This window comes from Glycine soja, chromosome 6 (assembly GCF_004193775.1).
Source record: "Glycine soja cultivar W05 chromosome 6, ASM419377v2, whole genome shotgun sequence".
Taxonomy (NCBI): domain Eukaryota; kingdom Viridiplantae; phylum Streptophyta; class Magnoliopsida; order Fabales; family Fabaceae; genus Glycine; species Glycine soja.
The window spans coordinates 46,024,046-46,096,134 of NC_041007.1; the positions used below are offsets into that span (position 1 = coordinate 46,024,046).

Sequence of the window (72,089 nt, forward strand, 5' to 3'; positions counted from 1 at the left end):
AGCTGTCGGGTGGTGGTCCTACAAGCCTCATCTAACTGGTCATACATATGAACCAGCGCGGCAACCCCCCAAGCGTAACCACCACTATGAGCGAGGTCCCGGAAAGCGTCAAGGTGGACCACATGCACGTATGTTGCACTCTTATTATCAAAAAGAGTGCAACCGACAAGGTGCAGCAGATAAGCGCGAGCTGCGGCAATCCACCGCCGGGCCTGACATCTGGTCTCATAAATGTCACGAACTCATCCTAATCGTACATATGCTCCACGTGTGAGTGTTGTCTCAACTCTGGCCTCCTCCTCATACACTTCCAGCAACTCCGTAAGCAAGAATCTGGCCTCCTCCGTAGAAAGAGCGTGGAAACTGTGCAAGGCACCAGTGATGGGCAAATGTAGGATGGACGACACATCATCCAATGTGATCGTCAACTCTCCTACAGAAAGGTGGAAGGTGCTAGTCTCACTGTGCCACCTCTCCACAAATGCGGATATAAGTTCAGGATCGCCAGTAATAACTGAACAATCTATCAGTGGACTTAATCCTGTGGCAGCCACCAGGCCTTCAATCTCAGGCACTGGCCTCCCAATCAGTGTCACCTTCCTCCCATGTGACACTAACTTCAAATCAGGACGTTCCTGATTTGAAGTACAAATTATACAATTATTAAAAAAAAATTATCATAAACAAATAAATAAACAATGACAAATAATTAACAAATTAAAATACCTGTCCACTCCACACGGCATGTGCAACATGCTCGGCAAATGATGTGAGCACTGACGGGTCTCGTGGACCACCATGGAATCCCTCTGCAGCATCATCACCATCTGACCCCTCACCACTATCAGCACCCTGTGCGTCCACACGCATCTCAGGTGCCTCCGTAGGCTGCTCAGGGACATCATCAGTCATGTCAGCGACGTCCTCAGCCATATCACGTCCCTTCGCAGTCATCTGATGAACGCGTAGCCTACAGGCTGAGGCAGTAGGCCTACGCCTCTCAGGAACATCAGCAGCATCCTCATCAGCAGGTCTATCTCTGCCTACAACTCTACCTATCGCACGACCTAAACCTCGTGTTCTGGCCATGATCTGCAAATCATGTCGAACACGTATTTTTTTCGATCAAAATATACACAATTTTCTTTATAAAAAAACAAATTTATTTATAAACAAATAAGACTAACTTAAATCAAATTATTTTAAAACATACACAACATAATTTTTTTAAAAAAATTCAACTTCATTTATAAAAAAAAACACTACTAATGTAAAAAAAATTTATTAATAAACATCCACAACTTAATTTTAAAAACAACATTAAACAACTTCATTAAAAAAAAACACAACTAAATTATTTAGTAAACATCCACAAGTTAATTTTTTTTTAAAAAAATAAACAACTTCATTTATAAAAAACACAACTAATATAAAAATAATTCATTACTAAACATCCACAACTTAATTTTAAAAAAAAATTAAACAACATCATTTATAAAAAAAAAACACAACTAATGTAAAAAAAATTAATTAGTAAACATCCAACTCTTAATTTTAAAAAAAAAATAAGAAACTTTATTACTTAAAAAAACACAACTAAATTACTTAGTAAACATCCACAAGTTAATTTTTTAAAAAAAAATTAAACAACTTCATTTATAAAAAAAACACAACTAATATAAAAATAATTCATTACTAAACATCCACAACTTAATTTTTTTAAAAAAATTAAACAACTAATGTAAAATAAATTATTTAGTAAACATCCACAATTTTTTTAGAAAATAAAATACTTCATTTATAATAAAAAAAACTAATTAATTTAAAAAAAATAGTATTTTTATAAAACTTCCAAAACACACAACTTTAATTATAAAAATAGACAACTTCATTTTTAAAGAAAAAACACTAATTTAAAAAAATCAACAATAAACAAAAACAAACACAACCACTTTTATAAAAAAAAAATTAAAATTAATATTTAATAAAAATACACAATGTAAATTATAAAAAAAAACATGACATCAAAAATCCAAACCTCATTTTTCATAAAATCTATAAAACAAAATAATCAACAGAAATATAATAATTCATTTAAAAAAAACAAAAATAATTTTTGTTTTAAAAAAAAAAAGAAAAAAAAACAACTTTCCGGAAGAAGTGTTCTTCCGGAATTATTCCGGAAGAACACTTCTTCCGGAATCTTCTTCCAGAAATCCCAAACGTTTCCGGAAGAAACCTTCTTCCGGAAAACGTTTGGTTTCTTCCGGAAGAACACTTCTTCCGGAAAGTTTCCGGAAAATGTTCTTCCAGAAGTTCCGGAAGAACCCATAACGGGTCTTCCGAAAGCCTCGCCGTCAGCCCCCTTTCCCCATTTTTTCCGGCACCTCCTGCTCTCGTCTTCTACCCTATGGTTCTGCTAACCTAAGGTTCTTTTAACCTAGCCTAATGCTACAACTACACAGTGCATAATAAAACCAAATGGAAGGTTAACGAAACTTACCTCGAACGGCAATGGCGTCCAAGCGAAAGAAGCAGCAGCTGGGCTCGCGGTGGCTTGCGGTGGAAGAGAATGCTCCCGGAAGAGGAAAGAAAAGAAACAAAAGCAGAAGCAGAAAGTGAATCCGGGAGAAAAGAGGGAGTCTTTTAAAAAATTTTAATGAAGGGCAAAATTGACCTTTCAATAAATTGCTGGGTGCACCAGCAATAATGCTGGGTGCACCTAGCATATCCCTCCTCATTTTAACTTCAAGATTCGAAGGGGCCATTGCTTCTTGCACCCTACTTTTTGCCTCCTTGCACCCCCATAATTTTCTAAATTCCAAAATTGACCTAGTGATTGGAGGAATCAAGCAACATGGAGCAGAGCTCGTTCAAGCATACTCCCATACTCCCAAAACTTGTTCATGTTCCATGTCTTAAGAAAGTTGACCCTGACCAGAACAGAGTCTTGCCAAATTCAGTTGCCGTACTAATATTTTACATGATCCCAAGAGATGATATCTTTGATTTTCATCTAGACAGTTATATAGCTAGAGTTTACTAACAAAACCTGTTAACATTGACAATTTAATCATGCAATCTTGTGTATATATATAATTTAATCATAGGAATTTTCTTGTATTATGTTATCCTTTATATGCTATAATTATAGGACTTCCCTTATTTTCTTATACATACCTATAACCTATTGTATTTATATTTTACTATACATGCGTTATTTCTAATTAAATAATCCAAATTTGTAAGCCTTAAGAAAATTTTCTTTGAAGTTTATCTTTTTTTCTTCAAAGTCACGATAGTCAAGAATGACTATGAAGTAATTAATCATCACAAAATATGAGTTTCCCTTATGGTTGAATCTTTTGGAATCCCGAACGTGTCAGATGTGAAAGAGTTCTTAAATTTCCTGATTCAGGCACACAGTACCGAGTAGAACAAGCCTTTATTTTCTTTTATTCTTTCTTTAAAATATCATTAATTCTAAATGTCCAACGATACATACAAAAGTATAGAATGCTAAACAAAGAACGTTCCAACAATGCACAACAAACCCTTCAAAGAAATTGGTTTCCCACAGTACATGCCTCAAATTATCTTTAGCCCAACGTCCGTACTAGTTGTTCTGGTCCTTATTAATAATCCAGAACACAAATGGACCTACATCTTTCTAGTGAAAACCCAAATCACCCACTTCACATTTTTTTCTAAGTTATGCCCATTTTCATATTTCATAATCATGTAATCTAATTTAACATTAAAATTTGGGAGAAGGATAAAGTTCAACCATCTTAATCCTTTATTATATTAATGGATCAAATCTTTCTAATTCATTTAAAATATTTAGATTTATTTTCAATAAAATTAAAGTAAAAGCAATTCAAGAATATTGCTTATTCTCACAAACAAACACAACACTTCTCAAAATGTTTTATTTTCACTCATATTTTTCTTTAAGAAAACTTTCTAAGAGCATCTCCAATACAAGAAACTCATGAGTTTCTTAATCATCTTCTAGTAGTTCCTGCATTATTTTTTGTGATCCCTGTAATGTCATGTCAATTTTATTCCAATAAAAAATTCATAAAAAATTACAAAAAATCCAAACATTAAAATTTCTTATATAAAAAACTATTCTTAACAATGAAACAACTCATTTTATCATGTTACTATATTTAAATGCAGAAAAATTCAAAAGAAATTATTCTTTAACCTAAAAAATCATGGAAACACTCATGATTGAAGATGCACAGTCATCTAATAATTGGCGTCAAGCATTCTGATTTTTCACTTCTAAAACCAATGCAACCTTGGTGAAAAACAATACTTGTAGAAACTACTAAAAGAAATTTGAAGCCTGGAATTTGAAAAGTGAGAGAAAATGTAGGTAAGATAATAATTATTGTGAGGGACCATGGTGGTGAAACGTTGGGCACAGACATCATGTGATGGACTGCGTCCCCAACGTCAATCCCTGCCACTGCCACATCGTGTGCAGCTGCCCTAGCACGTGAACTCAGTTTCTACCAGTTGTAGCCACCACTTTGTTCGTTTCACCTTTTAGTTTTAGTTATTATTATTATTTTATCAAACACTTCATTTAATTCTACCCTACTTTTCATTCCATGTAGCTTTTCGCTTTTATTTAAAAATTAGATTGTTAAAAAAAGTTTTTCAACATTAGTATAAAATATAATATCAGGTTACAATTTTTAAGGGAAATTTTAGATATTTTTTTGTCTTATTTGGTTGAATAAAAAATAAGAGAAAAAGTGTATATTTATAAAATAATATTAAAACGCTTAACAAATAAGCATATATTATATGGTATTATTAAGAGTATTCTTTACCTGAATTATTAACTTTTTTCTTTCATTCCAAATTAGAAGGAAAGATAATTACCATTAAATTATTAGTGCGAGTGAGATTGAACTCGTATTTTTAAGTAAAATTTTTGAGTTTTAAATTTTATAGATAAAAAAATATATATTATTTCTAATAAAAATTAATTATTAATAAAATTAATAGATATTTTACTCATAAAAAATATATATTTTAATGTATGACTCATAAAATTGATCATTTCCTTCTCTCTTATTAGAATCAAATAAGGGAGACCTTTCTTTTCTTTACTTTTTCTTCATTTCTTCTGTTTTCATTAATAGCGAACAAGGTTTAAGTAACGACGGATTGAGAAATTTTTAATTACGAGAGCAATAATCACATATAAAATTTAATGGGGCAATATTCATGTTACAAAATATTAGTACATTTTAAATTGTAGAAAAATTTATATACATGTACATTAAAAAAATCTAATTGGGACAACTGTACACAAAGAAGCAAAGACCCTAAAGTAGATCAATCCGTCGGTGTAAATATTAACCATGTCATGCTTGTCACAATGTTTATCCTTAGTTTAGATGAGTATAATAAATATTCAACATTTACTTACTCAACATTTTAATAAATTTTTTGTTTAAAAGTATTACGAGTATTTCATTTTAAAGTTAAAGGGATACTTATTAGAAAAATTCATTAATATTATATTAAAAAGTTAACATGAAATTTATTTTGGGACAAATAAGTGTCATTTTTTTAATTGATCAAATAAGTAAGTGCCACTTTGGGACAATTATTAGGACCATAATTAATATCTCCAAAATTTTATTGAAAATACAATTACCAATAAAAAAAATTTAGAATAAATAATCAATATTATATTTAAAAGTAACACTTATTACGAATAATAGTGAAAAAAATTTAATTAATATTATATTAAAAATTAATATAATATTTTTTTATAAATACTACACTTATTTTAAGACCTTGAAAGTATTATATAGATAGAGTAAGTTACATTAATTATTTTGAGTTTTGTGAATTTACACAATTTTGTTATGCTTTTGTTTATTCTTATACTAACTCTTCTTAATATATATATATATATATATATATATATATATATATATATATAAAATCAATTCTCTTTAATACTTTTAAAATATTAGTACATTGGACTCTCTGCTCCCTTACAATAAAGATGGCTGCAAATGTTTAAAAAAATAGAAAAAATATATTATTTTAAAAAACTTTAAAGATGTGTTTGATTGAAGAAAAAATAAGAGAAATAAATAAAAAGTTGTGAATCTCATGTCAATATCACATTTTTTATACTTTATTTTAATTTTTTAAAAAAATATTTTTATTTTTCTTATTTTTATCCTTTAAATCAAACATATAAAAAAATGAATAGGACAATTTTTTCTTATATTTGTAGTTTGATTGTCGCTCATTTTTATGTAATATGTAACTAAAGTTTATTTTTAATGAAAAATGACTACATAATTCCTGAAAATTGGCAGAAACTATGCACACACCGTGGTCCACACATCATACAATAATTCACAGCCTTATAAGTGCATTATCATCATCAAGTTTTTAGCTGAACGCCAGAACAGAACAGATATCAATTGATCAACCTTGTTAAGACCCTCGATTTTTGCTGTCCCTCTATACCACAGTTTAGTCAGAGATGCTGTTTTTCCTTTGTCATGTCCCTCTGTCTCATCATTTCATTGTCCCCTTCTCCTCTCTCCTACTCCTCCTATCATAGACATTGCAAAAATATTGTAACCCAACCTGAGGCCACCACCACAATCTCTGACTTGTGACAACCATTTTCTTATCCTCTTACTGCAAATTCCATCGTCATCATGCATGTTTCTATAAGACTCTCTCCTATCATAATGGTTAAAAAATAAAACAACAAAACAAGTGATTAAAATAACTTGGTTTCTCTCTCACTCTTTCTTTCTTCAAATTGGTAATGAAAAGGTTTGAGCAACAAACAAGTGGTGCTGCAAAGTTTATGCTGTTGTTGTGATTGTGATGATGGGTTTTGAAGCCACTACTCCAATGGTGGCACCCTTTGGTAGTAATACTCAGAGACCAGACCATTGGAAGCATTTTGATGACTCGGTGAATGCAGTGTCTTTTGGGTTTGTTGCCACTGCCATCCTCATTTCTATGTTCCTTCTTCTGGCTATCTTTGAGAGGTTTCTTAGGCAAAGATCAAGTGAAGCCAACAATGTTGCAACTCCAATGGATCTTGAACACCAAATGCACTTAGGTGGAAAGTTGGAAAATCTATCATCCAAGGTGCACTTTAACACACCCTTCCTTTGATTTCCTTTACCTCTAATGTAGTTAGTTGGTTAACTATGATGGTGAAAATGTGACTTTTTGCTTCCCCCTTTTTACTTTCCATGCATGCTGTTCTATAATGATGCAGTTATGACTTGTGAATATGATCTTTTTACCATGACTTTGAATGTGCATGGGTAATAAAGTCACCAACTTGCATACCTAACAAGTAATGATGTTGAACCTAACATATTGCTGTTGCAGACCATCATGTACTAGATTTTTCATGCTATGTTCCATGGTCAAGCTGAAAAGGATTTTCAGCTTTCTAAATGGCAAATGTTATTAAAAACGTGTAAACATTTTAGCCCCGAAAATCTTGTTTGCAAGAGTTCGAAATCAGTGTTTTTTAGGTTTCAAACATCTTTTGATGACAATATATCATAAATATTAGTAGTTTATTTACCCACAACCTACTTTCTAACCATGACTATGTATGCTTATTTATGAACAAAAACCTCATGAGGGAGACACATGGTGTCTTTTGTTCTGTTCATACTAGTTAGTCTTATAGGGACTGCTATATGTTAGTAGTAGCATGCGTTTTACTTTCAAATGGCAGAGCAGAGAAGCAAATGTGAACAAATGTGTGAAAGAAAGTGGCCAAAATTGTGAACAAATGTGTGAAATTGCAGATAAATGTGACTGATGCAAGCGCAATTACGGTCACAAAAAAAGTCCAAAATTTTGACGACATGGCCAAAATCACGGTTGTAGACCGTTTTTTAAAAACCTTGCTAATGATTATTTAGTTTTTCTAGTAAAGGGGATTAAACTCTGTCACAGTCACACTTGATTATAGTTTTATGCTTCATTTACAAAGGACTACAGTTTCTTTTCAAGCAGTCAGTCTTGATGCACACTACACCACTACCCATCTACCAAATGTTTGCATTACAATGTTTGATGAAAATCTACACTTTCTGTTTAAAGCTTGAATTCTATTTCTGAAAAAAGTGGTTAGTTTGGTGGTGTGATGAATGATGATTGTAGCATCACATTCCTATTCTGATTAAATTGCAATGCCTTTGGTGTTGGCCACTTCTGCATGGGCCAACACTTTACTACACTTCGAAGGCAATGCTTAGGCACATGTAGAATATAATGATATCTACCACTTTAACTTCTAAGTAATGAGAATACTCCAATATTCTACTTTGCAATGTTCACTTTGTATGCAGCTGTTTTTCTTCTTAAAAGTTCTATGAAATATTATTATTTCAATTCTAGTGTAAGGTACCGATTTTAGTTTCTGTTGAAGTTAATCAGATGACCATTTATGGAAGAGGTGTCTTAGTGTTGATGCCTGGAGAGCAGATTCCTTCCTTCATTGCACTTCCTTCTCCGGCACCATGTAGCCGCCAGCCCATGTCATGGCCTATTCAAGTTCAACATAACTCATGCTTCCATGCACCTTTAGCATTAACGAGGAACTATAATCTAACAAGTAACTAGAAACATGATGGTTCATCCCTTTTGATCAGTGACAAGAATTAAGGTCATTTCATTTAGCAGTGTGAAATTAAAGCCTCTAGTGAAACTCATCACTGATGGGCATTACTAGGATCTTAAAACTAGCATAATGGCATCTCTTTTCCTTACAATTGAAACCCCTTTTTCCTCACAAGGTAGATCTGCTACTTGGAGATCATGTAAAAAATTTGTACATATGTTGCCCAATTTCATTAATGCATTGTATTTTCCGGTGAAATTGCCTTTGGAAAGCAAGAAATTTTGCGAAGTTCCACTTTTCAAGGAAGTGATTGTTAAAGTTAGATGCCTTTTGTGAGTTATCATGCAGGAGTTGCGTGGTGTTCAAGCTGCTAAGTAATTTTCTGTTTTGATCTGTCAAAGTGAGTAGAAGATCATTACATTTACATCCTCTATGGAGGCACAATGATTAACAAAACATAGTAATAGCAATTTTAACATGGATAAAAGGAGAAAGCCCATAGCTTACATCTTTCGTGTACTTTATCTATAAATTATAAATATATTCAGTGGGGTGGGAATTAAGAATCGATGATAATAATCATGTCTATTCTCTCAGCAATGAGTTTACTCATCTTAAAATCTGTGTGGGATTGAAATTCAGTTTATCTGATTTCGTTCTTAATGATAAAATATGGAAAAAGATCTACAGAAAAAAAAAATAGTACATTCAACCTTTTTTTGGTACATAATTTTTTATTAAAAATTGTGGTGAAATGTGTTGGAGATTAAGTAATAAATTTTCCTTTTAATTGTATGACCACTTTTACACTTACATAATTGCTACTACTAATTTAAAATATTTACATAAGACTATAAATATTTATCTTTCTATTAGCTATAATTATATATATTTTAGGTTTACTTTAGCTTATAGATATAAGCCTAAAGTGAATTATGACTATAGTTATAGGTATATTTATAGAAGATTTGATTAAACAAACAAGATACATGTATTGTTTTTTCGTAAATTGTTGTTTTCACTCTGGATTTTTCAATGAAAAAAATTAACTGCAAAGTCTTTCATTTATTTATATACTGTTAAGTGACAATTGTAAGAATAATAATTATTTGATATAAATAAAAATTATTAGCAGAGGAACCTTACTAATTTTTGTTGTTATATGTATAACTTTTTAACTTGTTTCAACATTTTGATATTAAAGGTTATTTATAATTTTTAATCTAATTATTAGAAGCATTCTCCTAAGTCCTAACATATGAAGTTTCTCTCCATATAATTGCTTCACTTTGGGGTCATGTTCTACAAACACTTTCTAAGTCACTGTGCCACAAGGCATAGTTGGCTAGGTGCACGCTTTCCTACTACAGATAGAAGACAATCCACGCCAATATCAAGAAAAAAAAAAAAAAAAAAAAGTCCCTCTTCTTCCCCATCCCCATAAAGGAAAAGAAGATGGCAAGATGCCCTCCAATTTCGAGAACTATTTCCTTCCATAGATTAAGATAAGAGATCTTAAGCAAGAACCTATAAACAAGAATAAATAAATAAAGAAATAACCATTCTGATATAAATTGAATTGAATGATTTATTTTTTTCATTTCCCCCACCTTTTTCTTTTTGAAGAAAAAAATAGATAGAAAGACTTTGTGGCAAAAACATATACGGAGTATTATTACAAAGATCAAGTACTATTATAAATTTCGATTTTAAATTTTAGATATACAACAATTTTGTCCCCTAAATATACAGTTGCATTGAAGATTTTTATAAAACACTTTTTATCATAACATTGATGCATAACATTTTATTAGGCAAAATTTTTGGCCTCCCATTTTATCTCCAGTTTTGAATTTAGTCCCCCATTAATTTAATTCACAAATTGGGTTCTCCTATTTTATAAAATTGTGCTTGATCCTCAGGCCACAATTAGACATTCACCGTTAGCAATTAATATTGACGGTCCCGTGTCACGTTCTTATTAGATGATGATGTCACATGTCATGTTTTGATTGGATGTCAACTTAGATGAAATGCATTGTTGTTTTCATTGACCAAGCAGAACATGACACATGGTCGTCATCATTCAATCAGAACGTGACACGTGGCCGTCAACATTCCTGATTAACCGTCAACGTCCAATCGTGGTCTTGAGATACCAACATTGCACGATTTTACAAAATAGAATGACTCAATTCGTGAATTAAATTTTTGAGGACCAAATCCGAAACTAGAGATAAGCTGAGAGACCAAAAGCACAATTTTACTTATTTATTAATTTTGTTAATAGCTAATTTTTATCTGACTATTAGATTTAATGGGATCTCTTATTTTAATTTACAATATTCAGTCCCAACTTGAAAAAAAAAAACTCCAGTACAACAATTACATCACTACATATAGAGTTGCATTGAAGATTTTGACAAATCACTTTACAACTACCGCAGTCTTATGAGCAAGATTATCTGTGAAACATAGCAAATAAATTATAATATTTTTGTCAAATATATTTCCGTAATATTTAATAAATTTTTGCAGCCGACAAAATAAACACCGTGCAATTATTGAATCCAACATGTCTCTGGTATTCTTATCAAATCTGATAAAATATTCCATTACGTGAAAAAAAAACAAATCACAAGAAACATTTTGGAAATTCTCGGACTCATTTCATCATATGTATATTTACACAGTAATTTGTGATTAAGGAGTGACTCCCGGAAGAATACAAAAAGCAATGCCCAAAAAGCTCCACCACCGTTTTAACAAAGGCCTTAAAAAAATAAAAATAAAAAGTCAAAAGTAAAAAAGAAACTGCTATTGAAGGCAACGCCATGTGAAAATCACTTCTAGAATTTCCAAAAAAAGGCTTGAGAAACGTGCTTCTACAGAAAAATAAAGCACTCCATCGAAACATGCGGGTTCTCGAGGCACTCCTCCTGCGAAACGACGTCGTTTTTCTCCCCAACTTCCTCACTCTCACTATTCTTCTGCTTTTCCACCTCATTCGCCACCACCTTCGCCGGAGCAACCTCTTTTCGGTTGCCTCCGGCACCCACCTTACCATTCCTGGCACACGCCGGCGACCTCGACCTCCGACCGGAACCCTCGCCGGCGTCCCCCCGGAGCGAGGCGGGGCCCACATTGCGCTTCCGATTCGCCGCCGTACCGGAGTTCCTAATTTCCCTCCCTCGAATTGGCCTCGAACCGCCCTTGATTTTCTTCTCCGGCGACGGCTCCGGGCGCATCGCCGGCGATTTTAGCCTCCAGTCTCTCCCGCAGGCGAGGTTGCCGCCGGGGGCGTAGGGCCTTTTCCTGGACGGAGATCGATCCCACTTGTGAATTTTGCTGGTTGCTTCGTCTTCTTCTCTCTTATCAGCAACCGTGACAGTGGTGGTTGTAGCGGTGGCGGTGGTAGCGGTTGTGGCGGCGGAGAAGCTGTCGCTGATGCTGCATGTTTCTGAAAGCTGAGAAATAACCTCGGAGACTTCTTCTATGGGAGGAGCCTTTGGGTTTGCTTCGAAATTCGGAGGTGGGTCTTGAATTAGAGGCAAAAGGGTCTTCGTTTCTGGCTTCAAAATTGGAACTTGGTGAGGTTTGGAAATTGGGGTCTCTGAAAGGACCTCTTTCACAGATTCTTCTTCCAAGGGTGGTGGTGGTTCATGGTGGTGGTTTTTCTGAGTGGTTTTGTTGTTTTGGTTTTGGGTTTGCTTGGTGGGTGTGCTGAAGCAGCAACCCATTGGGGTTTGGGGTGGGATGAGAAAGGGTTGAATTTTTAGAGTGTGTTGGTGGGGCAGTGAGGAGAAGACAATGTTGTTGGACTTTGCATGGGTTTGGGGTTTGAAAAATGTGGACAGAAGAGACAAAAGTGTAACGGCTATTAAAATGGTTGAGGGGGGAATGGGGAATGTGGATTGTGAGGGATGACAATACATAGAGTATAGAAGTGGACCACTCACTAGTTAGTGAGAGACTGGTGAGGCTAGGCAAGGCTAGTAACAACATGGAAATATGGAGGTAATGACAAAGGGAAGAGTAGTGTGTTCTATAAGGGGAATGGATCCTTTTCATAAGCTTTTAGAAAAATAATGAAATGGAGATAATAATAACTTTATGAATAGTGGTGTTTATTTTTTAAAAGTTTGATAATAAAAGAAAAAAAGAAACGGTGAAGATCTTTACTCATCTCGTAGAGGTTAAGCAAAAGTGAATGAATGTGCAAACATGTGGGTGATTAAAAAAAGAATCAAGAGAAGTATGAATAATGAATGTGAAAACATGGGAGTCCAGAGGGTGCATTGAGTAAAATGATATATTTTCTTCTTTTTTTATTTATATGAAAGGCAGAAAGGGAAAGACAGAACTACAATTTATGATAAGAAATGAGTTAGACAATTGTATTATGTTATTACATAATGATCATTTGTTTATATTTTAAATGAAATATTACGAATTAAAAATAAAGTGAGTTAATTTGGATTCCCATTAGATATTAAATATCAAGTTATCATATGGACTAAAATTATTAAAATAATCCGTTCAAAAAAATATTAAAACAATAGGAAAACTAAGTTAAAAAAACAAGGGGACAAAGTTCAAAAAATATTGATAGTAAATGCTAGAAGTGTAATTAAATATTTATTTTATAATAACTTATAAAGATAAATATGCTTTTATTCCTTACAAATAAAATTATGTTCAATAAGATGTTTCAAGTAATTTTTAATTTTTTTTATTAGTTGAAAAACTTGTTTGATTATTCGATAAATAAATTTTTTAAGTAACTTTTAGTGTTTTTTTTAGTAATTTTTATCATTTTTTGAATTATTATTTAAAGTAGAGTTTTTTAAAACATTAATTTCTAACTTTTAGTTTTTTATATTTTATTTAATTTTTATCTTTAAAATATTTATTCAATTTTCTTATTATTTTTTAAAATGTGTCATTTAATATTTTAAAGCTAATTTAGTAACTAGTTTTACTTATTACTTATAATTTAATAAGGTAATTTTTCAGTTACTAACTAGCTTGTCAGCTAGTTTGCCGAACATAACCTATGGTGATTAAACTTCTATGTTCGATAAAACTAGCTGAAAAAATAACTTATTAAATTATAAGTATTTTAACATAAAAAAATATAAATGTTTACTAAAACTAGCTATTGGAGTAACTTGAAAAAATATAAGCGGGTTAAAGCCCATGAACCATTCTACCTTATTGTTTAAGGGAGTTGTTATTGGCCCAATGAAATTGCTCTTAGCCTCTACCAAGGTGTTGACCCTTTTTTATTATCATGATTTCGTCACTAACCAATTTTGCTCCTCTCCTCCCGTCCTTATTACAATGAAATTGTGATTCTGTTGCATACATATACAATAAAATCTTTTATTTTACATTTTTTTTCACCAGACTTAATGACAAAATCATGATTCTATTATTTTTTTTTTCATCCTCTTAACACAATAGAATCACGATTTTGTTGTTTAACTTTTTCACATCACAACACAATGATTCTATTGTGATAAAAAAATTTAAACAATGAAATATTAGTTCTATTGTGATTAAAAAACACACAATAAAATTATGATTTCATTGTATTCTTTATCCAGACACAATTGCAGGATGGGGGTTAGAATTGGGGTTTTCCTCCTTGCTAGGGGCCAACAGTAAAATGGGTATGGGCCAATAGTAGTTCTCTTGTTTAAAGCCCGTAGTTAGTGAGTTGTTTCTTTGTTCCTGACCGATCGTTTTAAAAATATTTGTGGGTTGGGTCATCTGTGGATTAGCATAATATTTCTTTTAAGGGTATATATTTTGAACTGTAGTTTCTATTGCTATTCGTGTATATATTTGCCATATGATGCTTCGTGAGTGAATATTATGGCATTTATGACAACTCCTAAGGTCACTTAATTAAAATGTAAAAAGTGATTTTTAAAGTTCAATCAAACTCTTTAATCTTTATGTCACTTGTATTTTTGCAACTTTCGAAGTGGGTTAAGTAGTTTATAAAGTATCCAGTAAAAAAGGTAGTTTATAAAGTAAAAAAAAAAAAACTAATTAATTTAAGACTCTTGCTAAACACACCTCGTGTGTGTTAGGATATAATAGCAGTGGGTATTATATCCTAAACTCTTGTTTGCTAAAAATTGACTAAAATCATAGAATTTTTAAATGTAAAAGATAAAATGTCTCAAATAAAAAAATTAAAATTATAAATTTTTTAAAAGTAAAAAATGAAATATCTCAATTAAAAAATAGAGAAATAAAAATTATATTTTAACCTAAAAAATTAACCATTTACATGACCATAACTAATCTGATTATTCTAGAAATAAAACAAAAGAAAAAGTACGTTATATTCAACTAGTTAACGATATTTTCCTATATTGCAGATATTTTTATTGGCCAATGTTTTTTGTCGCTAGTTTGGTATAAATCATAGCTTCTCGAGCCATGGTCTTTATGAATGAATTATGATGGTTTATGAACTTCAAAAAAGAAAAGATATTATTCGAAACGACATCAATCATATCTTTTCAAATTATTGATGGACTATCGAATTTTCGGCTTTACAACATTAACAATTCATTTATACCAATCATACCTCTACAAACTATATTGGCCAGCATTTACACATTTAAAATTTACTAATTCTCCTACTATATAATAAAAAAAATATTGAATAAAAGGCAAATAATTGAATGTCTTAAAAATATAAAATACTTTTACTACTTACAATTCAAAAGAAGTGAGAAAATTAATAAATACGGTTAATCATGAAAATTGTATCTATTCTTAAAAGGAAAATATTTTTGAAATAGTAAAAGATTTTTCACCAAATGATTTTATTAAAAAATATATTTAAAGATGAGACATAGAATTTATTTTTTATTTTTTTATTTTATTAAACAAGTAAGTTCATAGTTTTAAACTCATTAGATAATTATTTAATACTTAATACAAATCATAATTATAATTTTGATAAATATATTCATTTTTCTTACAATATTACAGTAGTTTATAAGATGATACGTAAACCTTGATAATAAATGAAGATTAAAAAAATAGTTTATAATAATTTTGATAATAATAAGAAGTAGGGATTAGAAAAGCAAAGTTTTGATAATAAATGAAGATTTGAAAGAATAAAAGGTTTAGAAATGTGTAATAAAAATAAATAGACGTGAATTCATAATTGAATACATATATGGTGACTTGTTGAGTCTGTAGCTAATTTTTTATGGTAGGTGTTGGCGTTTGAGAAATTAAATGGTATTGTTTTAATCTCTCGAAAATTGGTAGTCAACCGTTTTATTTATAGATTTCTAATACTAATTATCAAATTATATGATTTTGACATGTGTATAATAATATTTTTAAATATATTAATCTAATGTTAGTAACCCTTTTTGTATAACTTTTTGCAACAGTGATAATTGATATTTTGATTGTCGGAAGAAAAAAAACTTGTTTCCCAATACTGTTCAATCTTATATGCATGAATGAAATTATCAATATCAATTAGAATATCTCTTTTCCATTACAAAATCAACTTTCTCAAATTTTTTATCATATTTTAACCGCTTCTGAAAGGATTTTTCTATTAATCTTGAAACAAGTATATCAAATTAAATTTTTATAACTTAATCAAATTTTACATAAAAGAGAACTTATATATATATAATTTAAAAAAAAACACTTGGGTAATCTTAAAATGTCCTCTTGATGCTGTTGACCCCAGTCAAACTTTTGTTTGGACAACATAGGATTGTAACATTTTCTTCTTTGTCAGCAGATTTTGGCTTCGTTAGGCTCCCGTGTTTACTTCCTCTAAAGAACAGCAAACCTCACCTTTTATTGCACGTTATCCCATGCCTTTTCAAAATCTAATGGTTCATCGTCTAAACTCAATATAAATATAATCATCTAAATCTTACGTTAGCAACACAGTCAATCCATTTGGCTCTCGATCACCACTAACCTTCTTATCAAGTTAATTTTCGTTGTCCTTCTTTAGTAAATGAATGTTAAACATTTTTTTATACCGATAAATATTAGTTATTAATTAAATGAATCTTAAACATAAACTAATCAATCAAGCATGTCCAAACCTCATGTAAATATTATGTATGTTGAGAAAATTAAATTTGAATAAAATTAATTTTTAAATTATATGATTTATGTTTAAATTTTTTATTTTAGAATCAAGTTAAAAATAAAATTCAGTACTTTAACTCATAATTAATTTTATTTTTTTTAGAATATGAAATCAAATACGTAAAATTTGATCTAAAATCAATTCTAATTCTAGAATCAATTTTGTAACGCTAAATAAAATACACACGTTGTCGTCTCCCATCACTATTAGGCAACGATGGTCGCCATCTACTTTGAAAATTTCCAATTCAATTTTGGAGTCCAAATCAATTAACATTTTGGTGTACTTCAATTGAATTGTTTAGATGCTCTCAATTTTGTGGTCCTTGTTTCATTTAACACCGGTGGTGTAACTAATTTGGCGGCATAGAGTTATAGTTTCTGCCAATTTTTCTTCTTCTTTCAAACAGGTTCAAAGTCCACGTAATCATTGTCATGTTATTCCAATCCTGTTTCACTGGGTATGCTAATTTGTTTATGGGAATCTTTTGTTTATTTGCAATGATTTTTTTGTCATTGGAGGATTGTGTGTTCTTAAGTTGTAAAACGTCAAAGTTTTTCTGTCTAAATGATCACACTCGACTCATATAAAAATGACTTTCTTTTGTGTGTTAAATTGGTGGAAAGAAACTTGCCAGGGGAAAAAAGAATGTGAAGAACAACTAACATAAATTAAGGAGATATAAGTTTGATTAAATGGTTAATAAAAATGAGAATAAGAGAAATCTTATGGGCTTGATTCTTTCTATTAATAAAAATTAACAAATTAGATGTTAACTTTTTTTATGAATTTTTTTAACATAAGTTAAACTAACAATAAAATAATTTGGCAAGAAAAAGGTGAAGAAAAGAGTTGACATAGAAAACGATTTGATAAAGTAAAACAAATCTTTAGACAGAAAAAGCAATTCAACAAAATAAATCCACAGAAAATTAAAATTGATAGAAAGTAGATGAAAGCTTAAAACGAAATTAGATTTTATCATAAATGTAAAAGAGGGAAATTTAAAGGTGTAAAAATGTAGATGGAGTACAATGCAAGAAGGAAATAATGACAAGAAAGTGAAAGCGTTGAAAACAAATCAAATGAGGAATTAAATTGAAAGAAAGATAAAGACGAAAAAAAGTAAATGGATTTAAATTGTACTGGCAAATGTGAAAATGACAAGAAATGTAAATTTTGGATGGGAAGACTTGAGGTAGAATATAGTTATTTGCTTCAAGGAATTACACGTGTTTTTTTTTCGAATAATACCCTTGTTTAGTTAAAAAAAATGCCAAACTGAATTTGATTAAGAGAAGTAGAGAACTAGTATTTATATATATTTCTAGCGACTTTATAAGTCTTAAATTAATTCCATTTGTCCAAAATAATTGAATGATAATTAAAGTTTTAAATAAAAAAGTATCACACTCTAAACAATTATTTAGGAGCAGACAGTTTTTTCTTAATAATTTCTTTTCATGTGCTAAAATTATAATTATAGTCTTTCACTACTATACTAAATTTTCATCTTGTTTTTTTATGAAAAGAACACAAACTAGTACACAAATAATATTTCTTACATCGAGTATATATATATATATATATATATTCTTGAAAAGTTAATACGAGATATTAACATTTTAGTAAATTATGATCGTAAAAGACCCTAAAGGATTTCATATAGTCCCCCACCCCACCCCCCCCCCCCCCCCAATAAAAAAAAACCCATTAAATCCCTGTAATATTTTAATATTTCTGCATAAGATTGTTATATATACCTATATTTGAAGTGGCAAGAATTGTAAACAGTAGTGCTAGTTGGTTTGAAAATATTTAGAGACAAAAATACTAGAAGTGATGATTTGATCAATAAAATCTTAACAGATCACAGACAATCTTTTCTACCATTTATCTTTTTCCAATTGCAAATAACATTATAGATAGACTACTGTCCGTCCACTTTTAGTATAAGGAGCCAAAAATGGGTTGAATTTTACAATTTGAATAAAACTTTATATGAACATTGACTATCACAATCACTTAATCAACCGTGGAATGTTCACTCATGTGTAAATGCTTCTTTTTTTGTGTGTTTGTGACATTTGGCCCTTTTTTAGGGTAGTCTCTATGTATTATGTATGACGCTCACATTTTGTACTTGTTCCTTCCTACTTGACAGCATAAAGCTATATGTCCCTGTAAATGCATTATTTGAAGTTAAACAAATTAACATAATTTTTAGAATTTATTATTCTTAATCTTTAAATTTTTTAAAATTTATAATTTTGATCACTGAATTCTTAGTGGATATAAGACTTGGATTTTTTTCCCCAATAAATATATCATCATTAAACTCTTAAAATAAAAATGTTTCTAAATTTTATTCGCTTTTAATCAAAGGGTCTTACTAACTAATGTTTTTAGTGTATTAATTAAGAAACTAAACAAAGAAAATATTTATTATGAATATCTAAAAAAAATTAAAAATTTTAAACAAGATAATTTTATGAATTTAAAAAAAATCTTTTAATTCCTTAACCTTTAAACTGGACGTAAGGACACTTATTAGCAGTTTGCTTAATGGAAACATATACTTTGAACTTTGAAGGAGCGTGTATAATTAATATGGCAAAAAAAATTGTATTCTAAGTTGATAGACACGAGAAGGACGAGTCAGTTAAAATAATAGAAAAATAATTGAGATTGAGATACCCTAGGAGTTAACTTTGCGTGGTAAAGACAGAAGATGTACACATTCCTTATTTTTACTCTTCTCAATATAAATATTTTTTATCACTTAATTTTTACAATGGAATAACTTTCTTTTTGAGTGTTTTTAATGGGATCTATAAAAAATTATTTTATTATTAAAAACAAATATCTTAAAAACAAGTACATTTGAACACTTATTTTTTATTTTTTTTAATATCAAAAAAAGAAATAACACCAGTATTTAAAAAGAAAAATAACTAATACATATAATAAAAAATACTTATTAGAGAATGTTGTTTGTAGAGTTCCAATACTTAGATGTGTCTTCTTTTCTTGACTATCTTTTTATTAATTGTGTCTGTATTACTCCTTGAAAATCATACAATTTTAAATTGAATTATAAAATTAAATATTAACATAAACTAAAAGAACAAAGACAACCGAAAAAAGGAGAGCACAAAGGTCAATCTCCAAATATTTCTTCCAAAGTTCTCTTAATCCGAAAGGTACGGCAGTGATTAATGCCCCTTAGGTCGTGGCATGTCTTGATTGGCTTTCAATGTGTCTTGGTGTGTGGGAGACAAAACCAGCAACAACAATGCCCATTCGCATTGGCGAACCAATTACCAACCACTCAAAAAACCTAATACAAATCGATGTTTCATTTTATTCAATCCTTACTTTTAATGCATGACATTGACTCCATGTCAATGTCTAATTACTTACTTGCCTATCAAACGCAAAGCTGGTTGCTTTCTATGATTCTCTTTTCTTTTTTTTTGTTACCAGATTTGCCATTTAGTTAATTAAATAACTTGATCTTCATTCCAACATTTTTCATTTCGTTTTCTTACTATTACACATACATACAAGCAAATTGAACATTCTTGTATTTGATTATATGTCAATTGTAAAAATATATATAATATAATCCTTCTTCTTTTTTTTCTTTTCAAAATTTCAGGATTTATTAGGATCAGAATAAATCTTAAAACTCATTAAGCTCTTCCAAAAATACTTTCCCATCATCCACTAACAAAATTCTTACATTGACATTGAAATTCAAACTCACATCTTTGTAAAATATGAATTCAATCTTTATCAATTGAACCAATATTGTTGACATATAAATATACAATGTGTCAATAAGGATTTGTATTCTCGTATGTCTTTTATTCTTTTTTCATCTAAAGACAGAAAATATTGTGTTTAACCTTGTTTCTAACCTGCTCCCAACTTAGAGAATGTATTAAGCATTTTCTTTTGCTTTGTTTGTTACAAACGAAATGACAAAGAAGAGAAAGGAAGAGGAGGGAGGCGTCGGTTCAATGAAATTTCCGTCATTTGGTATGAGAAAAATAGATGAGATTTAAAAAAAAATTGTTGATGTGAGTTGAAATTATTTGACTAATTTAATTTGGTGATAAGTGTTAGTGCAATATATGGCTTTAAAATGATTCATGATTTTTTAGAAATGTAACTTCTGTCGCTAGTTTAAATCGACACCCAATACCATAGAAGCTGATTATGTTGCAACTTAATCGGTAATGCAATGAAAACATAACATAAACGATTATGCATGCAAGCATAATATGAAATACGATTAATATTAATATTTTTATTTTTTCCACATATCAAATAACTTTAATTCGTGTAAAAAAAACAACTTTAGTAAAATATTTCTCCCTGCTTTCACTATACTTTTGTTCAACCAAAACAATCTCTATTCCCACCCAATTTTTTTTTATTTTTTTATAACCTACCTACTTTTCATCCATCTATTTTTTCTCCCCCATCACACCCAGCTGAATTTTAATATGGAAACTTTTTCCTTACTTGTAAGGTCATATCAAAGTAGAATTAATTATAGGAAAATATTTGTAAAAGGAAAAGCTAACGCCCAGGTAAAAGTGCCAATAAAGACACATAATTTACTATTGCGAGAGAGAGAAAAAAAATCTAAAGAAATAAAATTAAGTTCTAACGTACATTTGATTAAGCTGACTAGAAAACAAGTCAAACAACAAAAGAAAAGAAAAGAAAAAAGAGTTGATGTGGAAGTGTAGAACTATAATATCAAAGAATGAAAATCATAGTTAGTGCTCCTACGTACTCCTTAAAAGAAGACTTTAAACAGGAAAATAAATAAATATAGGACGGAAGGGCAACAAAGTTAAAGGCAATAAAATATATAAAAACCATATATACTGTTCATGAATATGTATAGACAATAGTATAAAAATCATATATGTTATTTGATCTTAATTTAATTTCAAAAATTATATAGAGGAAAGTTATTCCTCACTTATATATTTTATATTAATTTTATTTTTAGTTGATATGAAACTTTTTTTTTTCTATCAATAATATATATTGAGAAAAGAAATATAATTTTTTTTATTAAATAATGACATAATACGTTTGTTAACAGGGTTCATTAATTATATTTAATAAAAAAATGTCTTTTTTTCCTTTTAAAATAAGATTTAATTACTCATATTCTTTGCACATACTTTACATTTAGTTCCAATATTTAAAAATAATTTATGTTAGTCTCTACATATATCATTTTTTATTTTTTTAGTTCTTATAAAATATAAGCAAAAAAATAAATTCTGTGTAATGAATTAATTAAAATATAAATAAATTTTAACTAATTTTCTTCTATTTACTTGGAGTTTTATTTCTTACAACGTTTTCTTTTTTATCCTATGCAATTAAATGTAAAGGATATTTTAGAAAATGAATTATTTTTTTATTGAGATTATCAAAATTAAATGATATTAACTTTTTTTTAATGAATCTGAATTATTATTTTTTTATATCTGAGTCTTGAGTACACATCATTTTTATCCCTTTTAATTAGTTCCTACCATGCATTTAAATTTATAAGGATTAAATAGATTATTTATAAGTATAGAAGCTAAATGATAAAGTATGCGCAAGTGTTTTTTAAACTGAAGTATTAGCATAAAGCATACACAACAATATTAGCATATAGTAGGCACAACGATTGGAGTAAGAGATGCATTGTTTACTGATTTGTGCAAGGATAGGATTTTTTTATTTTATTTTTACTAACAGATATAAAGATATAATCCTGATTATGAATACTAGTTAATTAAGAAATGTACACCAAATCAATTTAATTGATATGATTCCCAAAAGGTAAGAATTTTCTATAATTAAGCAATCTTATTATTACAGTATTATATCCATTTTTTTTATAATTAAGCAATCACATAAATAAATATGAACTAATACAACTAAAAAATCAAATGAATAATTAAATCTTGAAATAGAATATGAATTTAATTTATTCATGTTACTAATACAAAATGTTTTTATAAAGTCATTTAATAAGAATTTTTTGGTAATCACTTAGGACTTTTAACCCTTCAATAGGTCCTTTTAATCGATTATTTATGTGACTAATTATTAGTCTAAAACTTAATCACAGTTGAGATTTTATACTCTTTCCCAAAATATATTTTATAGGGATTAAACTCAAATATAGTATTTCATTACAAATTTAGGTATGTTACCAATTGAGCTACACCAATTAAGATGACTTCAATAAGATGTTGTAATGAAATAATTTCTTATTAAATATTGAATTAGTTATTCTATCATATTATTTTATTCGCTGATAAGATATTACGGTCAAATAATTTACTAAATATCTGTATAAAAATATTCTATACTCATATAATATTAAATATATCGTGTTATTTAACAAAAGAACATTCAAAATCTAAACTCTTTCGTGCAATGAATGAAGCATAAAAACTACACTACATTTACTCCTTTGTACTAGTTTAAAATTTAGAACAAAAGTTGTCATCGTGAATAAGTGGCCAGTTTACTCAGTCATAGGTTCGACCATATCACCAAATATTTGGCCTGAGCAGCCACATCGATTCAGCACCCTGTTTATGCATGTAACGAAATGAAACGTTGATTATTTATTTGATTTAATTGTTTTTTTTTGTCTCAGTGTGATTATATGATTTTGATTCCACATGTTCTAATTAATTACATCATCTGTGTTCATCAAGTTTTCTCCTATTAACAATTAAATTTCTTCATCCTGATTTTATCCACGGTTAAACGGAATTAACTTATAAATCAAACTGAGCATAATATGACGATAAATAAATATAATATACCAACAAAAAAACATAGAATAATATTTAAACTACAATAACCTAAAAGATTACTATGACTAAATTAACTTAATTATCATATTGATCATATACTTTAGGTAAATTATTATTTTTATGAGAACAGTTAACAATAAAAGAATGTCTTTTCATTCTCAAGAAACGATCATTGACCTAAATGTTAAATGAAATAATGGATAGCTAAAGAACCTAATGTACGAAATACTAAGAGAAAATATATGTAGCTGTATATTAGAAAGTCAAATACTCAATTAATGCAATTAAAATCTGAAGAAGCGAAATCACGTAATCATAAGTAGATAAGAGACTGAAAATATGTAATTAAACCTATTGATTTTCGTGGACGAGCTATTAGTATAAAAAAAAAGCTATTAGTTGAACTCATTTTTTTTCTTTCTTTTCATGAAGACTTAATAAGCTTCACATAGATTTTAAGTAATTAAGCAATAAGCGTGGGGGTTATTGATAAGTGGTGTGCACATCATCACATAGATTCCAAGCACCGTGATTAGTGACAACTTGGCTTGGATAACAAAGAGATAAAGATGGCCAACCATTTTAGTGTTTTTTTTTTCTTTCTTCGTTACTTATTCCTTTCCATGACATAATGGTCACTTTGCTGTTGTTGATGGCTATGAAATTGACTTCCTCTTCTTAATTTGATCTTTTCCTTCTTCTTTTTTTCATTTCCAACGTGGAAATTATTCTTCCCACGTAATAATGACCTGGAAACTCTTGTAATAGTTATCCTTTTGCTGCCCATTGCTTCAACATTGTCAAGGGATACACAGTATTTGACAAAAACAAACAAGAAACGATAAAATAATAGGATACTTTTTAGTAACAGTTAATAAATAAATAAATGAAATTTCTAGATTCAACCAAGATTAGATTATTAAATTTTAATAAGTTTGTATTAATGTTTTGCATCAAATATATGCAAAAAATCATCCAGGATAAAAAAGTCATGAGATTCTACCAAATTTGTAGTATTTGATTATCATTAATACTCTTGATATATGATTGTTTATGTAAATTTAGTTTTGATGTTTTCAACTTTTCATAATTTAAAATCATATACTATCTATATGTACCCCAAAAATATCATATACTATCTTGATTAATTTGATGTCTGTGCCTTTCTGTCCTGTTCTCTACACACTTTTCTAAAACCCAATCATTGTTTCAGGAAAATCAATGGCTTTTGAAAGCCTTTTGAGTTTTGAGTTGAAAGATAAAATGCAGTTGCTTATACGGTTTGTTTTACTCAATTACTAATTATTTTAATACAATTTCTTAAAAATAATATTCCTTTTGTTACAGAAAAATAATATTTCTTTCTATCTCATTATAATTATCATTCTAAATTATTTTACAGAAACAATTTTTTAATAAATTAATAAGAAAACAAAAAATTTACAAAATTAATCATATCATTAGTGATTTATTTTTAGTTTTCGTTGTCTTATCATCACTTTGCTGTTGATGGCTAAGAAATTGACTTCCTTTTCATAACATAACAATTATTATTTGAAAAATTAATTTTCTTCTTAATGACTAATTATGGATAGGAGGAAGTACTACTATTTTGCTTATAGTAAGAGGAACGCATTCCATAAAAAAACAAACATGAGCTTGTAATCAAAATCAGTATCTAACCAATTATAGAAGTGGATATTCATAAAATTCAGTGGAATTTTTAAATTAGGCATCATGAAAACCATAACCATCATTCAATACACAGCACGTGAGCCCCTCTTTCAGAAACTGACGTCTCTTACACAGTTTCACTTTGAAGATAGACGATGAATTATTAAACATTCATTGTTTGTTATTATTACGGGTTATTTGGATCCTACTTCTTTTAAGAGTTTAAAAGATTTAAACATAGGATTTATGTTAAATATATTGAATAAGTAATAATTTACATGAAAAGGGCGTGTGAAGATTTATATTAGCCTTTAATTTTAGTACATTGTCATTTTTAAGATTTTTAAATTTTAGTTAATTAAAAATTATTTATTATTAACTGAAATTTATTACAAATGACAAATCTTTCAAAATACATACATATATCATTAAAGTGCAGTTTGTATGTTTCAAGAATACATTTTTCATACATATAATTAATAACTAATAAGTGAACTTTAATTTAACATACTTAAAACTTAAAAGGCTTACTTATCAATTGTAATATTTTTTTTGGAAAGAATTGTAAGAATTTTTGTTAATAATATACATCCCTGTCACTTTTATTCTTTTCAAAAATATTTTTTCGTATGGTTTGTAAATTTACATAAAGTAGATATATGTAATTTTTATAGAACAAGGGCCAAAATAGAAAACTTAGTACATAAAACAACAAAATAAAAATAAATATATAAGAGTAAGTAATATTAATTTTGGGAAGATTTAAATTTGATTATCTTATTCAATTATTAGGCATTTTTCTAAAAGCAAATATTAATCATTGCTTTTAAAGATTTTGATTCAAAAATTAAAAGTTTTTTTTTTGGGAAATAATATTAATACGCTCTATCACAATTTTTAATGAATTTCTAATAACAAATTAAAAATCGTTTTATTATTTATTTCTTAACGAAAGACTTATAATAAAAAATAAAAAAAGAATTTCGGTTTCGCAAATTATATATTCTAATAAATTTCATGATCACCCCACGCGCATCTGCAGCAGGTGGAAATACTCTCCAGTCTCCACCGCGAAGACGCAACCAGCATCCAAAAACTCCAAACGTAAAAATAAGAAAGGAAAGTCTGAAAACTATATATTCTTCGTAAAATTATTTATAAATTTTCATTTTCTCATCTCACTTTAAACTGATTTTTTTTAAAATTTCATATTTTTCTAGTTGATTTTAAAAATAACGTTGGATACACTCATTACATTCTTTTCTGACTGATAAAAAGATCACATATTACATATTTTTACCCCAGGCCATGTTTCATGTTTAGCATTTAACCATTATTAAATCCATCACTCTGAATCTCTGACAATATATAACATAAGATTTATAGGTGGAGAAATAAACTTACTCAACTTCACTCTTGTGATAATTGAAAGATGATGGCTATCAACATATATATCATTTTGCTAAAATGAATGTCGATAATAATATTTAATCTATGAACCACGGACACTTTAGTTTTTTGTTGTGTTTGGTGTTCGACACGCGTCCGTGTTAGTATTTGACATCGACACGACATTTATATTACGTTTTATATTTTAAACATTACAAATGTTTATATGTCTGTATCCATGTTGTGTCTCGTGTTCGTGTTTGTGTCGGTGCTTTAGTATATTGAATTGCTTGATCTACCACCTTCTTAGATCAATTTTCTGACACATGCTAATAGGGAAATAACGTTATACATGTCTTGGTGCGTTGTTTTTGTCCTAAAGTTCCAGTGTGTAAAACTTCTGTAATTTGATCTAACATAAAGAATATGGTTCAATTATAAGCTAATTTGTACGAAGATAAATTGAAAGGTAAAGTGTGGCATTTTCTATAATTATACATATTCTGTTATATGTCTGATTACAATTTCTTATTTTGAACTGTGTACTTAACGAGGGTATCTTAACTTTTAAACGGAACAGAGTATTTCGAAAGAGGAAGTAGATTATAAACAAGAAATTAAATGATGAAATATGAATGCACATAAGATAAAAATTTTTTTGACAGCTGCATATAAGAAAAGATATATTTTGAGAACCGGGGTTTAATGCTTTATTAATTACTAAAATCAAGTAAATGTAGTATTAATTAATAATATAAAACAATTTTATATTATGATTGAATCACAATCTTAAATTAGTTAAATATATGATAAAAGTTATTCACCTCTATAAAATAATTAAGAGTGTGTTTGAAAATCCATTTTCAAATAAAAATTTTCACTTTTTAAAGCATAGAAATGAGAAGCAACAATCCGTTGAACAAGAGTTTGAAGAAGGTTTAGAATTACAAAGCAAGCACACTTAAAAAAAAATCATATTAATAGTACTTTTTAATTAACTAAGAATGTAAATTTTTTATACTATCAATATCAATATATAACTATTAAACTTTTAAAAGATACTTACAATTGTGACAATATCCAGAATGTGATAATTTATTTTATATGAAAGAATATATGCTAATTTGAACAAGCAACTGACTTGTGCTCTAACAAAGGAGATAAAAAAGTTGGAATCAAATTACCTTTTCTCAGGTCTTCTTCAAGGTTGGAATAATTTCCAACGACATAACACAAAAGCACACCATTAACGGGAAACATATACATACATGTATTCCATGGCAAAAAATAACAGATGAAAGCAGAACCAAGCAACAATTTTTTATTATTTTTTATTTATGTTAAATAATCTAAGACGATAATTATAATAAAACAAAAATATTTAATAAACAAGATTGGTAAGAATTTAAGATTAAGATTACAAATTTACAATAATCTTAACTATTCATGGAATGCAAGCAAAGCAGAGAGAAGGCACGCGCCGTCGTTGGCGCGTGGAAACGACAACTCTGGCATTCTGAAAATAACTTTACAGAGTAGATATATATGACTTGACTTCATTTTTCTTGCACACCCTTTTCCTTTGTTTATAGAAAGAGAGAGAAAGAGAACAGTGAGACACAGAACACAGATAGAGAGAGTAGTGTTTCAGAGACAACCTCTTACCTTCGTCATTGAACCTTTCCAAATTTGCCTGTCTTTTTTTCCTTGTTCCCAGCTCCTTCTTTTACAAAGGTTAGGGTTTTACGCAAGTTTCAACTACTTAACAATAATAATTATTAGTTTATTATTATTATAAGCCAAATTCCCCTTTTTGATGCAATGCTATGTGTGTGCTTACGTTTCCTTCTTTTTCATCAATCTCATACGCCAAGTTTTATTTTTTCCTTCAGCACACCTCCAGCAATAGTAACTACTTCTTCTTAGTAGAATCTCAAAGCAAATTCTCAGCATTTGCCAACCTTGTTCTGCTCTTCACTTAACTTTCCTACAAGTAAGTTCATTTCATTGTTTTATTTTGTTTTGTTTAGTTTTCAGATTTTATCTTTTCTTGGTCATGCTTAATGCTTGGAATCTAAGTTGCATTTTATTTCATTGTTTTTTTATATTGGGGTGTGTTTCGCATATTTATGGTTTGTGAATGGAATCATGGGGTGTGCATTTTTTTTATTGGTAGGTTGGATTTGTTGAGGTGGTCGAAAATAGCTTCAAGGGGGTTGACCTGGTTCTTCTTCTGTTTTTGGAGGATGCTTCTGTGATTGAGTTCACTGAGAGGTGTGTACTGAAGATTAAAGGATGAGGTGGAGATCAATGGGTTGGAAGAGATCTGGTTTGGAGTGGAAGAGGGTGAAGATCTATGAACAACTTCTATTGGTATATTTGTTGATCTGCACAATTCAGACTTCAAGTGCAGCCACTGATCCCACTGATGGTAAGGATTCTCACTCTTTTTGGCCTTTGGCATTTTGTGTGGTTTCCCTAGTGAATGATTGAGGATTCTGTGGTCACACAAGTGTAGTGGTTAGCTGATAGTGCAGTCTTCTGGGTCTTTTTTTTTATTTTTTTATTTTTAATATCATAGTTTGTTTGTGTGTGTGCGTTTCACTGTTTCTCAATGGTGGTTAAAGTCTATCTTCTTTTCTCATATCTACTGGCTATCAAATAGGATTTCATGCGTTGTATTGTATGATGAATTGGTGATGCTTTGGGGTTGATAACCTACTTCCCCCTTTAAACTGAACTGTTACAATTTGTGTTCCTGCTGTGCCTATTCAGTCTACTCTACAGTTAATTTTTATGTTGAAATGTCCTTAATTTAATATTATAATTTTACTATTTGCCTTTTGTTTTAATGTCTAATTGGTCTGTTGTAATCAACCTCATCTGGTGGGAAAAGACTTCTGTTGTTTGTTTTGTTTGTTTAATTTTCTGATATTGAATGCTGATTGTGCTATGTTAGAATGTTCTGCCTTGTCTTGATTGATGTGTGGAGGGTCACTGAACTGTGTGGCTGTGAACTAGAACAGAAAATTTATGAATTATTGCTTTTAACATTTTTTTGATTTGTTATGTCATATATCTGAAGTCTATAGTCTAAAATTTTTTGATTGTATCAGTTGCTGCAATTAATAGCTTATACATTGCACTGGGATCCCCTGTTTTGCCTGGGTGGGTTGCTAGTGGAGGAGATCCATGTGGAGAAGGTTGGCAAGGCATTCTGTGTAATGGATCATTCATACAAAAAATGTATGTTATACTGTTATCCCTTTGACTTGACTCTTCATGTTGATTTGTTTATTGACATCTCTCATAATAGATGATCATGAATTTTCTTATCATCTTATTTATGACAGAGTTCTAAATGGTGCAAATTTGGGAGGAGAACTGGGAGATAAACTGTCAACTTTTGTTTCAATCTCAGTAATGTAAATAGAAATTTCTCTCTCTCTCTCTCGGCATTTACCTGTTTGTGTTCATGCACATATGCATGAACATCTGTATGTTTGTGCATCTGTAGCATTTTCACCAGTTCATGAATTTCAGTGGTTATTCTTCTCATAGTGCATATATATTGCTTCTGCAACCTCTTTACTGTTTGCTATGTATTTTGGAGTTAGTGATCTAAGCAGCAACAACATTGGAGGAAATATTCCATCCAGTTTGCCAGTTACCTTGAGAAACTTGTATGTAATAATCTAACTCTGTGATACTAGCTATTCCCAACAATTTGTGCAAAAAGACATGATGGATTGTATTTGCAGTTTTCTTGCAGCCAACCAGTTCACTGGAAGTATTCCGGCATCTTTATCCACTTTGACTGGACTGACAGACATGTGAGTTTGTTGCTTCTCCTGTTTTATATTAAATTTGAATGGTAGGTGATGTTAAATGTTATGCTAGTTCATCCAAATTATATTGAATTATCTCCTTTCAGGTCTCTCAACGAAAACTTTTTAACTGGAGAAATACCAGATGCTTTTCAGTCACTTACGCAATTGATCAATCTGTATGGCCCCATTTTAATTTAGACAATTTGGATGAAGATTCTTTGCTTCATTATATTTATACATTGAAATATTTGATGGAGGAATTAACTGTTGTGCAGAGATTTATCTCAAAATAATTTGAGTGGGAAATTGCCTCCTTCTATGGATAACTTGTTGGCTCTGACCACCCTGTTAGTATTTTTTCTTAGCAAGATCAAATTATGACCTTCTATTTTCTATATCAATCAAACTCACTATTTCCTTGTTGGCAGACGCTTACAGAACAATCAACTGTCTGGGACACTTGATGTTTTACAAGACCTTCCTCTGAAAGATTTGTACTTCTCTTAACCATATTTCATGATATATTAGTTTATAAAGCTGTTTTTATTATGAATTGGGAGCTTTAAAAATGCGTATAGGATTAGATGCTGTCTTTCTAAATGTTAGTATTTCTTGATTCTCTGTTAAATTTATGATTATTTTGTCCTGTTTGAGCAGGAATGTTGAGAACAACCAGTTTGCTGGCCCAATACCTCCAAAGTTGCTAAGCATCCCTGCCTTCAGGTGAAAGTCTTACAAAATCAAGGACTTTACATATTTTGCTTCTTTATGCTTAAATGGGGCATTATCTTGAATTAGAAAATGTGAAAATGGACATGGAAAACTAGGCGATTCGGATCATCTTTTCTTGAAATTTTATCTGATTCTTGTTAATTTCAGAGTTTTCCAGTGTTGCAATTAAGCAAAGATAGGAATTTATATGGCTGAAAGAGAATAAATAATATTTTGATGTAGGTCATTCAGCAGAATTTCAGAAGCATGGTGACTCTATTAAATACCCAATTAGATGTTGTCTCCAGTTAATTGACCTGGAAAAAAGAAACACGGTATTTATGATAAGTCTCAAGAGTCAAGATTTCACACAATTTCCAATTTAGATAAGATACACTTCTTTTGCACCCAGATTGGTGATGAGGATATTAGCTTGTGTGGTGTATACTGGTGCTTTAAAATAGTGATTCTGTGACTATTGAGAAAATTGAAGTGTTCATTCCTAGTGTGAAGTTTCTTTTATTCTCAATATTTACTGATTTTGATCACATCAGAAATTTGAATTTGAAGAATATATAGTTATTTTGTAGCTTTAGTTATTAAAGAATAAAGATGATATTTGTTATGCAGACAAGCTGGAAACCCATTTAATGTTAGTGGTAGTACTACAACTCCTGCTTCTTCTCCTCGCTCCCCAGCAATAGCACCACCAGGAACTCCGGTTTCTGGGACACCACCATCTTCAGGCCGTGTACCTACTAAACAGGCTGATGGACCAACTGCAGCAAATGAATCACATACTGGGAAATCCAAAAAATCCACAAAAAGGGTGGTTTGGATATCTATTGCTAGTGTGTTGGGATTCATTATTTTGTTACTAGGATTTATTCTCTTTATTCCAAGGTGTAGCAGAAGAGAACGGGATGACAGAAGATCCAAGCGACATCAAATTGGTGCATATGGAGGTGAAAGACAAAGTGCTAGGGATTTAGTCCAACCACGTAGTCAAATGGAAAAAGGCAAATAAATATACCTTGGTCCTTCATTTAGTTTATTATTTAACATTTAATTGTTCATTGGAAGGATTATCCAGTTTAAACATTTTAATTTTTAAACAATTTTAATTTATTACAACAGTACCAGTAGGGGATGTTCCAAAGCCAAAAGAGGGTCATCATGCTGAGAGCCGGAGAACTTGGGTTAATCCAAATCCACAGGGTGAGCAAGAGAAGGATGTGCATAGAATGGAAACAATACCAAAGCCAAGACAGCATGAGATAGATATGAATACACTAGAAGTATATTCAATGCCTCCTCCTCCTCCTCCTCCCCCTCCACCCCCACCCCCACCCCCACCACCTCCCCCGCCTCCACCCCCGCCTCCTCCTCCTCCTCCTCCTCCTCCAACTGAGAAGGTGATTGTTGAGCCAGCCTCATCCAGTAGAGGGACTAATGTCAATCCACCCATTAGAAGTTCAGTTCCTCCTCCCACTTTTGCAAAATTTTTTGCCATTGCATCCCTTCAACAGTATACAAATAGCTTTTCTGAAGAAAATCTTATAGGAGGAGGCATGCTGGGTAATGTGTATAGAGCAGAGCTTCCTAATGGCCAGGTAGGATTGTTGCTTTTATTAATTACATTGATTATGTTCTGTCTTCTTTGACTTTTATCACCCTTAAATAGCCAATAATGGTTACATTAATGTGATTGATACATTGTCTTTTTTTTTTTTGGTAGTCTCAAATTTTCATTTAGCTGAACAGATGATATTCATTGTTTTCCTATTTGTTCTTGTTTCAACATTCCTGGTCTGATGTCAAATGTAGTGTAGAAAGCGTGCAAATTTTCTATTGATGCAGTTTGTGGTTTGTTTTCTGATGATTAATGTTGCATGATAATGTGTATTTCACACATTAGAATGTTTTTCTTAAAAAAAAAACTTGTACGAGAATGATCTTCCCCCAAGAAGCAGTTGTGGTGTATGCATCCATGGCTCCCTCTTCTTTTTGCTAACACAAATGTCTGCTAGTTCCATGCTTCTTGAACAACTTAAACTATATAAGATTGTTAATTCAATATTTTGTGAAGGTTTTTCTTGGATGACATGGTAAATAGCTAAATGCATATGTTGATCTATCAAAGGTTTAACTACCAATATGTGTGGATCACATCTTGATTCTGATCTCTCTGTTTCCCTTTCACTTGCTAAAATAATCATTTTGTGTTCTCACTTCATTGGATTCATATTTGACACTTGCCTCTTTCTTTATAAATTGTCAGTTACTTGCTGTAAAGAAACTGGACAAGAGAGCCTCCGCACACCAGAAGGATGATGAATTTCTTAAATTGATAAATAGTATTGACAGAATACGGCATGCAAATGTTGTTGAACTTGTTGGATACTGTTCAGAGCATGGTCAAAGACTTCTGATCTATGAGTACTGCAGTAATGGATCACTGTTTGATGCACTCCACTCAGATGATGACTTCAAAACAAGACTCTCGTGGAATTCTCGTATTCGGATATCACTTGGGGCAGCCAGAGCCTTAGAGTAAGTCGAGTAACGATTATCATCAAGAAAAAATTGCTCAAGCTTGTTATTGTAGCTTACAATGGGTTCAAAGTTTTTTGTTGTCAAATTCTAGTTTGTCCTGCCTTAATTTTTCATATGTCCTCAATGAATAAATTTAAAGCTGAAAGTATTTGTTCAAAAACTTAATCGGTAATGAGGTAATTATGTTTCAACCTTACTAGAACTTTCTGAAGTGTAAATTGGTAAAGCATCATGCTTTCCCTCAAATCTCAATGCTTCTTGATGTGGATCTTACTGTTTTTCAAAATACATTATGCTCTATTCTCTGAAAGAGATTATAAATAGTTAAACACCATTTTCAAGAACCAATTGAACCCAAAAACATAAGCTGTTGATTCTGACCAAATAATGGTCTGTCTAAGAAATCTCTATCAGTCCCTTTAGAGAGCTATAGGATTTTTTAGACAAATAAATGAAGCTTATGCAAAAACATAATTGGAAGTTGAGGAGTTGGAACTTTTATTTCTTTGTTTTAAGATATTTAAAAAATACAAGATTTGAGGTTCTAAATCTAATACTTCTTTGTCCTTTAACAAGATATCTGCATGAGCAATGTCAGCCACCTGTAGTACATAGAAATTTGAAGTCTGCCAATATTCTCCTTGATGATGATCTATCCGTGCGGGTCTCTGATTGTGGTTTAGCTCCATTAATAGCTTCAGGATCTGTCAGTCAGGTAAGACATGATTTGATATTGTAAAAGTTGTTTCAACATTATGAGGGAAATGATTAAATTTTTACTGGGACGGTTGATGTACCTCATACTATGGTAGGAGGATTTATTGTTGAATAGCATATCATTAAATATGTCAATGTAGTTTGCATAACAAGTCTGTTAATATTCTGTGTTGTTAGCTCTCGGGGAACCTGTTAACTGCTTATGGCTATGGAGCTCCTGAATTTGAGTCTGGAATTTACACATATCAAAGTGATGTGTACAGCTTTGGAGTGATTATGTTAGAACTTTTGACTGGCCGTCCATCGCACGATAGGTGAGAATGCATAACCAAAGTACTTCAGTAATCTGTTTGGCTTTTTATCCAGTTAATTCATTATTTGGAACATCTTGGACAGGACACGACCACGAGGGGAGCAATTTCTGGTCAGATGGGCAGTTCCTCAACTACATGATATCGATGCGTTATCAAGGATGGTTGATCCTTCATTAAATGGAAATTACCCTGCAAAATCATTGTCAAATTTTGCAGACATTATCTCTAGATGCCTTCAGGTGACCCTTTGTCTATGTGAACTTAAACTCCAGTTATTATTAGCTTATTTATCTTTATTCCATGGAATTAAATTAATTTCTTGCCTTGAATGTATGTAATGCAGTCTGAGCCAGAATTTAGGCCAGCAATGTCCGAGGTCGTCCTATACTTGCTAAATATGATAAGGAAGGAGTCTCAGCAAACTGAATCAAATGAAAAATGAGAAAGGTAGTGACATTTGTTTGTGAATTTATCATAATGTGCAGAGATGAGAGATCCACTTGCTGAATATCAACTTGTAGAGATGTCATGTCGTCTGAGGGGAGCCCAATTAGTTGTCTCCATGCTTCATTATTCCCTACTAACCTATTCAACATTCACATGCCAAGTTCTACCAAGAGTTTTGTCCAATCAAAAACTTAAGAGAATGGTAGTGACCAACCTCATATTTGTAGTCTTATGATATCTGATAATTTCATAGTGGATTAAAATATGCCATATTAATATTGTAGAGACGTGCCAACTAACCCATTTGTTTGATAATTGTTTCCCAAGTCTTGATAGCAAATGTAATTCCGTTGTGGCATCCTTGTGGTTTTTAGGTTCATCCTTCGTAATAAAAGTTTGTTGATCATTTGTATTAAATCACAGACAAGCATTGTAATTTATTGATTGTTCTTTGTACACTACAAAAAGATGTTAGGATAAAATCATTGTATTTTGGTCTTTGAAAGATCAGGACTTATTCATTTTAGGTCCAAAATAATTGTTATCAAGGTATCTGGATTTTTAATTTGTCAGTATATTTAGTTCTTGCGTTAACTAACCTTGAGGTTGCATTTTTTTTTTCTTTTGGTGTGACTGTACATTAGTGGCAATAGGGTTTGAATAAAGGATTTAATGTAAACTACTCAAATTTCTCACCACTATGAACCTGATTGGATGCAAGGCTAAAAGTCCTGTTGACAGCTTTTGAGAGCCTTTTTACTTGAAAAAAACTCTATTTTCTGTAGAAAAACTCTCATAAGCACATATATCTTTAGCCCTAAATTAACTCTAATGGATCGTTGGCCTAAATGAACTCTTATATAAGGTATACTCGAGGATTTGTTTATTTAAAAAAAGATGATGATTTAGATGCTTAAAAAATGAAAACAGAACAAATCCAGAAATTAAATGATTCACCTGAAAAAGTAGGCATAAGCTCCACTTTTATAGAAGAATTAGCATCCCTAAACTACAAAATAAGATTGCAGACTTCGGACAACCAACCACAGAAACAATACAGCTTGCTGTTGGAACACTTGCTATATTTTCTATATAAGAATTCCATATGAATATATAAAACGTGAACTTCTTAAAAAAAATCAGATAAAGACTAACATGGATATTAGTTATGCATGGGCATCATAAATATATAAAAAGGTGAACTTAGAAAACAAATCAAGGCCTCCCAAATTAATCATAATATAATTAATAAATAAAAGAAAAAAATTAAAACAATGTGTCTCGTGATCAATAATTAATTACATGAAGTCCTTCATTCTTCTCTTTCAAAACTTCCATTATAATCAGCCCCACCATGCCAATCCAACAATTTCTTCTTCATTTTGCTTATTATAATTTACAGATGTATATTGAAATTTGTAAAAGTACTTTCCAAACTTAATCCCAAAACATAACCTTATATTGCAACACCAACAAATCAACATTGTGATTGAGTAATGACCTGACACTGAAATTATTTGGCAACTTCATTCAGTTCTTGCTCATCGTTAAGGTATCTAACACTGAAGTTTCCACCTCAATGCTAAAGCTCCTAGAGGAGAATATTGTACATATTCTAAGACAGTGGGAATTTCAATTCAGGAGTTGGAGGTGGGAAACTGATTATAGAGCTATATCTACTTGAGATGTTAAGCATTGGATTGGATGATTCAGGGAAACCTCGTGGTTTGGTGGGGATTACTTTGAGATTGATCTTTAGCGTGTGAATCATGGAAATAAAGGTGTCTGATATTTCTGTTGTTGCTTTTGTAAGTTTTAAGAAATAAAGTTGATGTTACATGGGCGATCTTATGTTAACTAGTATTGCATCACCATCTCCAATAAGTATTAGGTACCACCAATTAACACATGTACAATGACTAACTCTGACTAAAGATTTAAAATCTCCTGATCAATTTCCTCCTTTCAGATTTAACGAAACCAACATCTAATTTTTCAAGGAGTAAAATGATTATTCCTTCTATATGAATCAAAAGCACATTAGCCACATATAAGTGGTTGATTTGAGTGATAATAGCAAGTTCCTTAAACAAGAGATCATGTGTTCGGATTATAATTCTTATATATATAGAGAAATCTAGTTGAGAGAGGACAAAGTGTTTTCAAATTTTTTGAAAGAAATTAATCTCAATACACAACCGAAGTTATACGGTTGATTTGGTGATTAAAAATGAGTGATTCCAGGATTGAAGGGAGGAGAAGGAGTTATGAGTTCAAATCTCCCCTAACAATTTCAAAAACTAACAATCATTGACTAATAAAAAAATCTCAATAAACAATGAAAAATACTCCAATTAATTATTCATGTAAATAATAAGAAAAAAAAGATATCAATGCGAATATTTGTTGTATCATGTTAGCATTTTACAGTAATGTTAACTAATGCTAATTAATTTAGAAATTAAAAATATCTACACCTTAAAATTTTAAGATTTTGAGAACAATTTCCTTCTTTTTTTTTATACGACTAAATAATCATTTTCTATTTTTTTAGGAACTAGAATAATAATTTACTTGGTTATTATGTTTGTTTTTTTTTGGTTAAATTAGGAACAAATTTCCACACAAAAAAAAAACTATTAGGATCAATTTGTTTAAATTTTATTAAAAAAACAGATTAGCAAAAAGTTACATGAGATGAATTTTATTTAAACCATGTGCTAGTTTCTATTTTTTCAAATTCTAAACTATGTTTTTTTTTTAAAAAAAAAAATCTATGATGCCAATTAAAAAAATAAAATCATCTGAAGTTTGAACCGATTGGTATAGATTTCACCATCAAACCAAATTTGGCTGAGGGTTTATGCAATGTGTTGCATGATTAAACATTGAGAAAGAATGTCTGCTACGTGACGTTTCATGCTAAATCAAATTGACAGGCCCTTATGCACCACCGAAAGAGAAATCTTACTGCTTCAGAATATGATTTAATATTTTTTGTACTTATGACTTTCGGATGCAACGTAAGAGCTTTCTTTTTGTTTGAGTGTGGCTAATTGAATACGATATAAGCCAAAAAGTTTGCCTTAGTTGAACAATTTTAAGGGTGAAGAAGAGTTGCAAGAGATATGAATTTCATTTTCGGTATTAAAATGGTGGGTTTGGTTTGTATTTTCATTTTCTGTTTTCATTTTCAAAATATTAGAATTCTCAAAATATGTTTGATTTGACTTCTTATTTTCTATTTTCATGAAATAAAAATATTGATATATTGATTTTTTGTCTTCTAGATTTACTTAAAATTACATTTATTGTCACCACAATTTTATTTTACCCAAAATAAGATTTTTATTTTCAACTGAAAATATTGAAAATGAGAATTTATTGTTTTCATTTTCACTGAAAATGTTTTCAGAAATCCAATCAAACATATTTTCATCACCATTTTCTTTTTCAGTGAAAATGAAAATAAAAAACAACTAAACCAAACACCTCCTCACTAATTTAGTATTTTTGTTTCTTGGTTAAGGTTTTGGCCTAAATAAATAAAACTTATAAGGATATTATTTTCATTAAAAAAATAAAGTTTAATATATCAATCAATAAATAAAAGAATGAACAAAACTTTATGTCTGATATATTAATAAATAAAAAAAATTAAGTCAAATCTTCATCCGGCCATTTATCAATTAAAAAATTATTGCTGATAATAATTTTACTAAATTCAAATAAGATTACTTCTTGTATAAAAAATACTTACAGTAATGACTCATGAACCAGAAAAATGAGTAAAACTTTGGCAAAGATTACAAGAATTGATAACCAAATCTCACATGAATAAAAATATAAGGACTAATATATAAAATAAAAATTAAATTAAATATGTCAAAATTATAAACATCAGAATCTATTTCTGAAAAAAGCTCAACAGGGAACTAAAGAATTAATTTTTCTTTAAATATATTGAAGGGTCATTATTATAAGTTGTTAAACTTTCGTCCATCTGGAACAAATTGACTAAATTTACGTCGTTTTTAACTGTTTAAAATATTTTGTGGATTGTCATTGTTAAGTTAAGAGTTGTTATTTAAACACCTTAAATTAAAATCAATTATATGTGAGAATTGTAATTATAATAAAAAATAATAGCTAAAATATTAAACAGTCTAAACTGTCCTCCCCACAGGCTAACGGCTATTACATAATTTGCTTTACCGAATTTTCTATCAACGAGATTCAAGATTAAAAATGCAAAAACAATATTGTTAGAAAGAAGAATTTATTATATATAATATATAACTATTATAAATGGAATAATTTCATTTCATGTTCATTTTTCTAATAAATATTTTTATCACTAAGAATTATAAACTTTCAATTCCAATTACATCTTTTTAATTTTATTTTAACTTTTAGTTTCAGTTACATTTCTAAAAAAAGTCGCAACATCTTTAACTTATGCAACTGGTGCATAAGATAAAAAATAATTTTTTGTTTGCAAAATTACATACACGTTACACATTTCGTTTATTTACTATTTGTAGGATCTTTCACATTTTTAGTTGTATAATAAAGTAGTATAATGAAACTATTTTAGCGTTTTTTTTGGTAAGTAATCTATTTATAGTTTTATACTCACTATTTTTATTTTTTAAATTTTCCTTTGGTTATATATATATATATATATATATATATATATATATATATATATATATATATATATATATATATATATATCTGTTTTGGTTCTCATCTGGACACAGATCTTCAAAGCAAAAAATAGTTGCTTTTACATTCTTTTTAATGTGGTTATAGTTAAGATGCGGATTCCAGAAAAAAAATTCAAACAAACACTATTGTATTTATTTTCACATAAATTTCCTTTTTCTCTTTATAATAAGACACGAATTATCTTTTTTTTTTAAATCTTAGATTATCATATCACTTTTATAAATTTTATTTTCAAATTACCTTTTAATAAAATTTCTTAAAAATTCTTCTGACGAAAGTTTTTTTATTATTAAAGGATATCATACAAAAATAATTTTTTCAATAAGGAAATAAATAAATCTAAACATATCCTAGTTTTAAGAATAAAATAAAAAATTAAAATAAAAACATTCTATAAAATAATAGGTTTAAATCCCTGTAATTTTTTTCATTTTAATTCTTATAAAACATATTTATTTTATGATTCAGAGAATTATTTAAACTTTTTAAGGAAGAAAAATAATTTTTTTTATAAAAAATAAAATGATAAAAAATTAGACACATAAAAATTTAAATCATTGAGACGAAAAATGTATTAAAGAAAAAAAGTTTGTATATAAAAAAGAGAATAAAATATTTTTCCTCAAAATAAAATAAAGTTAAAAGGGTAGAGTGAAGGGAAGGAAACGGTTATAAAAAGGACGCATGCAGATTTTGCGTTTTGTGTGAAGTTTTTGTCAGAAACAAACAGAATAAGAAAGAGAGGAAGCCGTAGATTCCAACGCTTTCTCTCTGAGTCACACACACACATTGCAGCAACAACAACAACCACACCCGATTCCATGAGTCGCTACGATCCCAATCCCTTCGACGAAGAACCGGTCGAGGTTAATCCCTTCGCGGTTAGTCTTCATTTTCCCCTAACTCCTTCGATTCGCTTTTTCAGTTCCTAATTCATTGTTCATAATCGTTTTTCGCGACACCTAGATCCGTTTCCGTTAACTCGAGATCGTTCTTTAATTGAACGCTTCATGTATCATCGGTGATTTTTTGGATGCGTAATTTAACTAATTACTGAACCGAACACATATCTAGTGACAGCGTAAGAGTCCAGTGGAGAAAAATCTTAGTCGTTTACTAACTGAATTTTAATTAGTTTTAATTTTAACCGTTCGTTTCAGTTTTATTGTTTGGTTAACTGGACCTGGCTTATTATGAGGCTGAAACGACTTGAATTGTTTTGTTTATTTATCGGTGGAATAATTTTTTGGAACGTGATTAATGCTGAAAATTTGATTTAGGGATTTGAAACGAAGAACCATTGCAAACAGTGGTTCATGTCGGGATAAGCTTTTTGACTGGCTAATTGTAGTTAATTTGTAAATATGTTTGCTAAGTCGTGATTACTTGAAAGGAATTATCGTTTTTCTCCTTGTCACTGGGTTGTCCGTTGAAAAATCCATCCATCGATTTTTTATTTTAACTTTGCTGCTATGCTTTCAACATAAAATACAATTTTGAATGTGTTTATATTCAAGGTTTTAAAAAATGGTCCATGACCGTGATTTAGGCCGCAAGATCAAGATTTTTTAACTGTCCGCAACTTCAATTGGGACTGTGTCGGAAACGTAACGCGACCGTGACCAATATTTAAAACCTTGATGATACTATATATCATCGTGCTCAGACGAAAACCAAATATATCGGGCCAACAGCCACACTTGTACAAAAAGGAAATTCTAGCTAAGAAAAATCAAATAAAGACATTTTACTAAGTAATCTGGTAGTTCTCCCTCACAAATAAAATGGATATGTAAATCTTATGATATCAAAGAAGGCTAAATGCTTGTTTATGAAACGATTCTGTCTCCTGGGGAGGAAACATACTGTCATCAAGTATGAAATAACATCAAGTTTTCTCAATCAGTCATTTCCTTTAGAAGGCAGGGGGTTCCTCAATGAAGTAATAGAGATTGACTTCTCATAATTTTTCTATATACTCTGGTTGACTGGTTTAGTGATTATTAAATGAAAAATGTTCATCTAACTATGCCATGAAGGCATGAACATGATTGTTGCCTTTGTTGATTAGAAATTGCAGATTTGATTATTATTCTAAGAACCAAAACATTTAGCATTTTTATTAATAATCTTAGGATGGAGCAGCTAAAGGAAAAGGCTCAGGGCAATCAAGTTATAGTGGAGGTGCATTTTATACTACTGTAAGTTTTCCTTTTCCTCTCACATATGTTACAGTAAAATACATCACTTTATGAAATAATATTTCAACAAATAAAGGAATCAGTTGGTTGTCGACTTTGGACATGTATCATCTGTAGTTTGATTGTGCGATAACTGTTTCAGGTCTTACTGTCTGGAAATTAATATATTGAAGTTTGATATTTGTAGTATTTCCCCCTTTGTAATTAATCTAGAGATTTATATATACTTGATGGGTTGGGAGGGATCATTTGGTAATGTTACTCTGGACGAAATGGCTTTGTACGAGTTCTCTGAGAGAGGTTGTAATTTTTATTGGCACACACTTGTTGGCAATTATTGATTTGCATTGTTGAGTTATTGAAGATGATTGCTTGTTGCAGAATAGAAAAGGCAGAACAAGAATGGACTCTTTTCTTTTTTTACTTGTGGAGTGGGTCAAATTGAGTTTTGGCAGAACAAGAATTCAGTGATAATGCTCTTTCATAGTAGTATTCTACAATGATTGTCAGGAATTGATGTTTTCTCATTGAGAAAGAGTGGTATTAATGCTCAATACAATATTTGAAGTGATTCCTGTACAATAGGTTGTAAACTTGTAAGTGGATGGCATCTTTGTTACTATGGAGATTTTTGTGGGGTATGATTATAAGAACTGATTTCTTCTGAAGAGGGAAAGTGATATTCAGTTTCAGTTTGTTAGCTGTCAAGTCATCTCTTCCATTCAAGTGGGGAAACTAGGAATAAACTTCACGGTGAATGGTCATGGAGTTATTTGCCTATTCACATGAAAGTGGTGATTTGTGGAGGCAGATTTTAGATGTAAGTAGGGTTTTCTTTTTTGTGAAGGATGAATGTAACAATACCATCAGGTTATAAGAGCCTGTGGGTGGGGCTTTCAAAAACATCAGGTGGTTCTGGACTCAGGTTCAGTCATCAGCAAAGAAGTAGGAAGTGAGGACAGAGTTTACTAACTTGGAAGGGCAGATTGGTGTATGTATGGAATTTCTTGAGTTGAGATTTACTACTCAGTTTTTTTGTAGCCTATGATAAGGACTATGAAATAGCAAGAGTATGTGGATAACCAGAATGGCTCGATGTCTTCCGTTATTATCAGCAGAGAAATTATGGGTAGCAGAGAAGTCAGAAGGCAATTGTCTCAGTGCAGCCTATTGTTTATTTAATGTAGGAGTTGAGGAAGGATTTTGTTGAGGAGGAGAAGGCCATAAAAGTTTACAACCAAATGGTTAAGTGCTAAATTTTGGACTGACATATGTTATGCTATTTTTTTCTTGTCATGAAATTGGGAACCAGTTTGTGGTAGTGCACTGTTATTATATAATAATAATAATGGTTTCCTTTTTGTCTTGCTATTTCTCTGTTTCTTTTCTTTGGCGTTTGAGGGGGTCACTGAATGTAGATTGATGAACTGCTATTATATTATGGTGTTCTTTTCCGACAATTTGTCAACAGGATGATTTGGTGTCCATTTTATTCCCACTTTCTCTTTGGGGCTCATTTCCTAAAATTTCTGTGCTTCCTTTTAAACATAAAATGTAAAGGAAGAAGAAAAAATGCCTTGTACATTAATTAACTTGCTGCATATTTGTTTGAATTTGCAGAACACTGGAAGTGTTCCCTCCTCAAACTCAAGGCTCTCACCCCTTCCACCAGAGCCTTATGATCGTGGGGCAACTATTGACATCCCCCTAAATAATGCAAAGGTAGGCTGGATTTTGAAAATTTTGAAATAAATATCAAAACTATCTGCCTCAATGTTGTTGTTTAATAAAGATTTAATTATGTACTTCTTAACTTTAGGACGCAAAAGCAAAGGAGAAGGAACTTCAAGCTAAAGAGGCTGAATTGAAAAGAAGGGAACAGGTGATTCATTTTGATATCTTTAGGACCAAGTATACAACTTACTTTTATGAGTTAGAGACTTGGTTTGTCAGATTCAATATTTTATATTGCTATCTTATATACGTGCAAATAAATTAAAATGAATCTGTAGATTCTAAGTTAACATCAGGGACCTAATTGGTAGCAAGAGTGGCTTATGTCAGTTATGTGATTGTTTGTGGCCACTTTTTCTTATATTTAATATATTAGTATATTATTACTAGCATGTGGGTAGTAAACTTTCGGTTGAGAATCTTGTTCAGTACATTAACTAAAATCGTGATTTCTGGTTTTTATTGCTTCATTTGTTTACTTTAACATTACTATGTATTAATTTGGCCATTATGCTATATATAATATCATTTGGTGTACTCAGGAAATTGATTATCTTATAATGTTCTGTAGGAACTAAAACGAAGGGAAGATGCTATAGCACGAGGTATTTGAGTTCATCTATTCTTTATAGAAATCAACTAGAGTGATGTCTGTATTTTGGTTTCTTAACTCTTTATTTTTTTTTTTCATTTGCAGCTGGAATAGTTATAGAGGAGAAAAATTGGCCACCTTTTTTCCCCATCATTCATCATGACATTGCAAAGGAAATACCAGTACATCTTCAAAGGATCCAGTACATTGCATTTACAACATGGTTGGGTATGTTGAACTCCAGAACTGTCTTCTAGAATGTTTGAAGTCATAACTAGCTACTCGATGAGAAGTAATATTAACAAAATCTATCTTGGTTTTTCTTATGAATTATATTCTGTACTTTGTAGTTGAGTTGGTAAATGAAATGGAAACTCAAGATGTATACAAATTATTTAGGCATTTTCTTATATGAGCAACAAACTATAGCTGTGATTGATATTTTACTTGAAATAAAAAGTACTTTCATAGTTGCATGTCTCTCATTTGATATTTCCTGATAGAATTAGTATTAGTAATTTTGCGGTGCTTTTTATTGTTATATACTTGTTGAATGCATTGCCCAAACTTAAAAGTGTTGAAAAACCTTTATTTATTAGACTATCTAGAAATATTGCTTCATTTGTTTTCATGACACAAGATCTAGGCATTTGAAGTAGCAATAAATGTTCGATATTTTATTTAGTGAAAGAAAATCAAACTATTTTCAACTAGAGTTTAGTATTAGTATACTCAGGTGTTGATATCTTGTATTTCACATCACATCTAATCAAAATATCAATTATATTTCATTATTTCAACATTAACATATTCTCTCTTTTCCTCCTCCTTTATCCAAATCCCCATAATTTCAGCAGCGTAAATATTTTTTAATCATAATTAATTATTATATTAGTCTTAGTTTTTCAACTTTGTAATATCTGCAGGTTTGGTTCTGTGTCTTTTGTGGAATATTGTGGCAGTTACTACTGCTTGGATCAAAGGAGAAGGTTTGTCTTGCAACTGGATATTGATGCATCAATTTTGTTAAGTCATGCTTAATTTACAGACTTGTCTTTCCATGTAGGTCCAACCATCTGGTTTCTTGCTATTATCTATTTTATTTCTGGTGCTCCAGGATCCTATGTGTTGTGGTATCGCCCTCTTTATCGTGCTATGAGGTAGTGTTCGATCAGATTTAATGCAATTTTTGCAATTTAGAATAGGGATATCTGTTCAAGAGTTTTACAGCCGATTTGTTAAACTGAAAAGAAAAGAAAAAAAGCAGAAGATGATCTGCTAAGCTTTAGCTCAATTATGAAGCATCAAATATTTTACTGCTAGAGCAGTGTGTAGTGTGTACACCTGGATAATGTGTGGGAAGAATGTGAGCCTTTGGAAGGCAATACTGTCATTGTGTAGACTTGTAAAGCTCCATGGACTCAAAGTTTACCTTCAGCAATAAGTTGATCTGATTTTATTTGGAAGGGGACACCAAAAGAAGAGGGGAAATGAGATGGATGGGAAAGGCAGGTGGAGTCTGTAGATGCATAACCACCTTCTTCTAAATTACATGAAAAAAACATGGATAATACTTTTGTAACAATATTTATATTCTGAACAGGAAGGAATCACTCTATTATTTGAATTCTATGATAGTTTATTATTGATTTTATTGTTCCAAATTGATGTTGTTTCTGTTTCATAATTGTGTTCCATTTTGTGTTTCAGGACTGACAGTGCTCTGAAATTTGGCTGGTTCTTCTTGCTTTACATGGCAAGTTTTATGTATTTTACTTCTGTACTAACTAATTCTGTACTAATTTTGTTAAGTGCTCATTTCTTTTTTTTTTTCCCTCTTTTCTACAAGCAGTTGCACATTGCCTTTTGCATTTTAGCTGCAGTTGCTCCACCAATTATCTTCAAAGGAAAATCTCTCACGTGAGTGTCCTTCTAATTTTGCATTTACTGGATATATTTTGCCAACTGATATTCTTTTGTAACTAGTCTTTTACTGATTTGATCTTCTGGAGGCAAGGAAACACTGGGGATGGCTGAAGCGTCTTTTCATTTGAGCTTATTATGTCTTGTCTGGGGTTTCATCCATAAACTATGTAACTAGTGGGGCATAAGTTGGAGGCAATATACCCTGCATAATTGTTAGTTATTTAGTTTTGTATCTACTTAATATAATGATTAATGACTATCTTTTATAAAAAAACTTCGTACCCCATTGCCCAGAGACTCTTCGCTATGCGAAGGTATAGGGGAGGGATGTTGTACGCAGCCTTACCCTTGCATATGCAAAGATGCTGTTTCCGGATTCGAACCCATGACCAACAAGTCACCAAGGCACAACTTTACCGCTGCACCAGGGTTCGCCCTCAAAAACTTCGTACCCCATTGCCCAGAGGCTCTTCGCTATGTGAAGATATGGGGGAGGGATATTGTACGCAGCCTTACCCTTGCATATGCAAAGAGGCTGTTTCCGGATTCGAACCCATGACCAACAAGTCACCAAGGCACAACTTTACCGCTGCACCAGGGCTCGCCCTCTAATGACTATCTTTTATAATCATCAATTAATTGTATTGTTGTGTCAGGGTTGATGGTATATTCTCCATGATTTTTTTGTAGATCAGTAATATGCCAAATACATTTGTTATTTTCTTATTCCGCTTCTACTCAAACTAATATGGTTGTACCCTCTGTTATGTTGTGGACAGAGGCATTTTGGCTGCGATTGATGTGTTGGGAGACAATGCATTGGTTGGGGTAAGTTTCAATTGCGTATATATTGCCTTATATAATAAACAGTTGGATATAATTATTTTGTACCAGAGGGATACATTCTCCAGTTATAATTTCACATTGAGATGATATTAGTATTTGTGCTGAATTGCAGATATTCTACTTCATTGGATTTGGCCTTTTCTGTCTCGAGTCAGTGCTGAGCATCTGGGTTATACAGGTTTTTATCATATTAGCACTGTAACACCAACATATTCTCTTGAAGTTACTTGAGTCTTTTTGTTTGATTATGTGCTTTTAAATTTTGCAGCAAGTATATATGTACTTCCGTGGCAGTGGCAAGGCTGCAGTTTTAAAGCGTGAGGCTGCGAGAGGGACAATGATGGCAGCTCTATGACATGGCACTTACAATTGTTTTCCTAATGGATATACCCGAAAAATGATTTCTTGAGTTACCATTACCAGTTCTCCTTACAAACTTTACTCTTTGTTTAATACTGGGATGCGTTTTCCTAGGTTTGTGTCAAACCAGATAATTAAGATAGAAGCTTAGTTGTGCATATATAGAAATCATTGTTTGAGATAGCCCCTTAACAAATGATTTATTTCAGCATTTTTTTTTATATTTTTTATTAACAAAATACTCCATCTATCTTGTGGGTTTAAACGTTCTGTTGGCTAGACTATCGGATGAAAGTAACCAAAAGAACAAACAAGAAGTGAATCAAGTATGAAGGAGTGTTTATGGTTCGATATGTTGGGTAAAAAGCTCATTTAATTCAAATGTAAAAATAAATTGTGATTTAGGAATCCTCTGTTACAATCTTAAAAAAAAAAAAAACCCTTTGTTACAGCTTCTTTTCAAAATAATCAGAAATTGAAGGCTATATTTGGCTAAGTTAGCAGAAAAGTTAGTTAAAAATTAAAAAGTTAATTGAAAACTAACGGTTAGAAGTTGAAAAATTAATTTATTAAATTAAAAGTGTTTTGTAAAATTAATTGTCGAAATAATTGAAAAATATAAAATAATATAAAAATAATAATATTATGATTTATTTTAAAAAAGATAACAAGAAAAATAAATAAATATATCAAAGATAAAAATGAAAAAAATATAAAAAAACTAGAAACTAGAAATTAGCGTAAAAATTACTATAAAAAAATTGTATCAAATATTTAAATGAATTTTTCAATTAGTTAAAAAAACTAGAAATTAGTAGATGTGTTTCCTAACATAGCCTTAGGTTTTCAGGTGATTGTTTAGCTTTTCAAAATAATCGGAAGGGAATTTAAATTCTAATTAAAATGAATAGCTTCTCATAAAATCAATTTTCTTTTAAAAAATTATGATTGTATATAAACATAAATTAGATTTCGTTTATTTAATCACTAAAAAAATAACTACTAGATTATCTTATATCAGAACTACCTTTTTTATTTTTAACTTTTTTTTTTTTGGGTGAAATTTTTATTTTTAACTTTTAAACAAAGTGATTCTTGCTTTAAATATAAGTATCTTGAAAATACTATTACGGTAAATAGGTTCTTAAAGAGTTCTTATATAAGTTGTTTATATAAGTAATTATCATAAGTGTAACTTAACTTTTTTTTAAAAAAAACATGTAATTTAAAATGACAGTTATTGTGTGAGTAGAAAATAAAATGGCTCACTCACTAAAAATAACTTGAAAACTGTAGTTGAGTTCTATCATTGGACAAAAATTACAGTATGTTTTTAAACCTTATTTGACGATAAGGCATCTACTAAAAAAGAGTTAGAGCCCAAACTGAATTAGTGCATATGTGAACCTTTTCATTGACCTTGAGCACACATGGCAGTGTGTAATTCAAATTATATTTTTAGAAAATGTGTGATTTTAATTTTAGAGCAAATTGGAATGACACATGTTTTACATGAATTACATAAAGAACTCGAGATCATTTCTTTGACACTCCTCTGGTAACATTGTTAAATTACGTTTTATTTTAAAAATTGAATTACATTTTTATTGTATTATTTTCATTGAAGACCAAAATTGTCCTTCACTTAAGTGACCCAATAAAGCACTCATCCCCTCATTTGTACCCCTTGTTTTTATACAATTACTACACATGCACTCCTACACATATTACACACAACTCTTACGTTTTACAAACGATACCCTCTGTCATTTCAGGAATTTTAATATGCACTACGATTGTTTCTCAGATTACAAAGTTCATACAAAAATCGTGAGAAAAAAAGATAGGTGATCAAAATTGTGGATTAAGAATTATAGAAGGATCAAAAATATAATTTTATTAATTATTTATTATAGTAATTCTATTTAAGAAAATAAGTATAATATTTTTTTCTTGGAGAAAAAATCGTTATATGCTAAAATTAAACAATAAATATATATTATTATTTTATGTAAAATATATTTACGAAGTCATAAATGAAAAAAAAATACATATGTTTAAAGCACACGATTTATTTTGGAACTGTCAAAAGTATATTGATTATCCTTATTTAAAATCTTCTTAATTCTTGTCTATTTTGTTTATCAATTAATATTTTTAATTATCTTGATTAAAATATATAATTAATATATAACCAATTTATTGATTGATGATATTTTGGTTTTATAAAATAATCAAATTTCATTTGAAAACGATGTAGCTTTAATATATATTATAAAAAAAGAGGTATGGAGAATATATAATAAAAAATAAACAAATTTAATTATTTTATTCTGATGCTACATGTAAGAATTGGGATTTTTTTACTAGTCATATAATAAAAACCTAAAAGCCATTAGAGATGTAAATCAATTGACGCCTAAATTATTAGGATATTTTTAATTTATAAATTTATTATTATATTATTATTTTTAATTTATTTCATTTTCAAATATTTGTACAAGAAATAGATATACTTTATCATGACCTAAAAATAAAATAAAATAAAAACGGCATCGTATATATAGCAGATTGTTTCTCGTTCTTTCATAAAACCCCTAGCGCCTAGGGTTTAAGCGACGAGAGCGAAAATACCCCCAAATCCTCCCTTTGAATTCGAAGTCACCTTCTTCTGATTTCGATTCCGTGTCAATAATAATAGATAACAATGGCTTCCCAACACGAAAACGGGTCGATTATCGATCCGAATCCTTTTGGGGTGGAGACAGTAATGGCTTCCCAGCACGAAAACGGGTCGGAAATTGACCCGAACCCTACTGTGGTGGAGACAGCAATGGCTTGCCTTCACGAAAAAGGGTCGGAAATTGACCCTAACCCTACTGGGGTGGAGGCACATGAAGCGGAGGCTGAAAAGTTTGGAACTTTGGGTTGTGCTGTTCCTATTGAGGAAGGCTTGGAGAATATCACTTTGGTGGGTCCTTCTCTTTCAGTTGAGGAGAACCTTGTTAAGGATGATAGTGAAATTGAAATTGAAAGTGAGAGTGAGAGTGAAAATTCTGAGTCTGAGAGCTCTTCTTCTGATTCTGGTAGCGGAAGTAGTAGTAACAGCAGCAGCGGTAGTAGTAGTTGTAGTGATAGCGAGGACGACGATGACGATGATGTGGAAGTTGAAGAAGGTGAGATAAGTGATTCTGATGAAGAGAAAATGGTTAGTTGGAGCATTGTTGATGAGGATGGTGATGAAGATGGTGATGTGGGAGGAGGAGGTGGACCGATCAGGTCAAAGAATGAGCTTCAGGTGTTCTTTTATTTATTTTGTTTTTTTTTTCAATTTTAGATTTAAATATTAAGTATTTGGTAACTTGATTGTGTAGCGATAAGTTGTGAACTCTATGGATTTAGACTCTTGTGTATTTGAGTTTGGTTTGTTCTGGGGAGAATATTTTGTGCCAGTTATTGTCATACAAGTTAAAAAGTGTAGACTTTGGGTAGTTTGGCCTTATATTTTTGAAGCTTTATTAGAGATTTGAATTGAAGGAAGTTAGAATATGAGAAATTTTGAAACGCTCTTGATGTTTGATGCAATACACCGAGGGTGAAGAAGGTTAATAACTGGAACTAATCTGAGTAACTAGAGGGCTTGGATCTGTGCTATTATGCAATTTCATTTTGTTCTTTTTGGGTATTGTTTTTGAATGGTGTTAACTTTTGCAGAATCTGCCTCCTGTTCCTCCCGTAGATGCGATTTTGGAACCACACCATCAAACGGTGCCAGTTGGAATTGTTATGTCGGTAAGCTTATGGAAACCTAGATGTTCCATTATTGATTGCAAATTTAGTTTCTTTAGTTGCTTAATTAAGTGTTTGTGTAATTGTGTGGATGTTAAGATAATAAGATGACTATAGGAATATAATAGAAAGGGTACTGATTAGTGTTGGAATTCTCATTGGACAGACTCTTGGTGCTCAAGTCATCGTGGAAGGAGTGGAGAAGCATGACCCTCTCAATGAGGGTTCTATTCTTTGGTTGACTGAAAGCCAAAAACCACTAGGTTTAATTGATGAAATTTTTGGACCAGTCAAGAACCCTTATTATGTTGTGAGATACAATTCTGAAAGTGAAGTCCCCACGGGGATCAATGAGGGAACCTTGATCTCCTTTGTTCCAGAATTTGCTGATCACGTGATTAATAACAAGGATCTCTATAGGAAAGGGTACGATGCATCTGGCGCAGATGATGAAGAGTTGTCTGATGAAATGGAGTTTTCAGATGATGAGAAAGAGGCTGAATACAAGAGAATGCAAAAACAGACAAAGAGGGGTGCAAACGATCAAAATCATGGCAAGAAAAAAAACAACAGAAAGAAATTTTCACCGAAAGATGTTGCTGCACCTTCTGCACCTTCTGCACCAGCTGCACCTTCTGTGCCAATGCTTCATCATGGAAATTGTCCTCCTTTTTCAAGCATTGCACAAGGTCATTTGGGTGGAACTACCCCACTTCCACCCTTAAACGCAGCTCCAAACTTTGCTACGAATGGAGTCTGGACAACTGGAACAACATTTCCACATCAGCAACAGTCTCCCATGCTTCCTAATGGATTTCCTACAAATGGCATGCCATGGTACCCACAAAATCCTCAAATTTCTCCTCAGTTTCCTATGCCAGGAATTCCATTTCAACAGCAATTACATCCCAATCAGGGATCTCTTCCCACAACTATGCTACCTGGGATGCAGCTCAATATGTTTGCTCAATCCCAATATGCAGCAGGACTTGCTGGTCAAAATCAAATCGCATTTGGGATGGGTTCACCCTTCCCACAGAGTCAGCCACCTATATTTGCTGCACAGCAGGGTTTTCCATCCACTGAATTGCGTTCAGAAAGAAACATGAATTTTCATTCTAATGGTGCCCCCTCTCAATTTCATTCGCGTCCAAATGCTAATCGTGGGAGAAAAACATTTCATGGTGCAGGTAGGAAAGGGTGGCGTCCACCCAAGTGAAGGTTGTTATTATTTATTTTGTGCTCTACTGCACACTGAACTAAATTTCTTGAGTTGGGCCATTTTGCAAGGAATGTACTACACCTGTAAATTTCTTGTAAGTCTCTCTTGAATTTTGAAATGAATTCGGTTAGTTCCTGAAGTAGTTTTGTTCCTATATTGAAAGGCCTCATTTGTGCTTGAAAGTGTTATTATGAATTTGAGAAGCTCGGTGCTGATTATCTTGTTTATTTACTGAGTTGATTGAAGGAGCACGCACCTTTTTATTTTAAGTTTTACAACAACTTCCCTTACTTGATACATGATATCCCCCCATTTTTATATATATATGACTCAATTACTTAATTCATCCAAATCAGAAAAAATGACTAATCTAGTTGATAGGAATAAATGTTTAAAATTTGTAACTTTTTATAAAATGATTCTTATCATTAATATTTCTAATTATTTGTTAATACATTCTCTTTCTTTAATAAAGAATATTTAAGTTTAAAAATAATGAATGTAAAAAACATAAATTGAGTCTTATAAAAAGAAAAACATCATTTTTAAACTTAGATTTTATAAATAAGAAAGGAGAAAGTATAATATTTTTTTAAAATAATTAAAGGGGTTAGTGTTATGCATATCAGGAGTGTCAAAAAATTTAAGAAAGAATAGTTGATAAAAAAAAAAAAATCAGAGATGTTGTACAATTTCAGGACGATACTTCAGAGGGTGTCGGTTATGTCAACATCTCACGGAAAAGAGTCCTATTTATTTGAGATGAGAAGCACTGTTGCAAACTCTCTTTTAGAATTTTTTTTCTGCCTGTCTATATATAAAAAAAAATTCAATAATATCAAAAAGACACTTGCTTCCTGCACCTTTCTAACCTTCTGAAAAGCCAAATCAGGAATCTAATTCAGAATGTAAATTTTTCCAATCCGGAATGACTAAATTGCATTTCGGATTAGGATGCAGGCAATAAGTTTGGAGGTGCAGGAAGCAATTGCCCATAATGAATGAATCGGCCCAAACAAACTTACTATTAAGGTACCAAATCCTCGTCCTCATACATTAGAAAATCTCGTATTAGAAATTATCTAATTGGAAGAATAGTTGTAAGTTGTGATAATTTCTATAAACCTAATTTTAAGCATAAAGCAGGGTGGCAGAATATTACTATATCATATTTATCTTTGTGTAATCTCGATGCCATTTGTACTCCCTTTAACTTCAAACTTCAAAAGGATTTTTCATGCCTAAACAGTATTATATAACTCGGAGGGTGCTGGAACGATATAAAGTAACGCAACAGTGAAAAATGAAAGCAGTGGAAAAGTTTAAAACGCCCCTCCTTCGGAGGTAAAAAGATGAAAAATGGATGCTTTGCTACCATCTATAGACTATAGTCTACGAAATAATACTCTTTTTGAAAAAGTGTATATTGTCACTATCTGAAAAATGGATGTTTTATTACCATCCATATCTCAACTGTTGTAACATATTATAGACAGTGACTAATTTTTACTAATCAAACAAGGACTATTGTATCTCTTGCACTTTCACATTACATTCCAGAAAATCCATTCCAAAAGGAATGCAATAATGAAAGTGGTGTGAATAAATGCCTCAAACAAATTTTCATTTTTTTTTAAAAGCTAACCTCTTTAAAAAGAGTATTCAAACAGGCCCCAAGTCTCAACCAGATTAACCATCCAGCCCTTGCAAGCTGTAGAAAGCATTCAAACTCAAAGCACTATTTCCCTAGGCTACAGCAACTCCCTGAATCATAATCATTATACTGAAAACAATAACATGTGGCTGATACAATAAAGTAAGCACACTCATCAAGGACTAACATCTCCAACCCTCCAAAGACTACACATTGGCATATTATTGAGCACTAAAAAGAACATAATCGACTAGGCAATAATTGGACCAAAAACACGGAGCTGGTCGGGTACTGTATTATTATGGCTATGTCACCATCGATTCCATATCAAATCAGTACTCTTCCCACTTTTTAACATTTTCTTCTCATATGGATATATAAACAAATATATGGAGAGAGAGAGAGAGAGAGAGAGATTAGAAACATTGTGAAAGAGAATAATAGCTAAGATTGAAATTTATGATCCAGTCAATGTGAGAACAATGAATGGTGAACTCAGTCAGACTGGTAATTGTGCAATTAGGAAAATTAAATTAAACATTCTTATAGGGGGAAAGGCATAAATAGCCCACATGATGTGAAGTGAGAAAATAGCAGAGAATATGATATGAAGGAATCAAGCTTTGGCATTGTTTGTAAAGTCAGCACAAGTCTGGCAGCTGCAATCTGAAAAGCGGCAGATATCACAGCCAAAGCACACACAAGAAGTGCAACCTTTGCATGTTGGAGAACGAGTGCATCCCCTGTAAACTCTACGGCTTGCTCTTTCTTCTTCATCATCACACGTAATTCTGAAAAAAGTTAACATTAATAATTGCCCCCCAAATACTATATAACAATATAGTTTTAGTAAAGGTGAACATGCAAATAACATATACAAGCCAATGATGTCTATAACTAAGCCAATTTAATACTACCTCCGTCTCATTTGGAAGAAAAAAATTGTCTCAAAATAAGTGTCGCATTTGACTTTTCAATGTAAAATTAATTGATCTTTTTTACCAATACCCTTAACAAATGTTACTTTAGTTTTTGAATCTAATATTAATACTATTTAATAAGATTAGTCTTGTAAAACTACCACTTTCTTTCATTTATTTATTAGATTTCCTTGATCGGTGTAATTCAACTTAGGATGACACTTATTTTGGGACAGTGGGAGTAAATGATAATGTTGGATATAAAATAAAACCATTCATGTACTTGAGTACTGTTACCTAACAACATAAGCTTTCAGATAATTATTTGTAATAGATTCCTCACCCCCAAAGTGGGGGGCAACAATCTATCCATTTTCATTGGTAGCAAAACTCAAGCAAGGTATTTTTTACTATTAAAATAAAAAGGTGACGGTGAACAGTCAGAAAAGGGGAAAAGGAGAAAATGGACAGTGCACTGATAACTGGAAATAACGTGTAATGGCAGAGCAAATTGATGGTATACATCAAAGTCAACAAATAATGTAGTTCTAGAAGCTATCAACTATGATAACAGCATAAGCAACAGTGTCTGTTAAGCCAATTGAAGCTATATATCTCACTGCAGAGGGCATAATAGTCTAAGTAGCATCAGTGGTAATAGATGAAAGATGAACATGTTGGCAAAATAGTTGTAAAAAGCTATATTATAACTTTGGAGCAAGATATCACTGTGCATTTGGTTCAAGAAAATGTTTTCTATTTTCACTTTTAATTTAAAAAATGTCACCTGGTTTTTATTTTGCTTTCTATTTTAAGAAATTTGAATAGGAAACAATAAAAACAACTTTTTTATTGTTTTTATCACTGTTTCCCATACAAATTTCTGAAAACAGGAAACAAAGTGAAAATAAGGTAATATTTTTGTAATTAAAAATGAAAATAAAATATATTTTCTCAGACCAAAAGCTCCCACGGTTTTGTAATAGTTCCATTCTAAATTCAAGAGAAAAGAAAATCAAGGGAACAAGACCCATACAGGAAAAATCCCTGAATATATTTTACTACATAAATTTTAATGAGCAAGTTGAATGGAATCTCCATACAGCATCACTCCCAGTAACGACACTAAGACCTATTTTTGTACTACATCGCTATACCTAAATCGTGTCCAAATATACTACCTTGGGAGAGTCTTATTTTTGCCAAAATGTGATTTGCTAAACAAAGCTATTCAATCTACTACAAGCAACAGCTCAATTCACAATTTTGAAAACTTCAAATGATCACCAATCATTCTATTTCAATCCATATATTCATAATTGTAGGCTATAATATCATGCACTGCAATTGCACTCATGATTCCCTTTATATGAACTTATCAAATGCCAGCTTCAGTATATTTTCGTCCCTCTTCCACTTTGGAGTTCCTGTATTATTCCCGCTTCGGGCCAAATTGAAACATTGGTAGCTATGTACTTGTAACAAATGACACATTTAAGTCTGTATATGGATTTCAACTAACTTGTGTACACATACAACCAAACACATAAAAAAATGGAGAAAAAATTGCTTCAGAACAAGTTCTGGTTAAGCTCTCCCAGCTTGAGACATACATGATAGACCATATACTATAGCTTGCATGACACTCTGCAAATTAGCAAGTATTGGCTAGTATAGCTTCAGGTCTTACACAAGGTTAAGAAAGAAAAGATCGTTATTGCCTCAGCTTGGGAAGTGGCCACACCATTTCCATCAATAAAACAAATCATAACCGTAAATAAATGCATTCAAAGCAAGGTGAATTTATTAACATCAACCTAATAGATGGGCATTATAACACCAAGTGAACAACATTAAAAACATGACTTGCTCATTTGTATTTTAGTTTTTAGTAAAAGAGTACTATAAGAGAGAAAAGTAAATAAAACATACTTGTCATATGGAAGATCAGAACATTTCCAATTTGCATCTGCTAAAGCATCATGGTGAATGCGGCATTCCTCTTTAGTCCTCAGACGAAACCTACGCTCTTTATTGCAACTAGTGCAGCGAACAAACTCATCACGGTGACAAGCCCGGCCATTTTGGGATCTATGGGAGCCATTTGCAGCTTTTGACACCTGATTGTAGTATTTGAGCAGCACTGTTTTACACAATGGAACCTTCTCACCATTAACAATTACCCAGACATTATTCTTCCATTTCCTGGCAGTCTCTCTTCCAGAGTGTTTCTCAAATGCAGAAGGAGTCAACTTGTCTATCAATAAAACAATTTTAATGCAAATAAAGTGGTCATTCAGGAGGAAAACATATCATAAAAAGAAAAAAAAATGATGAAACACTGCATAGCATACAAAGTTTAGAATCAAAATCAGAAAGAAAAAAAGGTTTTTCTTTTTCAAGAATTAGACTATTAGAGTTTACTGTTCCCCCTCAAAACTAAAATCTCCTAATTTTTACCCACACTTAATCATGTGGCCTCTTCCCTAATTGTTGATCTCTCAGTGCTTTCAAATTCAAATCCTATTGGCATGGTATAACATTACTCAATGAAAATTATATCCTAAAGTCGGTATTTCATGTATAAATTGTAGAAACAGTTACTTAAATATATCTCATGCCGAGCGGCGAACAAGATTTCCAAAGTAACTATCACTACTTTTTGTCTTTCTTTAAATTAGTTAATCCTCGTGCATTAGAAGACGTATTAGTCATTCTCTCTGGACAGATACCATACAAGTTCTACTTTATACATATATATGATTGTGCAAGCAAAACAACACAGACATAGGATACATGGAACAAATACAACTTGACAAAGCATATACATAGTGACTGCAAGAATTAGATTCTATGGTCAACCTCTGCCGAAGGCACTCATTCACCTCAGTCCCCAACAATTAAAAACTACTCAAGTGGCCCGAATGAATGGTCCAAGCCAAACACAAATAGCAATCAATCACATTCACACATAACACGAGACAGCATATATTTCATCAAAGACAAGAACCAAACATATGATCAAAACTCATTACATATTATAGACAATACCATAGGATCACACAAACAGTTTACTCTGCCAAACAGACTTGGATCACTTTCAACAAACATAGACTCATAGACTCGGATCACTTTCAACAAACATAGAGTAACGATATAATATAATGGTTATGCCACGTTATTATATACAAACAACAAAAAAGGTCTACTTCATCAAGTAACAAGCCACGTTTAAACTCACAAAAAGACACGGTGTGATTTAAAAAAATCTTCCACAATTGCACACAACAAAAACAAACACCCCTCCAAGCCCGATCGTATAGTACACCAAACCAACGAGTTCAGTGAGACAAATCAACATACACTTCAACTGTATGAAGCATGAACCCACCATCACAAACTCACAACCAAAAGCCAGATCATAATGACACCCATCAACGTCAAAAAAACTCACCTCATCACAAACTACAAACATGCACACACACATAAAACACAAAACACAAACCAAAAACCAAAAACAGAAAACCGTGATCTTTGGAGAGAGAAGAGAGACCTTCTTGGCAACCAGGGGTGCATTCGCAAGTGATTTCAAGGTACCCATTAACGAAAACCCTAAGTCTTCCCACAGCGTCACCGTATCTATGGCTCGTGCACCCGCACGTGACTTCGACACAGTCCCCAACACGCTTAACCCCACTCACCTCTCTCAGCTCCTCCTCGCTGAACAACGTCGTCAACCCACTTTCTCTCTCTAACCCGTTCGCCATTTTCCCCACCAAAAGACTCTGTTTTTGCCCAGAAAACTATGTGGGTAACGCGATGCCGAGGAAGACCCAACACCACGTTAAGCCTTGAGATCTGACAGAGAAAACGTCTAAATGTTTGAGAGAGAGAGAAGAGAGAGAGAGAGAGAGAAGGGTTGGGTTGGTGATGGGGTTGAATGAATATAATGAATGAGCTGGCGTAGAGAAACAAATGTCGTGTGTGTGAGGTGAAGGGGTTAAAGACTTAGGGTGCTACTTGCAATGCATGATATGACATGATAGGAGGGAAGATATATAATATAGAGAGAGAAGGAGAGAAATGAATAAAGTTTATAGGCGAAATCCTCTCATGAAATCAGCCTAGGTTTTTGATATTCGTGTTTTTTTTTTTTGTTCGGAGTTTATTGATGTGTTTTTTAATTCACTTGCATTAAAAACTAATTATATTTATATTTTTCAAGAAAATTTTACAATGATATTTGGGGGCGTGATTACTCGCTTGATATATCATGATCTTGTATTAAATAATGGAACGGATTTAGATGGAAAAGAGGATATTTTTTGAGAAAAAAGAGGATATTTTTTGAGAAAAAAGGGGAGACATAAAAAAATAAAGGTGGGGTTTTGCCGTTTTGGAAGGAGAATTTGATTCTCTTCTGCATAAACTGCAATTCGTTTTTACGATATGATGGGTGTGGGTTAAATTTTCACGAGTTTGTCAAATGGTAACCAAAACAAGCAAACTGCAAAAGGGTTCGGTTCAACTTGAACTGGTTTTAATGCAATATAAGGTAAGACAGAAGTATATAATTAAAATTGTTATACTAATATTATTATTTGGACTAATTTGGTCATATACGTGTACATGTTTATGGTGGTAAAGGAGATTTTACGTTCCAACCTTCAAGAGACATTATATGCATTCAGAATTTAAATCCTCTTTATGTTGTTTTGTCATACTCTTCACAATTAATAAGATTACTTAGTGATGAATGATGATATATGCAAATGCAATGACCAAGAATAAATAAAGGGACGAGTTTATTAGACCAAAGACAGTGACTAGATAACTCATAATGTATATGCAATATTGAACCAGAAAGTAATGGTAATTTTTCCCATTTTGTTTTGATTACTAGAATTACATCAGAAGTTACTACAGCTAGCCACAACCACCATGGTGATAATATATAGTATATACGTTAAAACTTGTAACAAGACATGGTGATGAAAGAGGAGAATTGATTCTATTTCTATCTCTCTATATATGGCAGAAGACTTCTGAAGCCCAGCTAGCCACAAGTACTAAATGTGTGTGAAAAAATTTCATTTAAGACTAAATTGGTAAAGTCTTTATTTGAGAACTTGTGACAGACACCCTGAATAAAGTTCTCAACTCTCTTTACCGGGACTCGATCAAAATGGCGTGATAGTTTTATCAAAGGAATATACCTTTCCCTTAATCAGGTACTACATGAAAATCTCCCCCAGAAAAAAAAAAAAAAAGAAATCAAAAATATTCTTTTGATTATTCACAAGAATGCAAATTACTAATATATATCTTAGTTGCTGCACACTGTCAGGACTAATGCTTTTTAAGCTCTGAATTTGTTTTAGCTTCCACTTCATATGGTGGCAGTTTTCAATAACGTGCTTTTGTTCTATTTTTCCCAGAAAATGTAAATTAAACCATTATATAGTTAGCAAGGTTTAAAAAAAACGGTATAGAACATCAAAGTTTTTGAAATTTCTGTAACCACAACAGGATTGTAATTGCGACCACATCATTTACATTTATATGTAATTTTCTACGATATTAAAGATCATGACAAACCTGCGACTTTGACCACAATTTAAAACCTACCAGCCAAACGAAGGGGTTCTAATTAAACTCTTGGTTGCATTTTAAAGACTTAAGCCTGTTACCATTTTTAGATTTCTAAAATGCACACTATTGTCCATTAGTTACCCCAAGCCAATAATAATGCACATCATGTTACCCGAAGTATCAAGAAAGTAGAAACCAATTAATATTCTCATACATGGTATCCTAATATTGCCCGTTTAATTACGTCCTAAGAGAAGTGTAGGCAACTTTGACGCCGCAACTTAGGCAGACAAATTGCAAATACTAGGTGGCTGGTCTTGTCTCCTACCACTCTACTTACTAGCTAATATCCCATACATGTCTGTTCTGCAACTAAAAGTGTAGGCAAAGTGTGCCATTCTCTAGATTTGATTCTGGAGAATATTTAGCAATTAGAGAAGCCGTTGATTAAGAAATCTATGTCTGGTCCAGCAGTTATTATTTCGTTCTTCACATTTTGTCTCAACTCAACCACTAAAGATTTTTGCTCCTCTCAGTGTATCTATAATCTATATGTACTTCTTTCATTAAAATCATGATTCATGACATTTTTTACTTTGTCTGAATTAAAGTCTTAAAAGTCTCCATAGCTCGCCTTAATTACTAGGATGTCGTTTATATAAGAATCGGTATTTTTTATAGACTGAGTTTTCTTGTATTCGCACATTCAGTTAATCACAAACTTTAAATGTAGATTTTTGATTCATGAATGTGTGAACATGAGAAATTTCTTTATGAATTCTTGCAGAATATTTTTTAATTATTTTAAAAATCTAACATGTTAACAAAGTTCATAGCCTATTTGTGGTTGTTTTCTTGGTTTGTATAGGAAATCTTCGTCATTATTTTTCCCAACCTTGCTTAATGTTAATTGGTTTATTTTTTTGGATCCCCATCCACAAAGTGATTGATATCAGAGTTGAGATTATTACAGAGGCACATCTTTATCTTTGAAAGGAACTTTTGCATTTTGGTTTTTAGCTTTCAATTACATAACTTAGCTAGTTGATTGGGCCCCCCAGATAGGGCAGGGGTGGGCGCATGAACTTCTGTTGGTGCCCGAAGCTGCTATAATACCGTCATGATTTTACCAAAGTGCACAAGATATGTATGAATTCCATTGTCTCATAATCTTTTATATCATGGGATATGATATAGGCCACAATAAGAAAGAAAAGGCAAAAGGGTATTTTTTTTTTTTACCATGTTTCATTTTTAAGCATGGTATGTAAAAGGTGCCATATTGGGAAACAAAAGGTAAAATGGGTCTTTTTTTACTGTGGCATGCAATCGTGGCTAAGGTATATTACCAAAGCCAACAACAAGCTCAAGTAGTGCATCATACTACTCCTTTGCCTTCGAAAAGTTGAATGCACAAACACAACCAACAACTATTCCTATAAGTGCAGAATAGATAATCTTCAAGATGACTTTTACAACTTATGAAATATTGTCCTCCTGAACTATTACTATTATTATATATGCTGGTGTCTTTTTCAACGACAAAGTACTAATTATAATGATGGCAGACTTTCCCACTTTAATGATCACACAGTGTAGGACTGTGTATGAGAGTGCCTCCATGAGTACTTTTGCAACATCACATGAGAGATTCCATTGGGCACTGGCGATGCCTCATCACACTTGGCCCGAGTTGAATTGTTATAGTAAGTATATAGTAGAGTCACACCAATGCAATGTGGATTTATACACACCTAGGATTCTCCAGCTTCATAACATATTGCATATGGTTGTCAACTTGGTTTGCTAGTTTGAAACGCATATCCACGTGTAGCTCTTGTGCCATAGTCCTTCCTTGACAAGTAACAAAAACAGTTCCATTATTTGATTATTTGATAAAGGGTAATCATTTCGTGAGATTTAATAGCAATATACTACCTCCCATACATAAAAAACATATTACTTAAGAACAAAGAAAATAGTTGAATTAAATTTTTTAACACACTTTTATTAATATTTTATCCGAACTCATATATAAAGTTGAATAATGAATATTATTAAAAAGTGTTTTTTCATGGATTAAAAGTTTATTCTTAAAAAATGTAACAAGGAAATATTAAATATTCAATTTTGTTACAAAAATTTGAAAAATTATTTTTGGATGTCATTGATTCTCAAGAATGCTCTAATTTTTATTTTCACCGTACTTTCTTACACTTTTATTCGCATGAGCAGCGATAGAAAAGTAATATTCACAATTGACTGTGGACAAGCATGCCACGTTCGAATTGAAGGATTTGGAGTCATTCGAGATACCGGCGAGGAAACTTATTTCCTAAAATATTAGTAACTTCCTTGTTTATTTATTTTATATAAATTGTTTTGAATTTTAAAAGATATTTCAAAAGGTTTTTTTTCAGTAAAAAAAAACGTCCTAGTCATGAATTGCTAACAAAAGAAAAATCTTAGTCACAATATTTCCAAAAATCTGATTCCTCCAAATATAACATGATAATTTACAACAAATGCTCCCAAAGTATCTTTCGTTGGAAATTGAGATCAAAAATCAAAAAATTAGTTGAAAATAGAATCTCAATCAATCAAATGATACTTTTGACATTTTATCATTAAATAAGGTGAAAGAAGTTAAAATTTACTTATATATTTTTTTATATGTAAAAATGAAAAATAATATCAAAAGATTTACATTTTACCCAATTAATTGAACTGAAACTCTTTAATAAAATTTGTTTATGAGTCCACCAAACTTTGTTTTCTTTCTTATAAATGAGTTTGGATGGAGTATATATCTTTCTATTTATTAAATATTACAAAATCATAAATGAAAATCATTAAGGCACAAATGGTTCGACACTCCTGTAACCAAGGTATATGTGGAGTTTGGTCCCTAGCCTGAGAATAGAGACACATATGGAGATATTATCCTAAAATGGTTCAACCAAGTAGAAGGGAGATTAGTTGGGTACCAAAATCAAATTAAATCCTTGATATCTCCTAATTTTGTGATTTGCAATAAATTTAAGCCAATAATAAAATATGTTAGAGAGGAGAAATTATTAAATAATTAAGACTATTATGATATCTAATTTTCACATGACATATAAATGAGTATTATTAATTATCTCATCAAATTAAAAATACAAATATATGCCAGGTAAAAATGGATAAAAAAAATACTTTCTAATAAAAAATATATTAAAAAATATGTAATTATTCTAATCAATCTCTACGTCACATATATAAATTTTTCTCCATCATGTCTTTTTTTTTATATATATATTTTTTTTCTTCTTCTTTCTTATCATATCACTTGTCACATTTAATTATCTCTTTCTCTTCTCCTTTCTATATCTCTCTTTCCTCCACCTATCAACCCAAAATTGGGGTGAACATTCAACCTTACCCTTCAAGAAATATTAACATGTAACATTGCACATAATAAAAAGTATCTTAATTAAATGAATAATGATGTATAGATACTTATGCTAATTAACACCTTGAGGGAGAAAGAAGAGAAAAATGAAGAAAAATAACTACAACAAGTATCTGTAAAGGGGATGTCAGATATCATTGTAGAAATAAAGTGAAACAAATTTTTAATTTCTCTACTTTAACCTATCACGAAAACATTTTCCTAACAAAAAAATTGTTAGATCGCCACCCCACCATTCACCAATCGTCTATCTAGTATATTGACTTGAAAGTTTTTTACACCATCTCATGGAATCCAATGAAAATTTTGGCAAGTGAAATAAGTCAAGAAGGTAGAGGTGGACACAACTATTACTTTCATCTTGCATATATTTAAAATAAAAAAATTAAAAATTCATATGAGTCTTATATTTTTATACTTTATTTTAATTTAAATCTTCAATCTCATTTTATTTTTTTCCCTTTCACATCTTTTATTTTAGACCAAGCACACCTTAGGCATTGAAAGTAGAAATATGTTCAAATACTGTCACCTACACGCCACGTTTGGTCGGTACCTACTTTAAGCGCCGTGACCTATCGCAACTACCTCCTGCCGAAAGGACACCCTAAATAGCTGGTCTAAATATGTATCACCATCAAATTTATAGGGTCTTAGTGAGAATTTTCCTATGATATATTTCAAATTTTCTCTTAGCAAAAGTTCCTAGTACAACGGGTTCAGTTCTTGTATCTTTTTACCATATAAGAATTGGAATATTACCAAATGAAATGTGTGAAATAATCCGCACGAGAATATTTTAATTTATCCAATTGTCTCAACTTCAAATCATCTTGAATATATATTTGTGTAAATGATATTAAATACTTAGAAGAAACATTTAAAAGAAAAAATTTGTTGACGACAATAATTTTATATGACTTAAACAAAATTATTTCTTGAACATCAAACATGTTTTCTAACCAAAGAAGTAAGAATTGAAAATTGATTGTTGACTAGAGAATAAAGTCATCATAACTAAAAAGATATCATTTTATTTTTTATCTAAAAATAAACCGATACTACGATAAGAGTAGATATACTAAAAAAAAGCATGAGCATGGTAGCCAGACATTCGTATATAATGGTTAGCCACAACCTAGTATATATGTAAGGCCAAAATGAGAATCTGAATTCCATAACTTTGTCTTTCCTTGCGACAAATTGAACGATCATGTAATCTTATGTAGATGTTTGAAATGATTATGTTTTGTGCTTGCATTTCTTCGCCATAAGTAATGTGTTCATCTTCAAAAATGAATAACTTTTCGCATGCAACATCATTGATGTTAAAATATAGTACATGAACATGTGATGAAAATAATTCAGATATATAAGAAAAAGTGTCTCGCTTATAAGTTTAAGAAAATGATTTATTGACGCTCAAGAGTCTAGATATCTAGAGAGAAATAAGAAGAAAATAAAAGATAAATAAAATATTGATTGCATTATTTGTTTTACTAGGAGTGTTCATAAAAAAATATTGACAGCATGAGCCCGACAGTTTAAACTAAACTGATTAAATTAATTCAGATTGGTTCTTTTATTTCAAATCCAAAGCAATTTTATTAATTTTAGGCTTAAATTTTTTTTTCTTTGCAATTAACGTTTTTTTTTCCATTTTAGTTTTTATAAAATATGTTTATTTTATTTTTCGTCCTTAAATAACTTTAGATAATATTTTAAACACTAAAAATGTGTGTTTTAGATAGTGAACAAACATCATCTAAAGTGTTCTCAAGACGCAATGAAAAAAAAATTGTTAGAACAAAATGAAAAAGATTAAATGACAGGAAGTAACAAATATTTAAGTCTTGATTTTATTTAAATTGTTGAGTTTTTAATCATTCACTTACTTTTCACTTCGAATCTTATCCAGTTCTTGATTTTCTATCTTTTCAATCCAACTAGATTGGATGACCCAATCAACTATTTTTTTAACTATTGGACTATTATATTTTAGACCTTTTAATTAAAAAATTCTTTTACATTTACCTTTTTTTCATTTTTTATAATCTTATTACGAATGTATTAATTAATTTGATCATATTTATCATGTAATTTTTTTATTATCTTTTGAGTAAGAAATTTATTCATACATTTTAAGTAATAACTATAAACCTAAAATAAAAAAATAATAATCAGTCATTAAAAAATAAGGAACATTTTTACCTTATATTAATTTAAAATTAATTATTTATATAAAATAGACAATTAATAGAGATAAAAACTTATAAAAATATAATAATTATTTTTTTATCATAATTCGATAACCCAAACTAAACCAACTCAATAGTATGAATAAAAAAAAAATTAACTCAATCTTAATTGGATTGGTTTGCGAGATTGACCAAAAAAAAAATCAAAACTCAAACTGAGCCAATCCAACCAATAAGGGTCTTTTTAGGTGATTCGGATGGTAAAAAATATTGTATTAACTAAGAATTTTAAAAAATACTTGAAATTTATAAAATAAATATAATCGAATTAAGATACTACATAAAATCATAAGAATATGGTTGACAATGATCAATGAAAAGAAAAGATAAAGTAAAAGAAATTTAAGTACAAACATTTAAAATGTATTAAATAAAAAATATAAATTAATTGATCAGTCATCGAGTGGTTCACATTGGATTGGTGGTAAAGGATAGAGAGAGAGAAATAGGTTATGGATTCAAATATTTCTTCTGTTATAAAAAACTAACAAATTAACCATTATATTTATGTATCTTCCATTGGTTGGGTAAAACAAAATAACAACTGACGTATTTTGTCAATAAAAAAATTGAATGGTTCACATTGGAAAAATAAAAAGATAGATTCAAGAAATGAACTAATAATTATAAGCAATTTTATGCATATTTTAAGTGAAAATATCTCATTAATCGAACTAATCCAATTAATTTGGTTTCGATTTTTGGGTTCTCAAGTCAATTCAATCTAATGAGCATATTTCTATTTATATGGGATAAAAAAGGTAAAATAACCCAGGGAAAAATACGAGTAATAGAAAAGTAATAATAGAAAACAAAAATAGCTTAGGGATTTTGTATTTTTTATTTAAAAAACTAATATTGTAGTATTATCTTAAAAAACATAATTATGATTTATGACTCTCCTATAAAATCCTGAGATATTCTCACAATTTAGTTCACATATAAAACTAACAATAATTATCAATTGGATATTTAGTCACACTTAAATTTCTTTGTCTCACTCTAAAATATATTATCTTTTAAAATAGTTTTCAAAACCACCTTTTTTTTCAGTTTCAAAATTACCTTTATTAACCACGTCTTTATTTTTAAAATAAAAATAAAAATTATATTTATAAAAAGAAACAATTAACAAGTCTTTATATTTTCAATTTCAAAATTCAATTGATAAAAACATAAGATGATAGATTCATGTTAGAAATATATTTGAATTTTAAAAATTATATATATATATATATTGATTTTTAATATTCGTTATAGATTATTAAACCATTTAAATGATACTCACTCTGGTCCTCAATATAAGTTACTTGTAACAGAATTACATGTACCAATTGTAATAGTAGGCAAAATGATTATTTTTTTTAATATTATTAATTTATGAATTTTATCCTTATGAATTTGTTATGGATGATGTGAAAATATTAAAATTTAAGAGTATTATTTACTATTATCAATACACAGATAGTTGGAATGTTTTATAAGGATAAATAATGAAGAAAGATATATTAGATGCATGCTAAGAGAATGAGGTTTATTATTTTATAAGAATGGAAAATATGCAAATTATATATATATATATATATATATATATATATATATATATATATATATATATATATATAATTTTTCAATGGATATTATTCTGTAGTAATAATTGATATAATTTATTAAAAAATATGTATTGGTTTAAACAATATTGAAATAAAAGAAGTAAATAAATTAACTTTATTGTTGATTAAAAATATTAAATAAAATTAATTACAGTAATTTAATAAATAATTGTATATTCCAAAATATTTTAAAAATAATGTTAATATAAAATCATAATAATTTTATAAATGAGGAGAGATCAAATTATACTGATATAATTTTTTTTCTTCTTAAAATTAATTGTTGGATTAAAAGTTCTTTTCACATAGATTTTATATTAATTTATCGTTCATATAAATTAAAATTGATATAATATAAAATTTTAAAATATATTAAAATATAAATTATTTGATTATTTTCTTGTTATTTTTTAATTTTGAGAAAATTTGATACAAATAATCTTAGTAATATATAAATATAATTCAACAATTTGATCAATAAAAATCATATTTTATATCAAAATATAAAAATGGTGTAATAATTATCAAAATTACATCTTGTACTTTGATTTCTCTTTTTTTATAAAATATTTTTATTAATTTAAAATGATATCATCTTAAACTCCACTGATTAAATAAATGTTGCGTGGACCTGTCCCAATAATTTATATGCAGTGTTTGGCGGTGGCTTCATAACTTGTATGCCAGAGCCAGGTACAGTTGAGTGAGAGGTTTATTTTATGGGTCCATTGCCATCAATGATTCAGATTAGCACTTGTGTTTGAGTGAATGGAGTAGAAAAGTAAATATAATCAGTAATGAAATAAATAATGGGGATAAAATTAAAGGATGCCAATTCATTGCTCGCTGGCTTCTTTGTAATTAAGAAAGAGATAAAAAAGAATGAAGAAAAAAATGAAATTAACGGAGCAATATTATAAAGAGAGATAAAAAATGTTAAAAAAATAACAAACAATTTATTCTTATAATATATTTTATATTATTTTTCAAATATATTATAAGAATAAATAACTATGAAAGAGAGATATTAATAATTATGAATATTTTTGGAATATACTGTTTTTATCTCTCTTTATAATATTACTTATTTTATTTCATTTTTTTTATTTTCTCCTTTTATCTCTTTTTTAATTATAAAAACTCGTTATGAGAAACATGAATAGAAAAACACAAATATAATTTCTACAAAAAATAAGGTTTAATCATTTCATCTCCTCAATAATTTTTGTATTTGACTTAAATTATTTCAATATTTTTTAATGTTACAATTAAAATTTTGACTCAAATATACCCCAAGAGGTATTATCATGCGAAAACTAGCAAATTATATAAGATACAACTCAGTTCCATATATCGTTTAACTATAATTCATCCCTCGTAACATTTGTATCACACATAACATAAAAAGAATACACGAAGACATAAAATAAAACCAAGTTACATATCCTAAAACAAGGCTCCAAGCTTTATCAACACAGTAATAATCACATGTTTCCTGAAAAAAAAAAAAAAAAAAAAAGCTTAGTGAGACATAATTCTTCGGTGATTTAAGAACTCCGTGAAAGGATTAAATTCTTTTATCCAACAATCTTGCATTTAAAACTCTTGTAGCTTTACCAAGTCTCTAACAAGTCTTATCATTTTTATGGTCAAATCTCTAACCTTTGTAATACTTTTCATGGACTAATTTCATATCCTCGCTCTATTGCATTGATTCTGATCTCCTTCATCATTCCCCTAGACTTTCATTTTTAGCAATAATACCTTCTCTTCACACTTCTCTCTAGTATACTCAACCTTTCTTAGATTCTACTCTTTTTTTTTTTCCTTTAATACCTATAATTATCTATTTATTTTGCATTTCACTCGGGATTAGAATTGACTCTAATACTATCTTAAAATGGATAATATGAAAGACTTAACTCAACCCCTTGAGCTAGCTCAAAAAGTGAGGGTTACCCCCCAACTTATATATTTTAATGTGTGATTACTTTTAACCGATGTGAGACTTAAAATTACTTCTAACAAAAAATAACATATAATAAAACACTCACAACTTGACATTTAAATATTAATCCACATCACAAGTCGCAAATTGCTATTCCCATGCTTGTAAGTTGTAATACAACAACATGAAATGAATGACACACATGTTTCACATAATCTCAATACACACATTACATTGCAACATTATGCATATGTATGTCATGTTCCTCAAAGTTTACCCTATGCATGAGTGATATCATATCTAACTCAGAATAATAGTTTAGGAGAATTGGTTCAAGCGTCATCTACATCGATGACTTTGGTATAGATTGCACTACCTATAATGATATCCACAAAACGTACAACTCATCAGAGTTACCCAGCTTTGCTAGAAGGCTTCGACTCCATGGGATCATCATCACGAGTCATTGGAACTTCCACACCATGTCTAAAAAAAACCCAAGGTCAATATGGTGATACATGCTTGGTGCACCTAATAAGCATCATATCATACACATCAATATGTGATATATTATTTCTTATATAAATTATTTGCAATTTTTTATGTAAATTATTTATTATTAGTAGTCTAATCTCAATAAGCTCTTGAGTATAACGCATGAGATGCTGGAAATCCCTTAATAACTATTTTCGATTTTTATGAATAAAAAAATTTAAGTGATAATTACAAAATGATTTACATTAATGATGAATCAAAATTAAACTCATTATAATGCAAATAAAATATGTATTTTTAAGAGATGATAATCTTATTTAAGTAACAATATTTTTTTTTATTGTTCACAAAACACAGATGTCCCTTAATCTATAATGTCAAAGATTAATCTTGGTGTATGGTTGCTATTAGCTTAAGAAAATTTTACATCCTGATGAATCAAACACTAATTTGTTTGTTAAATAAATTATTCTTTCATATGAGAACACAACATAATTTTATACAATTATGTCAATCTTAAGTATCTAAGTTAACAACATATATAATATGATAAGATTAATTTTTTAATAAAATCTTTTTCCATATTTAAAATTCTAACACTACTCTACTTAAAAAGAATCACACCTAAATTTACAAAACCAATCATATATGCAGTCAGTTGTTAGCCATTTTAATTTAGTTGCCTAAATTCTCTAGATTCATCACTAGTTTTAGACTGTTAGTGTATTTTTAAATTTAGGGGACATTTATTTCACGAATATTTTATTTTGAAAATATAATATGGAAATTTTATTCTTGAATATTATTAAAAAATATGCATTAAAATTGGTTGAGATTATTTTTATATTCACAGGGATGATTAAAACATGTGTTTAGTAGAGTTACTTTTTCTTGAAAATATATTATAATTACTAAAATATCTTTATAATAAAAATTATCATAACATTCCTTATTTCCTCTTTGTATGTGTTTGAAGATTACAATAATTGAAAGAAAAACAAGAATTGCCTATTAAAAAATGAGCATCAAAGGAAAATGAAAAATGATTATAAAATATATGAATGAAACTGACATAAATCAAATTGTAAGAATATTAATGGGATAATAATGAATTTACGGGATTGTAAAAAAATTAAGTATGTATCATGAATAAATAATGAGAGAGTAGTAGATAATGATTAGTAATATGGTGTATGTGAATTTTTACCCATGAAAAGGTATTCCTATCTCATGGGAATAAATTTTTCCCCACCTCTTTTGTCAGAAACTAAATATTAATAAAATGTGAAATTATATGTTTTTCAGAGATAAAATATATTTTGAATTAATTTTTTAACGATCTTATAACAAAGATAAAATCCATAAATCCTGTATTTATGAAAATAACTAAATAATGCGCGAAACAAAATTCTTTAGTAAGTATTTGAAAAAGATTCACA

The 72,089-nt window shown here is 30.4% G+C and overlaps 6 protein-coding genes across 8 annotated transcripts; 4 read left to right on the forward strand and 2 right to left on the reverse strand.

Annotated features, from left to right (window-relative positions):
- Nucleotides 1-6,434: 6,434 nt before the first annotated feature.
- Nucleotides 6,435-8,937, forward strand: LOC114417241. Its single transcript, XM_028382374.1, has 2 exons — nucleotides 6,435-7,161; nucleotides 8,476-8,937. The coding sequence occupies exons 1-2, from the start codon at nucleotides 6,892-6,894 to the stop codon at nucleotides 8,659-8,661; spliced, it is 456 nt and encodes a 151-aa protein (XP_028238175.1). The 5' UTR covers nucleotides 6,435-6,891; the 3' UTR covers nucleotides 8,662-8,937.
- A 2,378-nt stretch (nucleotides 8,938-11,315) lies between these two features.
- Nucleotides 11,316-12,679, reverse strand: LOC114417242. Its single transcript, XM_028382376.1, has one exon. The coding sequence runs from the start codon at nucleotides 12,592-12,594 to the stop codon at nucleotides 11,545-11,547; it is 1,050 nt and encodes a 349-aa protein (XP_028238177.1). The 5' UTR covers nucleotides 12,595-12,679; the 3' UTR covers nucleotides 11,316-11,544.
- A 15,629-nt stretch (nucleotides 12,680-28,308) lies between these two features.
- Nucleotides 28,309-35,890, forward strand: LOC114417243 (protein STRUBBELIG-RECEPTOR FAMILY 3-like). Of its 2 annotated transcripts, XM_028382377.1 has the most exons (18): nucleotides 28,309-28,474; nucleotides 28,633-28,733; nucleotides 28,917-29,171; nucleotides 29,857-29,986; nucleotides 30,094-30,165; nucleotides 30,358-30,423; nucleotides 30,502-30,573; nucleotides 30,675-30,746; nucleotides 30,846-30,917; nucleotides 30,999-31,064; nucleotides 31,228-31,293; nucleotides 31,912-32,300; nucleotides 32,419-32,894; nucleotides 33,563-33,834; nucleotides 34,414-34,552; nucleotides 34,732-34,868; nucleotides 34,951-35,107; nucleotides 35,212-35,890. In XM_028382377.1, exons 3-18 carry the CDS (start codon nucleotides 29,036-29,038, stop codon nucleotides 35,308-35,310), a joined length of 2,421 nt encoding a protein of 806 aa, XP_028238178.1. In that variant the 5' UTR covers nucleotides 28,309-28,474; nucleotides 28,633-28,733; nucleotides 28,917-29,035; the 3' UTR covers nucleotides 35,311-35,890. The 2 variants fall into 2 exon arrangements, with proteins under 2 accessions (XP_028238178.1, XP_028238179.1); XM_028382378.1 differs by lacking the exons at nucleotides 28,309-28,474; nucleotides 28,633-28,733; nucleotides 28,917-29,171; nucleotides 29,857-29,986 and having other exon boundaries at nucleotides 30,358-30,427.
- Nucleotides 35,891-40,732: 4,842 nt separating this feature from the next.
- Nucleotides 40,733-47,970, forward strand: LOC114417245 (secretory carrier-associated membrane protein 1-like). 2 transcript variants are annotated; one of them, XM_028382380.1, is made up of 13 exons: nucleotides 40,734-40,927; nucleotides 42,182-42,247; nucleotides 43,868-43,969; nucleotides 44,067-44,129; nucleotides 44,553-44,586; nucleotides 44,679-44,801; nucleotides 45,500-45,562; nucleotides 45,640-45,733; nucleotides 46,284-46,329; nucleotides 46,426-46,493; nucleotides 47,279-47,327; nucleotides 47,458-47,523; nucleotides 47,614-47,970. In XM_028382380.1, exons 1-13 carry the CDS (start codon nucleotides 40,868-40,870, stop codon nucleotides 47,698-47,700), a joined length of 921 nt encoding a protein of 306 aa, XP_028238181.1. In that variant the 5' UTR covers nucleotides 40,734-40,867; the 3' UTR covers nucleotides 47,701-47,970. The 2 variants fall into 2 exon arrangements, with proteins under 2 accessions (XP_028238182.1, XP_028238181.1); XM_028382381.1 differs by lacking the exons at nucleotides 47,458-47,523; nucleotides 47,614-47,970 and having other exon boundaries at nucleotides 40,733-40,927; nucleotides 46,284-46,333; nucleotides 47,279-47,299.
- A 2,316-nt stretch (nucleotides 47,971-50,286) lies between these two features.
- LOC114417244 (H/ACA ribonucleoprotein complex non-core subunit NAF1-like) lies at nucleotides 50,287-52,943 on the forward strand. Its single transcript, XM_028382379.1, has 3 exons — nucleotides 50,287-51,003; nucleotides 51,420-51,497; nucleotides 51,661-52,943. The coding sequence occupies exons 1-3, from the start codon at nucleotides 50,413-50,415 to the stop codon at nucleotides 52,711-52,713; spliced, it is 1,722 nt and encodes a 573-aa protein (XP_028238180.1). The 5' UTR covers nucleotides 50,287-50,412; the 3' UTR covers nucleotides 52,714-52,943.
- Nucleotides 52,944-54,795: 1,852 nt separating this feature from the next.
- Nucleotides 54,796-59,387, reverse strand: LOC114417246 (protein ULTRAPETALA 1-like). The gene is made up of 3 exons (XM_028382382.1): nucleotides 58,844-59,387; nucleotides 57,223-57,547; nucleotides 54,796-55,161 (listed from the first exon to the last, which is right to left on the reverse strand). The coding sequence occupies exons 1-3, from the start codon at nucleotides 59,055-59,057 to the stop codon at nucleotides 54,987-54,989; spliced, it is 714 nt and encodes a 237-aa protein (XP_028238183.1). The 5' UTR covers nucleotides 59,058-59,387; the 3' UTR covers nucleotides 54,796-54,986.
- Between the last annotated feature and the right edge of the window lie 12,702 nt (nucleotides 59,388-72,089).

What these genes read in the sequence shown, in the direction of transcription:
- LOC114417245 (XM_028382380.1), top strand. Translation starts at nt 40,868, where the DNA reads ATGAGTCGCTACGATCCCAATCCCTTCGACGAAGAACCGGTCGAGGTT. An exon ending in TCGAGGTTAATCCCTTCGCG is followed by an intron (nt 40,928 to 42,181) that starts GTTAGTCTTCAT and finishes TAATAATCTTAG; the next exon opens with GATGGAGCAGCTAAAGGAAA. An exon ending in GAGGTGCATTTTATACTACT is followed by an intron (nt 42,248 to 43,867) that starts GTAAGTTTTCCT and finishes TTGAATTTGCAG; the next exon opens with AACACTGGAAGTGTTCCCTC.
- LOC114417242 (XM_028382376.1), bottom strand. Translation starts at nt 12,594, where the DNA reads ATGTATTGTCATCCCTCACAATCCACATTCCCCATTCCCCCCTCAACC.
- LOC114417241 (XM_028382374.1), top strand. Translation starts at nt 6,892, where the DNA reads ATGATGGGTTTTGAAGCCACTACTCCAATGGTGGCACCCTTTGGTAGT. An exon ending in TGGAAAATCTATCATCCAAG is followed by an intron (nt 7,162 to 8,475) that starts GTGCACTTTAAC and finishes GAAGTTAATCAG; the next exon opens with ATGACCATTTATGGAAGAGG.
- LOC114417244 (XM_028382379.1), top strand. Translation starts at nt 50,413, where the DNA reads ATGGCTTCCCAACACGAAAACGGGTCGATTATCGATCCGAATCCTTTT. An exon ending in GGTCAAAGAATGAGCTTCAG is followed by an intron (nt 51,004 to 51,419) that starts GTGTTCTTTTAT and finishes TAACTTTTGCAG; the next exon opens with AATCTGCCTCCTGTTCCTCC. An exon ending in CAGTTGGAATTGTTATGTCG is followed by an intron (nt 51,498 to 51,660) that starts GTAAGCTTATGG and finishes CTCATTGGACAG; the next exon opens with ACTCTTGGTGCTCAAGTCAT.
- LOC114417243 (XM_028382377.1), top strand. Translation starts at nt 29,036, where the DNA reads ATGAGGTGGAGATCAATGGGTTGGAAGAGATCTGGTTTGGAGTGGAAG. An exon ending in AGCCACTGATCCCACTGATG is followed by an intron (nt 29,172 to 29,856) that starts GTAAGGATTCTC and finishes TGATTGTATCAG; the next exon opens with TTGCTGCAATTAATAGCTTA. An exon ending in GACCTTCCTCTGAAAGATTT is followed by an intron (nt 31,065 to 31,227) that starts GTACTTCTCTTA and finishes CTGTTTGAGCAG; the next exon opens with GAATGTTGAGAACAACCAGT.
- LOC114417246 (XM_028382382.1), bottom strand. Translation starts at nt 59,057, where the DNA reads ATGGCGAACGGGTTAGAGAGAGAAAGTGGGTTGACGACGTTGTTCAGC. An exon ending in CACCCCTGGTTGCCAAGAAG is followed by an intron (nt 57,548 to 58,843) that starts GTCTCTCTTCTC and finishes TTTTATTGATAG; the next exon opens with ACAAGTTGACTCCTTCTGCA. An exon ending in TCTGATCTTCCATATGACAA is followed by an intron (nt 55,162 to 57,222) that starts GTATGTTTTATT and finishes AACTTTTTTCAG; the next exon opens with AATTACGTGTGATGATGAAG.